The following is a 69589-nucleotide window of genomic DNA, read 5'->3' as shown; positions in this document are numbered from 1 at the left end:
CTAATGCAGCCTATTATTAACAGCAACTGCTTGCAATATTGCAGGTTCAAGTCCCACCAGGCCCAAGTTTGACTCAGCCTTCCATCCTTTATAAGGTAGGTAAAATGAGGACCCAGATTGTTGGGGGGCAATAAGTTGACATTGTATATAGTATACAAATGGATGAAGACTATTGCTTGACATAGTGTAAGTCACCCTGAGTCTTCGGAGAAGGGCGGGTAGCCAAGGGAAATTCCAGGGTTGATGGCTGGGAACTAATGTGGACATTTCAACCTAATTTCAACCCTGAGCTACAAATATTCTCCTTTATAGGAACTAATGTCCAACAGTGGAACAGAGTTGAAAGAGACCTTGGAGGTCTTCTAGTCCAGGGGTCTCCAACCTTGGCAACTTTAAGACTTGTGGACTTCAACTCCCAGAATTCCTCAGCCAGCGCATGCTGGCTGAGGAACTCTGGGAGTTGAAGTCCACAAGTCTTAAAGTTGCCAAGGTTGGAGACCCCTGTTCTAGTCCAAACCCCTGCTCCAGTAGGAGACTCTATACCATTTCAGACGGGGGCTATCCATCTTTTCTTAAAAACTCCCAATGATGGAGTGCCCACGACTTCTGGAGGGAAGCCGTTCCACTCCAAAACTGCCCCACAGTTCCGACAACAGTGAGAAGCCAATCAAGCCCCACGTACAGGTGAACATTTCTTTTTAAAAAAACCATAGCGTTTACGTGCCGCCCAAAAAAATCAGTTGTATATACGAGCCGCTTTACAAAAGGCAGAACGTTGAGACTCAGCAATAATCACAGCCCAATTAAAATTAGTCTGAAGAGTTCCAGCAGCACAATAGAGAGAAAACGCTTTTCTGTTCACAGCTTTGTGAGTTTTCACTCAGGAAGACCGGAGGTTGTACCAGGCCAGGGCCGGTTTCATAACTGGGGGAACTGGGAGGCATTAAGTTAGTGCCACTTTATAATGCCTTGGTAAGGCCACACTTGGAATATTGCATCCAGTTTTGGTCTCCACGATGTAAAAAAGATGTTGAGACTCTAGAAAGAGTGCAGAGAAGAGCAACAAAGATGATTAGAGGACTGGAGGCTAAAACATATGAAGAACGGTTGCAGGAACTGGGTATGTCTAGTTTAATAAAAAGAAGGACTAGGGGAGACATGATAGCAGTGTTCCAATATCTCAGGGGTTGCCACAAAGAAGAGGGAGTCGAACTATTCTCCGAAGCACCTGAGGGTAGAACAAGAAGCAATGGGTGGAAACTGATCAAAGAAAGAAGCAACTTAGAACTAAGGAGAAATTTCCTGACAGTTAGAACAATTAATAAGTGGAACAACTTGCCTGCAGAAGTTGTGAATGCTCCAACACTGGAAATTTTTAAGAAAATGTTGGATAACCATCTGACTGAGATGGTGTAGGGTTTCCTGCCTGGGCAGGGGGTTGGACTAGAAGGCCTCCAAGGTCCCTTCCAACTCTGTTGTTATGTTATGTTATGTTAAGTAAAGCCACCACCAAGAGCTTATTCTGCAGGGAACGGTTGTGAACCGGTTGTGCCACAGCTCGGTGCTGCACATCATTCTGTTGGGATTGAGATTGCTTTCCCCTCCCTTCTCTTGGGGAGGAGGTTGTCAAAGAAGCCAAGATGGCAGTTGCAACCTTGGGGTTCTGTTGTTGTTGATGTGCTCCAGGGGAAAGTTTGCCGTCCTACTCAAGGAAAGACAGGGAATGGCGCTGCCACCCTGGGCATCACTGGCCCACAGCCCCTGATGGGCTCTGCTCTTCCTGAGATCTTTCCACCTAGGTTCTATGTTCTACTGCATGGTCCACCCCCTTGATTCAGATCTGGCCGGTCCAAAGCCTGCAGCTGGGTCCTAGAACATTTTAGGGAATCGGCTGCAGTGGGCAAACCTTTCAGATGCCTCCCCGGGTGTAAAAATCTCTCTCAAAATGAAAGCAACACAACTGCCCTCAAGTTCCTGTCAGAAAAGCTCCGTGCCAGCCGTCTCCTGGCAGATGTTTGTGTCTCTAGTGACCCCACATCTGCAAGACAGCCCACCACCTGTAATCCTGGGTAGCAGCAGCAACAGACCCCGGGAGTCTTCGGGGGGGGGGAGGGGGTGTCGCCTGCTTCTCACGCCCTCTGCTCCTGCCCCACCAGGCTTCCAGCGAGATCCAGGCCCTCCCAAAAGATGGAAAGGGGCCCGGTGGAGGGAGGACAAGCCCTATCTGTGCTCCCCCCCATCCCTCCCCCAAGCACCGGATGGCAGGGCCTGGGAGCAGCCCGGATCAGCAGAGCTATTCAAGCCGCCACGCAGCCTGGCAACCGGGTGGCAACAATGGCTGTCCCGGAGGGGGAATGTTTCTGCATGACTGCTCAATGGGAGGGGGAGACAGCCGAGCAAACAGGGGCCGGGAAGGGCCGGCTGCCTCCCTTTCATTGATCACCCGCTTTGTGGGGCTGGTGACAACTCTGGCCCTGGGGAGGCTGTTCGCAGGGCGGTGGGGAGGGGGGCAGAGTGAGAGGCCCCCTCCCCAATGAAACGAAAGTCTTTTGTCATCCTCAGAAAGGGGGGCAACCCCTAAGGCCATCTGTGCTCATCCAGGCCTCCCGGCTTGTGCCCAAAGAATGGCACATCCTCCCCCCACCCGCCCGCTCAGAAAGGAGCAGCAACTTGGACCCTTCATTGCTGACCTGGTAGAGAGAGAGGGGGGGGAGTAATGGCAGGAGGAGGGGGGAGGGAGGGAGGGTGGAAGGAAGGAGGGAGGGAAGGAAGGAAGGAAAGAGGGAGGGAGGGTGGAAGAAAGGAGGGAGGGAAGGAAGGAAGGAAAGAGGGAGGGAGGGAGGGAGGGAGGGTGGAAGGAAGGAGGAGGGAGGAAGGAAGGAAGGAAAGAGGGAGGAGGGTGGAAGGAAGGAGGAGGAAGGAAGGAAGGAAAGAGGGAGGAGGGAGGAGGGAGGGAGGGAGGGGGGAAGGAAGGAGGGAGGGAAGGAAGGAAGGAAAGAGGGGAGGAGGGTGGAAGAAAGGAGGGAGGGAAGGAAGGAAGGAAAGAGGGAGGGAGGAGGGTGGAAGGAAGGAGGAGGAAGGAAGGAAGGAAGGAGGAGGAGGTGGAAGAAAGGAGGAGGAAGGAAGGAAGGAAAGAGGGAGGGAGGAAGGAAGGAGGAGGAAGGAAGGAAGGAAGGAGGAGGAGGGAGGAGGTGGAAGGAAGGAGGGAGGAGGGAGGAAGGAAGGAAGGAGGAGGAGGGTGGAAGGAAGGAGGAGGAAGGAAGGAAGGAAAGAGGGAGGAGGAGGGTGGAAGGAAGGAGGAGGAAGGAAGGAAGGAAAGAGGGAGGAGGGAGGAGGGAGGGAGGAGGGAGGGTGGAAGAAGGGAGGGAGGGAGGGAAGGAAGGAAAGAGGGGGGGAGGGAGGGAGGGAGGGTGGAAGGAAGGAGGGAAGGAAGGAAGGAAGGAAGGAAGGAAAGAGGGAGGGAGGGAGGGAGGGAAGGGAAGGGAAGGGAAGGGAAGGGAAGGGAAGGGAGGAACTGTTTCACTTCAAATGACAATTATGCAGTTGCTGGCAAAGGAGCTGGGCTTGGCTCTTGTGGGGAGGGTGGTAAAGCAGAGTGGGGTACCTGGGAGGGGCTGTGATTGCAGAGGGGAGGGGGATAGCCCAGTTCCTGCAACAGGCAGACCACGCTGAGGTTTCTGATGCCCATTTTTATCTTAGGGGGCTTGGAAAGGCTTTATAAAATAGGTGCCTTCAACCTCTCAAAGGATGAGTGCAGCTCTTTACACACCAAAAACAGGATTTCCCCCCAGCCATGCTCTGTGTTTGGCTGCAAAATGTGGGCAGGCCACGGAAATGAATCCCACCCCACCTTCTGCCTGAGGCCTCCCCTGTGTGGAGCTAAGGCAGGACTTCCCTGAGACTCTCCCTCACTCTCATTATAACCTTCCTTCCTTCCTTTCTTTCTTCCTTCCTTCCTTCCTTCCTTCCTTCCCTCTTCCTTCTCCTTTCTTCTTCCTTCCCCTCTTTCCTTCTTTTTCTTTGTCTTTCCTCTTCCCCTTTCTCCTTTCCTGCCCCTTCTTGCATGCTCAAATGCAAAAGGGGAAACATTTCTCACGCAGGGCCCCTGAGCTCCCTTTTCCCTGACGGAGGCACTGAGGGCCGGTTCTTTGCTGTGTCCAGGCCGGCCCCATGGGCCAGATCTAAGCACCCCACAGGCTGGATCCAGCCCAAGGGCCTTGAGTTTGACACCCCTGCCCTAAACCATTCCAGACAAACTGCTGTCTAATCTCTTCTTGAAAACCTCCAGTGATGGAGCACCTGTGATATCTGGCCGAGGAGACAACCAGGCTCAAGCATTTCCATTTGAACAATGAACCATGATGCTATTCGGCCTCTTCTCTGCTTCTGTTCTGTCTACCATCCATCTCTCTCTCTCTCTCTCTCACACACACACACACACACACACACACATCCATCTATCATCTATCTCTTTGTATATAAATTATGTCTATGATGCCTTTCTTGCTGAGGTGGCTCTTCCCAAAACCTTTCCACACCTGATGCTTCTCACAGTTTTTCCAGACATGTGGCACTATAACTCCCATTATTTCCCAGTCAGCCTGCTGTGGGGAAGGGCTCAAGAGGGGTCTGGGGGTGGGGCCGATGGTCTTCAGATGCAGCTCAACATGTCTGTGATTCTAAATTTATTCCTCCCCTTACAGCCTGCCACAAGATGTAGCATTAACAAACTGAAGTGGAGTCAGAGTTTGCCAAATATGCAAAAAAGCCATCTCGTAAACCGGCCTGGAATAAAAGCCTTCCAAAGTAATAATTTCATCCTTTTATCTGGAGGAGCCTTAAATACAGATTGCAAACAATACTAGCTCTGTACACCGTGTCAAGGGCCCTGAAAAGTTCTAATTGATAATAAATAATTCAGTTTTCTTGCCTAGTCCCAAATTTGCTGAAATCTTGGGCGGTGATCCAAGCAAATGATTTAAAGAACCTTTTGGAATTGGTCCAATAAAAATTACTGAACCTTCCTCCTTCTCTTCCTCCTCCTCTCCCCTATCTTACACCTGTTTGATCAATCGGAGTCGGGTTCAAAAAAGTGATGGCAAATAGTTAATTCTTGGGGACCTACTCCCTCTACTCCATCGTGAATCTTCCCTGCTAAGATTTACTTTCTAAAAGTATATAGCTTCTATTTAAGCTGTATACAAAAATGGGATGGCTTAGCACTCATCAGACTTGCAAAAGTTTGGACATCTAGAATGGAAAATGTATCTTTCACAAATAAGCAGAGGGCATTTTTTCTGGACAGAGTTCTATCTGGCCCAGCCTCCTTCTCTGCCAGCTGGCTGTGTTGGGTCACAGAGCCAAACTTTTACCTGCCACCAGGTGAGAGGGGTTGATCTGCTGCCCCCTGAATCCCTCAACAGGTGAGACTGGGGTTTTCTCTCCCCCAAAACTGTCTCTTCGTTATTCTAATCTTGAGTGGGAGGGTTACAATTAAGCTCCGACTTCAGTTAGGGCTGGAATTTTTCAACATTCTGAATTGATTTTAATGACATTTTCTTATCAATCTATTAATATACTTTTAAAAGGTTAATTGTTTTTGGTTAGGGAAAATTGCAGGACCAAAAACCCTTTTCAAAGAAACTTAAACGCAAATAGGGAAAAAAAATCCTTTCTAAGTCACTATCTGACCCATCTGAAAACCAAACAGGATTGCTTTTTCCCTATTTCAGAACTATTTTCTTAAATGACCTGATTAAGAGAGAGTGAGAAAGAGGGGGTTAAAGTGTGGCCAAGGGGAAGCAGGTTCACCCCACCCACCTCCCAGCAGCAATCTGATGCTCCCTGGGACTTTCACCCCAGCCCTGGGTGTCAACCTAAAGAGGGGTCCGCTTATTTTCCAAAGCACCGGATAGCAAGACAAGAATCAATGGATGAAAACTAATCAAGGAGAGAAGCAATCTAGAATGCAGGAGAAATTTCCTGACAGAACAATAAAGTCAGTGGAACAGCTTGCCTGCAGAGGTTGTGGGTGCACTTAAGAAGAGATTGGACAACTATTTGTCTGAAATGATAATAGAGAAGAGGGTTGGGCTAGAAGACCTTCAAGGTCCCTTCCAATCTTCAGATTGCTGGGTGATATCGGGTGAGAAAGTCAGAACAGAGTCCTTGAAATCTGGAGGAAAAAGAGAAAGAAGAGAAGCTCTTTAAGACAATTGATGTCAGTGATTAGGATTGCTTCAGCAAAACAATTCTTTCCATGAATTGTATGTGCATGTGTGTGCTTTCCAAAAGTGTGGGTGTGTGCACAGTGCAACCAGTGCCCCCTGCCTCCCCCCTTTTGCATCCCAAGAGTTCCACCACAATCATCAATTCTTTGGGGAACATTTCAAGTAGTCAAATGAAGAGCCCAAAAAACTAGCAGAGGCTGAATAGAATCAGCAATGAAGCAAGCTGGTCCTTTTGGGGCTTCCCCCGTCTGGAGAGGGGCCAAGCGTTCTCCCTCCCCCTTCTCTTGCCTACCTGGCTCGGACTGGGGCTGTGTGGGGGCCTTACCCACGGCTGGAACAGGGAGACAGCAAATTCAGCCATGTCCCCATTTCAGGGGCACCTCCCTCCCATCTCTGCAGTTCGGACTAGCGCAGTTTAGCATCTGATGTGCTGTAAAGACTGAATAACTCTGACCCAGCGCAGGTCCCAACCAGCTCCTTGGTTCTCCGAGGAGCTGAGGGGGATGAAGCGCCGGAGAAGACGCCTAGAGAGTTCCTGGAGGTCTAGCCGTTCAGAAGCTGATCGGACACTAGTGAAGTCCTATACTAGGGCTTACCTAGTGGCAATGAGGGAAGCGAGGCGTACCTACGCCTCCTCCCTCATTGCATCGGCAGATAACCGCCCAGCCGCCCTGTTTCGGGTGACCCGCTCCCTCCTACACCAGGGGGAGCGGGATGACCCGTTGCAGGGACGTGCTGAGGAGTTTAACGGTTATCTATACGATAAAATCGTTCAGCTTCGGGATGGTTTGGACCAAGATTGCGGTGATACGGGTGAGACGTCTGAGGGTGGTCTTGGTGACATTGTATGGGATGAGTTTGACCCTGTCGCTCCCGAGGACATGGACAGGTTGTTGGGGAGGCTGAATGCCACCACATGTTTACTGGACCCGTGCCCTCCTGGTTGGTGCTGGCCACGCAGGAGGTGACACGAGGCTGGCTCAGGCGATTCTGGCGCTTCTTTGGTGGAGGGTGTCTTTCCGGCCGCCTTGAAAGAGGCGGTGGTGAGGCCCCTCCTCAAGAAGCCTTCCCTGGACCCGGCTGTTTTAGGTAATTATCGTCCGGTCTCCAACCTTCGCTTCGCGGCGAAGGTTGTAGAGAGTATGGTGGCATATCAGTTTCCCTTGCACCTGGATGAAACTGTCTATCTAGACCCGTTCCAGTCCGGTTTCCGACCCGGTTACAGCACGGAGCGGCTTTGGTCGCGTTGGTGGATGATCTCTGGAGGGCCAGGGATGAGGGTTGTTCCTCTGCCCTGGTCCTATTAGACCTCTCAGCGGCTTTCGATACCATCGACCATGGTATCCTGCTGCGCGGTTGGGGGTTTGGGAGTGGGAGGCACCGTTTATCGGTGGTTCTCCTCTATCTCTCCGACCGGTCGCAGTCGGTGTTGACAGGGGGCAGAGGTCGGCCCGGGCGCCTCACTTGTGGGGTGCCGCGGGGGTCGATCTCTCGCCTTCTGTTTAACATCTACATGAAGCCGCTGGGTGAGATCATCAGTGGTTTCGTGTGAAGTACCAGCTGTATCGGATGACACCCAGCTGTACTTTTCTACACGGACCACCCCAACGAAGCTATCAAGTGCTGTCCCGGTGTCTGGAGGCCGTCTGGTCTGGATGGGGAGAAACAGGCTCAAGCTCAATCCCTCCAAGACAGAGTGGCTGTGGATGCGGCATCCCGGTACAGTCAGCTAAATCCGCGGCTGACCATCGGTGGCGAGTCACTGGCCCCGATGGAGAGTGCGCAACAAGCGTCCTCCTGGATGAGCGGCTGTCTCTAGAAGATCATTTGTGGCCGTCTCCAGGAGAGCGTTCTACCAGGTTCGCCTGGTGCGCCAGTTGCGCCTTTCTGGACCGGGAGGCCCTATGCACGGTCACTCACGCCTCGTGACGTCTCGCCTGGATTACTGCAACGCTCTCTACATGGGGCTCCCTTGAAGGGCATCCGGAGGCTACAGTTAGTCCAGAATGCGGCTGCGGGTGATAGATGGAGCCCCTCGTGGCCCCGGCATAACACCCTTCCTCCGCAGGCTGCACTGGCTACCTGTGGCCTTCCGGGTGCGCTTCAAGGTTTTGGTGACTACCTTTAAAGCGCCCCATGGCATAGGGCGGGTTATCTGGGACCGCCTACTGCGACCAGATACCTCTCACCGACCCGTGCGCTCTCACAGGGAGGGACTCCTCAGGGTGCCGTCAGCTAGGCAGTGTCGTCTGGCGACGCCCAGGGGAAGGGCCTTCTCTGTGGGGGCTCCCGCCCTCTGGAACGAGCTCCCCCCAGGACTCCGTCAACTTCCGGACCTTCGAACCTTCCGTCGCGAGCTCAAGACACATTTATTCATCTGTGCAGGACTGGCTTAGATTTTAAATTTTATAGGGGTTTTAAATTGATTTTAATATTTATATTTCTATTTTTAATGATAGGGCACTGGAATAAGTTTTTTAAAGATTATTTTAATTTTGTACACTGATGTTTTATATGCCTGTGAACCGCCCTGAGTCCTTTGGGAGATAGGGCGGTATATAAATTTAAATAATAAATAAATAAATAAATAAATAAATAAATAAATAACTGAGTCCAGGCCCCGGGCAAGACAGTCCGGGGGACCCCAAATTCATACCTTCTGGAAAAATAGTAGAGGGGCACCTGCCTGGGAAGGGGAGGCTGGGACTGGCCTGGGGATACCCGGTCATTGGGGGAATCCCATCACCAGGTCTCCTGCCCAGGCCCTTCAAATGGTCTCCCAATGAGCAGATGTGAAGATTTCTGCAGGTCAGGCTAGGAGCCCCTCCAAGCTTGTACCTGGCCCCTCCAGGGATCCCAAGCAGAGCCCGGATCCTCAGCAGCCTTGCACGAGCTTCTCCAACAACAAGGTGTCATGTGGTCACCATTTATGAACTTCCCAGCCAGCTTCTGACAAGCAAAGTCAGTGGGGAGGAAACCAGATCCACTTAACAACATGGGATTCACTTAACAGCTGCAGTGGAGATTCTCAGTCATCCAGGTCATGGTTGTCTCAAAGGGGCTTTTTTCAAGAGGCAACTGGACTTTTTAGTTTTCCTTGAAGAAGCTGCTTGGATGAGAAGCGAAATGTCTTCAAAGAAAAACCAGAAAGTCCAGTTGCCCCTTGAAAAAAGCCCCTTTGGGACAGCTACAGTGATTCTCAGGCAAGAATAAAAAAAAGATCCTGAAATCCGCCATGGCTCACTTAACAACCAACTTGCTTAACAAGGGAAATTCCGGTTCCAGTTGCGGGGGTTGAGGACTCCGTGTGTGTGTGTGAGAAAGACCTTGGGAGTCAGAAAGAAAAGCTGCAGTCCAGGAAAGGGTCAAACAAGAGACCTTGCAGCCCCCAGAAGGAGCAGGGTGGAGAAAGGAGCCCCCCTAATTTCCAGGAGAGCAAAAGGGGGGGCGGGCAGGAGAAGAACTTCCAGACTTGCAGGGTCCCATTACTGTAACTTTACACGCTTGATCTTGGCTAAAAGGCTGAGACGCAATTAACACACATATTTTTTTTGTTAAACCGTTTTAGCGAGCGCCAGGTTGGAATATTTTCCTAACTCCTTTCGGCCATAAATGCAACTGATGGTGACCGCAATTTTTACAATATAGAATTAGTGCTTCTTGTCTGGGATACCCAGCGGGGCTAAAGCAACCCAAGAAGGAGCGAGGGCTGCCCCATGATTGCTTGGTGGAGGGGGTGGGGTGGCTGTTTGGACTGCTACCTGGGGCTGGTTCCTGGAGGCCAGAAAGAGCCGACTGCCCCTTGCTTCTCCCCCAATGCTCATTTGGAGACTGCCCCTTGCTTCTCCCCCAATGCTCATTTGGAGCCTGGACGCCACTCTCCACTGTTTCTGCTGCCCTGGGCAAAGTGGCTCCATCATAAATAGAAGAGGAAGGGGAAACTAGAACAGGGGTCTCCAACCTTGGCAACTTTAAGCCTGGGGGACTTCAACTCCCAGAATTCCCCAGCCAGCAAAGACCCCTGAAGTAGAAGCCAGTGGCCCTGGCTGGGATGCACATAGTACACCATACTTCTTGGAGAAGTGTGCGTGTGTTTGTGTGTGTTGAAAGAAGCACTAAAGTGATGAACAAGCCAAATCAACCTGCTCACAGTTCAGCTCTGCTTATTCTGATTTTCAGCCGAGTAGCCTCACACAACAACCTTGCAAGGGAGACCCAGTCAAGTGACTTCCCTAGTTCTCAAGGCCGCATCACGGGGAGGGTGAGGGGCCAAAATACACACACAAATAAACACAGTCTCCTTGAGCGCCCCTTCCTCCCTCCCTCCCCTCCTCTTCGTTCCCTTGGGCTCTTCCTCTCGCGCTTGGGTCGCTTCGGTTCGAGAGTGCCAGGCCCGCAGCCAAGGGCAGCCGCGGATGAGTTTCCCTTAGAAAAGCGGGGAAACCAAATCCCCCCGCCCTCTCCCCAATTCTCTTCAGCTGAAAGGCTGCACCTTTCCATTCAGGTGAGTATAAATAGCCCCCTTTCTCGGCCTCCCGCGGCCCGGGCGGCTTCGGGGCCAGCTGCGCGGTGATAGAGCCGCCCGGGCTGTAATTAAAAACTTTCCCCTTGAAAGGCTGTCGGGCGAAGAAAGGCGCAGGGAGGGGCGCGCTCGGACCCCACAATTACCGCTCTTGGCGGAGTTTGCAAGGCTGCGATGCGCGCGGGCGGAGTGGGGAGAGAATCTGGAATTCCCACTCCCGAAACTGCGCCCCCCGAAGGGACCGGATGCCCCGGACTTCGCGGGGCCGGTCGGCATCGCTGGAGAGAGCCCCGCAGGCAGCAGCGGACGGGAGCCCCCAAGCTGCCCCTTCCCCCCCGGTTGCCCGGTAGAAATACAGGCAGGAGAGGAACGCGCCCCCCACTCCCGGGGGGCTAGTCTACTTCTCACGCGCCTTCGGCCCCGCTTTGCAAACGGAGCGCGCAGCTGGAATGCCCCCCCCCACGTCCCCCCCCCACAACACGAGGGTCGGTCCGTGTCTGCGTTGCTTCTGGTGGCCGGAGCAACGCTTGGGTCCCAGTGACCATGGGAAGGGATGGGGACCATGCCGCTTTCTCTTTCTCCCTTCTCCCACCCACCCCCCACCTTTCCCCCCCCCACCTTTTGGGAAGAGAATTTTCCAGTTCACATTTTTATTGAGTGATATAAAGTATTATAAAATACAAAGTAAATAGAAAGGCAGTGGGGGGAGGGGAAAGAGAAGTGAGGAAAGATAAGGAAAAAGAAAAGGAAGCACTGACTTCCGACTCTGTCACAGTAAAATAAGGCATTAACATCGAATCACAACTTTTTGCTTTTTTACAGTAATATGAACAAGCCGTTTCTATAAAGATCAGTCTGATCCGTAAAAACCCAAAGTCAAGAGTTTCATTCTTTTCCACATTAAGCATGAAGTTCAGAAGTGGTTTCCATGTGGAAACAAACATATTTATGGGGCCACACCACTTTCCCTCTCTCCCTTCCCCCCCCTTTCCCCCTTTTCTTTTGGAAAGAGAGTTTTCATCACTTGGCATTTAAGAAACAAACCTATTTTTGGCTGACCCAACAGTTTCCAGGAGTTTTGTGCCTGAAAATGTCAGGCAATGTCACTATTGGTTTTTCCGTAAGTCTGTCTAGGGAAATTGGTTCTGGAGGGGGCTTTGATCTCACTTTGATCTAACTTTCACAGATTAACAGAGTTGGAAGGGACCTAATAGGTCATCTAGTCCAATCACCTGCTCAACCAGGAGACCCTACACCATTTCTGACAGAGGGCAGTCCAGTCTCTTCTTGAAAGCCTCCAGTGATGAAGCTCCCACAACCTCCGAAGGCAACTTCTGTTCCATTGGTTGATTATTCTCTGTTGATTGTCAGAAAATGTCTCCTTATTTTCCAGGTTGAATCTCTCCTTGGTCAGTTTCCATCCATTCTTCCTTGATCATTTCTTTCCTGCAGATGCCTTTGTGCATGACTTTCTGCCCTACTCATTTTTCTGCTTGGTGCCCATTGTGGTCCCTGACTTGGTCTATTTTCAGAGGGGCCAAGGCTACCCAACCCCCCCTCCCCGTTCAACTGGGGGTTAATGTTTTGTTACCTTCTCAAGCCCTACAACATCCCTTCGGAGAGGAGTAGTAACTGCCAGAGGGATCTTGGAACTGCAGACATGGGTATGGCCGCCATCTTGTCTTTTGGGGATCCTAAGCCCTAAAACTCAGCAAAGAAACACAGTTGCTGTTTCACCCAAATCTGTCATGCCTAGAGAGACCGGCCCCTGAGATGGTTTAGCATGTTGGATTCAAAGGACTCCAGAAATTTAACTACTATCCAACCCATGTGGCTGTGCATTGTGCAAGCCTGGCTAAAATATCAACAGAGTTTAGTTGAAATGGGGCAGAAACAGAAACGGTCATGTGAACCGCTGAACCCCAAACAGCCAACCCCAGTTTATCCTGAGTGCTGTATGAACCACAGGCTAAGTTTCTAGTTCAGCATGTTGTGTAACTCGAAAATTGGATTAATTCGGCAAACCACGACTGACTTAACCAGCGGCAAACCTAACAGGTGCAGCATGCAACTCCTGAGTGATAAGAATTTATCTTCCATTCCGGTGTCAATGTTGTGGCAGTGAATTTCCTCATTAGGTTACTTCATCGGAATTAATTGTCAGAATATTGTCAGAAGATATTTACTGCAAGCTTCATGCCGTCAGAGTGTTCTTCTCCATTAATCAATTTTAAAACATACCTCCTGAGTAAATCAGGACCTAAATTAATAGAAAATATCCAACAGTAGAAAAATGTGCAAAGGAGGAAGAGTGAAGTTGCTAGATAGGAGGCTGAGGGAGTGACGCAGGCAGGGCCCTTTGGGGAGGTGAATGGACTGGGAGCAAACACACACAAACACGCATGACATACACACACACACACACATTCTGCTGGACCCCAACTGTGAAAGTGATCTTGGAGTCCTAGCAGAGTAGACAATCACTTAAAGATGAGCCAGCAATGTGCTGCAACCATCAAAAAATCCAGTGCAGTCCTAGGCTGCATTAATAGAGGGATAGAATCAAGATGAATTTCTAGCACCGTGTCGTGTCCCACTCCTCCGCTGACGGCCGGGTCAGGGAAATCCGAATCAGGCTTGCCTCTGCAGCTCTGCCCAAAGTCCTAGCAAAGTCCTCAGAGCAGGCAGGAGACCAGTAAGTGACTTCAGCAAGATAAGTTCGACTTTGCCTGACTCAGAGACTGCCAGAAAGCAGATCCTTTATATAGGCCATGGGGTATGGCTCCATGACTCAGCACTCATTAAGGCCTGCCCCTCCCTTCCTTCTGTTGCCTCCGCCTATCCAGTCTTCTGATGCGAGGGTCACTCCAATCAGCTGTTGTTGGAAGTAAACTTTCCTCAGGCTCACATGCTGTGGAGGAGGGGGAGGGGTCTAGCTGCTCCATTTGCCTGGGCATGGAGCCAGGGCTGGGGCCGGGGGGTGCTCCCTCCTCTGCAGCCTGCTTGGGCATGGAGCCAGGGCTGGGACCGGGAGGTGCCCCCTCCTCTGCAGCTTGTCTGGGCATGGAGCCAGGACTGGGGCCGGGAGGCATACATTCCTCCGTGTTCGGGAGCAGATAAGCAGACCCCGGCTGCGGTGAGAGCGGACAAGACACAACACACCGCTTTATAAGGCCTTGGTAAGACCACACTTGGAATATTGCATCCCGTTTTGGTCACCACGCTATTAAAAAGGATATTTAGAATGAACACAGAGAAGAGCAACAGAGGTGATTAGCAGACTGGGCGCTAAAACGTATGAAGAATGGTTGCAGGAATTGCAACCTAGTCTAGTAAAAAGAAGGACTAGGGGTGAAAGGATAGCAGTATTCTAATAATTGAGGGGCTGCCACAAAGAAGAGAGGGTCAACTTACTCTCCAAAGCTCCTGAACGCAGGACAAGAAGCACAATGGATGGAAAGCGATCAAGGAGAGAAGCAACCTGGAACTAAGGAGCACCCACAACTTCTAAATATTGCCTAATAGTGAGAACAATCAATCAATGATATAAGTTGCCTTTAGAAGTTGTGGGTGCTCCATCACTGGAGGCTGGACAATCATTTGCCTGGTTGGGTCTCCTGCTCGAGTAGGGGGTTGGACTAGAAGACCTCCAAGGTCCCTTCCAGCTCTGTTATTCGCCTCAAATGCAGGGAAGCTCTTCTGTAATGGTGCTTGAAGTCTTTGCTGTGAGCCACTGAGTGTGGGTGTCCTCCTATAAAATACCTCCAGCATATCCATTCCCTCCACCAAAGGCTCGTTGCCTTTCAGGTAAGCTCCGTCATAAACTGTCCCAGCTCCTCACACAAAGCTCTCCTTGCAGGTTGCAGATTTTTAAGGTACCAATTTCAACCATTAAACCTCCAGAATCTCCCTCTTAAAAACCACACATAGAGAGACCATTTTGGAAGTGGCCCTTGGCGAGCCCCCCCAAAAGCTCACTGTGGCCCTTGGGCTCCTGGGAATGGTCTACTAATTTAAAGAAGTAATGGGCACCGGGAGGGAGGGAGAGAGAGGGGTGGGGACCAAACAAGAAAGAAAGAAAGAAAAGAAAGAAAGAGAAAGAAAAAAGAAAGAGAAGAAGGAAGGAAGGAATAATCTGGAGTTCTCCACCTGAACATTGAACTGCAGCCCCACAGACTCTTCCCCTATCTGGGTGGTGGGGGGAGAGTATCAGGATGCACTGTGGGGGGGCGGAAGAGCGGGACTTGTTCAAGACTATCCAGGTAACTTTGGAGCTTAATGGGGTCCCTCCAAGGATAGCCTAACTTCCCTCTCCCTCTTGCCAAAACAGCGGCGCCCTCCTTTACTGGACTTGCTTTCTGTATTCTGAAGAGGTGTAGCCATCTTTTCTCCAGTGGTTGCAGCCAATGAGGCTTTGCTTCCCCTTTTCCCCAGGGGCCCACCTGAGAGGGAGGGAGGCTGGGCCAGGTGGGAGCTTCCTTGCCCAGCCCTTTCTCCACCTGCAGCCATCCGAGCTCTTCATTCCTAACCCTGAGAGCTCTTTGCTGGCAGGGCTGCCGTAGCCTCTCTTCCAGCTTGGGCTAATATTATAGTTCCAAGCGTTGTGCTGGCCATAATTTAATTTTTTATATCCCATTTTATTCCTTTCAACTAGAAAAGAGTTCTTGTATGGCAGTTAATGCAGCAAGACAGGGTCTGGCCAGTGAAGTCTGCTTCGAAGCCCATAGGAATGTATTATTTTTATAATAAAGTGCTTCCACTTTAACAGCTGAAGTCATTTCTTGCTGCTGAGAAAGCTGCTTGAAGCTGTTCATAATCCCTTCAATGGACAAATAATGAGTTTTAGCACCTTGCACAATTTATTTTAGACTAGAAATTCCCAACTGTAAAGACAAGGAGGCTGGTAGAGGGCTAAGCTAAATAACTAGACTAAAAAGCTAAATTAAAGCAATCAAATCCTAAGCTGAATGAGTCCCTGCTGTCCTCTGCTGCTTACTAGCCCACCAGTCTCCTCCAATCTGTATTTCTGGTTTGCCATCCTGGTCTGTTTGCTTTAATTCTTCTTGCTTTGGGGTGATTTCCTCCAGTTCAGCCGAACGGCCAGTCTTTCCGCAGCCTCTCTGCTAAGAAATCGGAAGGCTTGCCTGGAGCTCTGGTTCTTCACCTGGAAGTGCCCCCTCCTCTTCTAGAAATAGACCATCTCAGAAGCAACTTAGAGGGAGGGGAGACAGTTCGGAGCTGCTCTCCAGCTTCTCCAGCTGTGTCTGCTGTGATTTTATTGGGAGACGCTTTCAAAAAGGCCCTGTTGCGGTCTGGACACAAGGTCCAAGGAGGCAGCTGCAGACTTGAACCCTGGACCTTGTCTAACAAAATGAAATTCAATGTAGAGAAAAGTAAAGTCTTACACTTAGGCAAGAAAACCCCCCAAAAGTACACATATAGACTGGGTGAAACCAGGCTTAATAGCAGTCACTGTGAGAGGGGTCTTGGAATCTTAGCAGACAACCAGTTAAATATGAGCCAGCAGTGTGCAGCAGCAACCAAAAAAGCCAATGCAACCCTAAACTGCATTAACAGAGGGATCCAATCAAGATCAAGGGAGGTATTAATACCATTCTGTAAAGTCTTAGTAAGGCCACACCTAGAATCCTGCATTCAGTTTTGTGTCACCACACTATAAAAAAGATGTTGAGACTCACCACACTATAAAAAAGATGTTGAGTGCAGAGAAGAGCAACCAAGATGATGAGGTGACTGGAGGCTAAAACATACGATGAACAGTTGCAGGAACTGGGCATGGCTAGTCTAGTGAAGAGACCAGGGGAGACAGGATAGCAGTCTTCCAATATTTGAAGGGCTGCCCCAGAGAGGAGGAAGCGGGTCAAGCTATTTTCCAAAGCACCTGAAGGCTGGACAAGGAACAATGGATGGAAACTGAACAAGGAGAGATTCAACCTAGAAATAAGGAGGAATTTTCTGATAAAGAGAATCATCAACCGATGAAACAGAAGCTGCCTTTGAAAGTTGTGGGAGCTTCATCACTGGAGGCTTTCAAGCAGAATAGATTAGATTCAGAGAATTGGAAGGGACCTTTCGGTCATCTAGTCCAACCTTCTGCCCAAGCAGGAGATCCTACACCATCTCCGACAAAAGGCAGTCCAATCTCTTCTTGAAAGCCTCCAGTGATGAAGCTCCCACAACTTCTGAAGGGAAGAGACTGGACTGCCATTTGTCCGAAATGGTGTAGGCTCTCCTGCTAGGGTGGGAGGTTGGACTAGAAGACCTACAAGGTCCCTTCCAACTCTGTTAATCTGTTAAATCAGTTAGATATTCCTCAACCTGCAGCTCCAATTTCTATTTGAAAGGAATCCTCTCAAAAGCAACCCAAGAAATCCAAAACCAAAACCTTGTGTGGGATTATGTGCATGAAAGGGGCCCGTGACATGGACAGGTTGTTGGGCAGGTTGATCTCCACCACATGTTTATTGGACCCGTGTCCCTCCTGGATGGTGCTGGCCACTCGGGAGGTTACACGAGGCTGGCTCCAGGAAGTTACCAACGCTTCTTTGTTGGAGGGTGTCTTCCCCGCCGCTTTGAAAGAGGCGGTGGTGAGGCCCCTCCTCAAGAAGCCCTCCCTGGACCCGGCTGTTTTAGCGAACTATCGTCCAGTCTCCAACCTTCGCTTCTTAGCGAAGGTTGTTGAGAGTGTGGTGGCAAATCAGCTTCCTCAACACCTGGAGGAAACTGTCTATCTGGACCCGTTCCAGTCCGGCTTCAGACCCGGTTACAGCACCGAGACGGCTTTGGTCGCGTTGGTGGATGACCTCTGGAGAGCCCGGGACAGGGGTTGTTCCTCTGTCCTGGTTCTATTAGATCTCTCGGCGGCTTTTGATACCATCGACCATGGTATCCTGCTGCGACGGTTGGGGGGATTGGGAGTGGGAGGCACTGTGTATCGGTGGTTCTCCTCCTATCTCTCTGACCGTTCGCAGACGGTGTTGGCAGGGGGGCAGAGGTCGACCCCAAGGCGCCTCACTTGTGGGGTGCCTCAGGGGTCTGTTCTCTCGCCTCTCCTGTTCAACATCTATATGAAGCCGCTGGGTGAGGTTATCCGTGGTTTCGGGGTGGATTATCATCTGTACGCTGATGACACTCAGCTGTACATTTCCACCCCGAACCACCCCAATGAAGCCGTTGAGGTGATGGGCCGGTGTCTTGAGGCCGTACGGGTCTGGATGGGGAGGAACAGGCTTCGACTCAACCCTTCCAAGACAGAGTGGCTGTGGGTGCCGGCGTCCCGGTACAGTCAGCTTACACCATCGCTAACTGTGGGGGAGGAAGTACTGACCCCCAGGGAGGGAGTGCGCAACTTAGGCATTCTCCTGGACGACTGGCTGTCCTTAGAGGATCATTTGACAGCCGTCGCCAGGGGAGCTTTTTATCAGGTCCACCTGATCCGCCAGTTGTGCCCCTTCCTTGACCGGGACGCCTTACGCACGGTCACTCACACCCTCATCACTTCCCGCCTGGACTATTGCAATGCTCTCTACATGGGGCTCCCCTTGAAGAGCACCCGGAGGCTCAGTTAGTCAGAATGCGGCCGCTGGTGATAGAGGAGCACCGCGTTGCTCCCATATAACACCTATCCTGCGCGGCCTACACTGGCTACCGTAGTCTTCCGGTGCAATTCAAGGTTTTGGTTACCATCTTTAAAGCGCCCATGGCTTAGGACCGATACCTTCGAGACCGCCTTCTGCCGCCGATTGCCTCCCAACGACCTGTGCGCTCCCACAGAGTGGCCCTCCTCAGGGTGCCGTCGACCAAACAATGTAGGTTGGCGACCCCCAGGGGGAGGGCCTTCTCTGTGGCGGCACCAGCCCTGTGGAATGAGCTTCCTCCAGGGTTACGGCAACTCCCTGACCTCCGGACCTTCAGACATGAACGGAAGACTCTATTATTTCAGCGTGCGGGACTAGCCTAAGAACAAAATGTTTTAGCTAAATTTTAATGGGGGGTTTAATGGTTTTTACTGTTTTAGTGATCAGGCTATGATAATATTTAGTTTTAACTGGGTTTTAATGTTTATTTATTATATTGTTTTTATATTGTTTTAATATGCCTGTGAACCGCCCTGAGTCCTATGGGAGATGGTGCGGTATATAAGTTTGATAAATAAATGATAAATAAATAAAAGTGTGTGTTGTGTTATTTGTGTGTGTGTTGCAAGTATGCTGTGGACATGAGGAATGCGATTTGTCTTTAAATACATATTATGGCTACAGTTATAAATCTATAAATATCATTTCAGAGATACATTTAGGTGCCTTTATCTCTTTCTGTTAACAGAGTTTGTCAAGGCATGTAGATGGGGAGGCCAGAGGGGGGCAGCAATCAGGCAGAGGTAAGCAGGTCAGCTCTCTGCTGCCATCTATTGGTTAGATGGTGCTCTTGCCAACTGTAACAGAAGGAGGGAATGACCTTGGGGAAAGGGGGAAGAGATGTTGCCTAGGAAGGACACAATCAGAGGAGAGAGGAGCAATCAATAGAAAGCGGGGACGGATGAGTTTGTACCTTCAGAGTTGCAAGATTTTGTTAATCTAGCCGAACAATAAACTGGAATTAGCGCTTCTGGTTGTGCCCCTGGTTTACTCAGGGCCATCTTAACAGCATTATGGCCCCCCTGGACAAAGCAGGGTACTGGGGCCCCTACGACAACTACTCACAGGAGTAAAAATGCATGTTAGTCTTAATTTAAAAATGCAGTAAAATGTAATAAATATGTTGCTGTATTTATATGATACCAGGTGCACTGAAGGGTTAACACACAAATATTAGTATGGGGCCCCTATGCTCGTGGGGCCCACAGGCGAGTCCAGCCCTGGGTTTACTTGGGTGAACATCAATCTTGCTAGTCTAATAGTACCAACTTCCTGCTGCCACTTTTAATTGACCAAGTTTCTTCCGCTGACCATTAAGCGACCGGGGGGGGGGGGCTCTGCCTTTCTTCTCTGATTGTTTCTTAGGTAGCATCTTTCCCCCTCCTCACCCAAAATCATCCACAGAGTCCATGACACCAATACAACTCCTGCATTGGCGCTGCTGCTATCAAGTATACTAGCACCAAGGGAGGCAGGGGGCAGAGATACATTCAAAATTCCCACAGTCCAAAACCTCTGACAGGCTGGGATTGTGCCAAGTGTTTACCTAGGGTAAATTAAACAATGGATCAATTAATGGAGCCAACATACTGAACCATAGACCAACCCAACGGGGCTGAGACAGTGGCACCAGTTTGCTGCCCATGCATGTGTGGTATGCGCCAAGCGTGCACTGCCCACATGCATGCACAGTGCATGACAAATCATTGCCATTTAATCTTTCAGGTGTACATTGCAACATGCAGGCATTTCCTTGCCCCAGGAGTGAGTGAGGAGGAGGAGGAGGAGAAAAGGAGAGAGGGGAAGGAGGAGAGGAGGAAAAGGAAGAGAAGGAGAGGAGAAAAGGAGAGGAAAAGGAGGGGAAGGAAGAGAAAAGGAGGAGGAGGAGGAGAAAAAGAGGAAGGAGGAGAGGAGGAGGAGGAAGAGACAATCCTGCAAATGGATGGATGTTCCTGGGAGCTCCTGCAACACAACCAGCGGATGCTTCTGGGATAGGAGAAATGGTAGCATGGAGAATTCTTGCTCACCTCACTCTCCCAGAGCAACTTACAAATGGATAAGAACTAAGTGATCTTGATACTCGGATCATGTACAGTTTTAGAAGACACCACAGGAAAGGAGCAGGAGAGGGGTGGGGAAAGGGAAACTATGGACACCCGTTTTTTGGTCCTCCTAAGAGCAAGAGATGGCAGAAGGGGCCAGCTGTTTCCTCTCACCAGGCTGCTGATTCAGAGGGCATGGAGAAGAGTGGCAGCCGGAGCAAGCAAGATGGCAAACCTTTAGCAAAGCGGTGCCAAGTAATTCAAGACCTCATGAATAATCTCATCAATGAAAGGTACCATTCAGGTGCGCAAAGTTAAACCACCTCTTTGGCTGCCCGGAACAATTTCTTCCTTGTTGCTTGCTGTCAGTGGTGGCACTTTTCAGAGACAGATGAGGAGGACGAGATATAAAAGACCCTCCACCTGTTTCCTCCGTCTGGGGTTGCATCTCTTCATTGTTTCCAGGGAGGTCTGTGGGATTTGGTAAAAAAAAAAAAAAATCAACCTGGCAGTGCAATTCTCCCTCGTTAGCTTTGAATTACCATAAAAGCTGATAGATCAGTTTATCTGGAGTTCCTATTCAGGTAGTCCTCAACTTACAACCTTTCATTGTAAGGTTGACCGTTTCGAATGAAAACAGAGCTGAAAAAAGTGATTTATGACCATTTGGTTTGGTTCTGCAACCCAACAAGACAGACACAGACTTCAGAGGATAATGAGAACTGCAGAAAAAACAATTGCTACCAACCTGCCTTCCATTGAGGACCTGTATACTGCACGAATCAAGAAGAGGGCCGTGAAAATATTTACAGATCCCTCACATCCAGGATATAAACTGTTTCTACTCCTACCCTCAAAACGACACTATAGAGCACTGCACAACTAGACACAAGAATCATATATCTGGATACATGCATAATTTTGTATTTATTTATTTTGTCATGTTTATGTAGTGTATATTACAGGTGGAGACCCTCTGAGAGATGTATGCAATGAAATTTCATTTTAATGTATGCCAGTTAGTGCAGCGGTCACCAACTGGTGGTCCGTGGACCACTGGTGGTCTGTGAGAAAATTTTGGTGGTCCGCTGAAAAATTATTTGCATTTTTAATATTGCACTAAATCAGGGATCCTCAGACAAAAGGCCTGGGATGGATACATTCAGTGAACGTTTGTGTTGCTGCAGAGAGTCTCCCCCTTTGGGGTCTTTTTGTGTGGGTTGGAGGGGGGCAGAAATACCGACTTGGGGGTCTGCTTCAGCCTCCTAGTGCTGGGGATTTAGGTGAAGGCTGGAGGGAAGCGCCGCTGGTGGCAAAGAGCCATAGGGCCTTGTTTCAGAGGGACTGCATCATGGCCTGGAACTGGCTGACCATCTCAGCCCGCTGAGCCTCCAGGTGCCAGTACCTGGTCTTGCACTCCCACAGGCCTTCCCTCTGCTTGGAAAGCCTATGTTCCTAATCCTCAGTGAGGTGCTTCTGCTGAGCCTCCTTCTCAGCCAGATGCAATTTGAACTGAGCTGTTTTGCCAACTTTTTCTCGTAATGGCTGCTTAGCTGCTATTTACGGGACCGCCTGCTGCTACCGAATACCTCTCACCGACCCATGCGCTCTCACAGAGAGGGACTCCTCAGGGTGCCGTCTGCTAGACAGTGTCGTTTGGCGACACCCAGGGGAAGGGCCTTCTCTGTGGGGGCTCCCACCCTCTGGAACGAACTCCCCCCCAGGACTTCGCCAACTTCCGGATCTCCGAACCTTCCGCCGCGAGCTTAAAAAATATTTATTCATCTGCGCAGGACTGGACTAGATTTTAAATTTATATTGGTTTTAATGGGTTTTATTATTTATATTGCTCTTTTTTAATTATTCGGCTGTGTAGAATAAGTTTTTTAATTGTTATTTTATTCTGTATTTATTTGTACTTTTTTATCTGCCTGTGAACCGCCCTGAGTCCCTAGGGAGAGAGGGCGGTATATAAATACGATAAATAAATAAATAAATAAAAATAGCTCCAACCACTGCTTCCTGTTGGGCCCTAAGGAGCCCAGGCGGGCAGGCAAGGAGTTACCATGCCCACCGAGTCACATGACCACCTAGCCACGCCCACCCAGCCGGTCATTAGACAGATCATATGAGTGGTCCGTGGGATTTAAAATTATGAATTTAGTGGTCCCTGAGGTCCGAAAGGTTGGTGACCCCTGAATTAGTGTACATTCACAGTGACAATAAAGTTAGTCTAAGTCTAATCACTGCAGTTTTTACTAACTTGCAGTGATTCACTTAACACCTGTGGTAAGAAAGGTTGTAAAATGGGCCAAAACTCACTCAACAACCGTCTTACTTATCGATGGAAATTTTACACTCAATTGTGCTTGTAAGCCAAGTGAAGCCAGACTGGAGCCACTCCAGATCATAATTTAATTGTTAAAATTTATATTCCCTCAACACCAGAAAAGGTAGAAAGAGGAAGTCAAGAAGAAAAAGAAGTTAAATTTATAAGCTGTTCAACTCCAAGTGACTGTGGCTGGTTTACAAATGGTTAAAAATATTTCCAAGACAAAATTAAAACTAACCCTCCCCCACCCCCAAGACAAAAAGGAACAAAATGGCAGAGATAAGAAACTTCAGATGGGAATTAAGAAGGAAAAATGGGAGCGTCAATCACACTCACCAAAGACCATGGAGAGGAGTTGGACCACTCCAGAGGACTTCAATCTGGCACCTTTAAGCTGGTGGACTTCAACGTCAACTTCAGCAAAGCTGGCTGGGGAATTCTGGGAGTTGAAGTCCACCAGGCTTAAAGTTGCCAAGGTTGAAGACCCCTGGACCCCTCTCTGGTTCCAGAGTAAAGGGCAGCTTCTAAACCAGAGTCTGTCCTTCACCCTTGGCAGGTTTAAGACACGTGCCTGGGGAATTCTGGGAGTTGAAGTCCACGTGTCTTAAAGTTGCCAAAGTTGAGAGACACTTTTCTAAATATTAGCAGTAAAAACCAGTATGAATAAGGGAATCTGAGGGACAAATGCTAAAAAATGAAGAGACAGATTCCTGAATCCTGGCAAGTTCTAAATTCTTCTCACCCTTTGAGAAGACATTTGGACCGGCAAAGTTGACCAACCAACGAATTCATCCTCTTTTCCCTTCCTTCTGGTCCTTCCACCTTCGCCTTTTGAACAGGACACGTTTCTAGGCCGCTGAACCAGTTTCCTAGAAGGAATTTGGCAGGCTGGCAGAGGGAAACCAAGCAGGGCATCATGGCAGGCTTGTAAGGAGAAGTTTCAGAGACACCCCCAACCTTCATTTGGGGGGGGGTGCCGTTTCCTGGAGGCAGCAAGAGATGCCCTGGGCCAAAAGGCAACAGTGCCACAACTGTGATGTTTTCTCACTTTACAGATCTGGGTTGTTGTTGTTTTTTTGTTTTTTTTTTGGGAAAAAGCAAACAAATATGTCCTAGGGGGTTGTTATTGTTACTTCTTCCTGGATTGTTTAGTCTAGAGGGTTTTTCCCCTGCCAAAAATGTTTTTTTTAAAAAAAACATAAGGAGATAGGTAAAAGAAACAATTGGAAAATATAATTGTGCAGAAAAACTGTTTTGTGCAAAAATGAGATGGGCTCTTTCATCTCTGTCTCTCTCGTTCTTATTCTCTGTGAGTGTGTGTGTGTGTGAGAGAGAGAGAGAGAGAGGGAGGGAGGGAGAGCAACCCTCTTCTCTTGAGAGTTAAAGTTACCCTGATGGAGGTATTTCATGGGAAATCCAAACCAGCTTCAGAGGAAGGGGAAAAAGGAAATATAACTTTCTTTCTGCATGACATGGTTCTAGCCTGTGATCTTCATCATCCTCAGCAATCTATGGTCTACTAAATATTGCATTTGGCTACAAATGTGGTCCTTTTGTGCTCCAGCAGGCCTCTTGTTCTCTCCCCTCTTCCCCATAATCCTTCCCTTCCCTTCCCTCAAATTATAGTATTTTGGGAGGAGGTTTCAAACAATCCAACTTTCCCCAGAAAACTAGTCCTGCGATTCCCTTCCTGGGTCTTTTGACAGGAGGGAACTGGGACTGTCCCATCACAGCCCCATCGATGATGTCAGTTTTCTTTTACCCTGGACAAGAAAAAAGGGGGATTTCAAAGTAACCAGGATAGAATTAACATCAACATTTTCTACTGTTATCCTTCTTTGCTTAGAGGTCAGTGTGAAAGGTAAGTTTCCACAATGGCTGCAACAATGGTCAATGCAGGACTGTTATTTATCATAGAACTGGAAAGAAGGCCGTTCCCTTTTTTCAGATCTCTGTTCCTACAAGAGAACCTCTTCTGAAGAGGCAGGTCTCTATTCCTGGAAGATGGTTCCAACATTTTCTATAATTTTTGGATAGTTGAGTCCATCCATGATGGCGGCAGCTTTGTTGCACCAGCATTTGTGGACCACTGGTAAGCCCAAAGGCTAAAGATCTTGTGTTCTTCAAAGCATCGGCCAAAGATCTTCAGACCAGATCTGCCAAAGGACAGCCTGGCACAAGAGTGCCCTCCTGTATGTTTGTCTCATGTGTCGCAGGCTGCCTTCTCAACTCACAGCATGATAAAGGGGTTGGGCCACATCTTGAAAAACTTTTCCATGAGCTTTGAAGCTGGTGGTGGGAAGTGTCTCCAGTCCTTTCCTTTCCTTTCATTTTCTCCTCCAGCAAATCCTCCTGACGTCCAAGGTGCCTCCTTCATTGCCCTACAATGTCCTTCCCCCATATACCCCCCCACCTTTTATCCTAATGTTCTTATGCCAGCTTTGTTCTCAACACCTCAGCCAACCATTGGCAAGGGACTTCTCTGACATTAGAGCATCTCAGCCCACGGCCCCGAGGGCTTTCATGGCTATCAAATCATTGCAATGCAGTTAGAGCCAAACCATGAAGCCATCCTCCAAGCCCAGCCCATCCAAACACCATCTCCAGCTGTCCTTAGCCTCAAGGGCATCGCTCTTCTCCGTCTGCCTGCTTTAAGCCAAGGACACCAATCCATAAGAAATAGCAAGAGATGAGAAGGACTTGCTTTCATTCAGCTCGCAAGGCTGCCTGGCATGATTTTCTCACAAGAATTTTTTCAGGAAAATTACAGCGTGTGCTCCTTATTTTTGTGGCTGGTTGTCAGCGAAGGAAAAGAGAGGCAGGTGAAAGAAATGGAGAAGGTGGGTGGCACATTGGCCTGCCCGGAAAGTTATGTGTGGCCTGTGGCTAAATGACCATTGCAGATGCCATGAGCTTCCTTTACATCAGTGTTTCTCTACCTTAGTGACTTTAAAAAGGATGGACTTCAACTCCCAGCAGTCCCCAGCCAGCCATACTGTTTTGGACACCAGTTTTGGTCACCACGCTATAAAAAAGAGATTGAGACTCTAGAAAGAGTGCAGAGAAGAGCAACCAGGATGATGAGGGGACTGGAGGCTAAAACATATGATGAACGGTTGCAAGAACTGGGCCTGGCTAGCCTGGTGAAGAGAAGGACCAGGAGAGACAGGATAGTAATGTTCCAATACTTGAGGGGCTGTCACAGAGAGGAGGGGGTGAAGCTATTCTCCAAAGCACCTGAAGGCCAAACAAGGAATAATGGATGGAAACTGACCAAGGAGAGATTCAACCTGGAAATAAGGAGAAATTTTCTGACAGGGAGAGCAATCAACGCATGGAACAGAAGTTGCCTTTGGAAGTTGTGGGAGCTTCATCACTGGAGGCTTTCAAGAAGAGACTGGACTGCCACCTGTCAGAAATGGTGTAGGGTCTCCTGCTTGGATGGGGGGGTCGGACTAGATGACCTTCCAACTCTGTTAATCTATTATGCTGGCTGGGGAATGCTGAAAGTTGAAGTCCATACATCTTGCCAAGGTTGAGAAATAGAGCTTATCAGTCCTTCCTCAAGAAGAAAACCAGCAAAGTCATATCAGAGTAAGTGCTTCCAAACAGCCGCTTTGCTTCCTTATTCTCATCCAGGTCTCCATCCTCTGCTTCTCTGGGACTTAAGCTTGACACCATCTCCGATTCGGGCTTCTTGAGGTGGCTCTGTTGTGTTTCAAGGCAGACGGGCAAACATGTCTACTAAAGTGCAACAGCAACATTAATTTCTCCAGCTAAATGAGACCACTAAAGGGAAGGAAGCAACTGAGATGCTGGAGGACAGTTACCCTTCAATTGTTTGGTCAAGGTTTGGTGTCAACTCTTCTTCTGAGAACAAACTCCAGGGCTTAACTAAGCATTCTAAACTTTAAGGCAAATATCCAAGCAGGTGGGGATGTAAGAATGTCCTAAACAGAACGAATGATAAAGAAGAATAAGAATAGAATAGAATAGAATAGAATAGAATAGAATAGAATAGAATAGAATAGAATAGAATTTTTTTTTATTGGCCAAGTGTGATTGGACACACAAGGAATTTGTCTTGGTGCATAGGCTCTCAGTGTACGTAAAAGAAAAGAGACCTTCATCAAGGTACAACATTTACAACACAAATGATGGTCAATATATCAATATAAATCATAAGGATTGTCAGCAACAAAGTTACAATCATACAGTCATAAGTGGAAGGAGATGGGTGATGGGAACTATGAGAAGATTAATAGTAGTGCAGATTCAGTAAATAGTCTGACAGTGTTGAGGGAATTATTTGTTTAGCAGAGTGATGGCCTTTGGGAAAAAACTGTTCTTGTGTCTAGTTGTTCTGGTGTGCAGTGCTCTATAGCGTCGTTTTGAGGGTAGGAGTTGAAACAGTTTATGTCCTGGATGTGAGGGATCTGTAAATATTTTCACAGCCCTCTTCTTGATTCGTGCAGTATACAGGTCCTCAATGGAAGGCAGGTTGGTAAAGGTGTAAAGGTAAAGGTGTATTATCTACAGAGGGAGCTGTGGTAAGAATCTGAAATTCAAATCTAACACTGTCCAATAACAGAGTTGGAAGGGACCTAGGTCCTCTAGTCCAGGGGTCTCCAACCTTGGTCCCTTTAAGACTTGTGAACTTCAACTCCCAGAGTCCACAAGTCTTAAAGGGACCAAGGTTGGAGACCCCTGGACTAATCCAACTCCCTGCTCCAAGTTGTCCAGTCTCTTCTCGAAAGACTCCAGTGATGGAGCTCCCACAACTTCTGAAGGCAACTTCTGTTCTACTGGTTAATTGTTCTCACTGCCAGGAAGTTCCAACATGATCTAACTACTACACCATCCAGCCTCTGCCTCCTGCACCCATTCTGGGTAGCTGATTTTGATGTTCTAGTAAAAAGAAAAGCAGCAAACAGAATAGGTTAGAGAATCTCTCGATTATTCTAGAAATACCAGGAAGACTGGAGCTCAGATAGTGTTGGGTCAATTCTAGGCTTTGTAAGGTCAGGCCAGCCGGTGGGCTTCCCAAGAGTAAAGGGGGCTTTGGAATGTCACTTTGATCTTCTTTTGTTTCACTCCCTGCTGAAAAGACCCCGTAACCAGAAGGAGCGCACACACCCACACCCAAACCCACCATGGGTGGTGTGTTCTCTTTGAAAAAGGAGCAGCGCAAAGCAAAGAGCTCAGCCTGAATTACTCCTGAAGTGGCCTGCCAAAGATCTCCCCTCCAGCTCCCCCCCCTCCCCGCCAGGCCTCTCCCCCTCCTCTCGGGAGACCCAGTTCCCAGGATCTTCCAATAAAGATTTGCATAAGACGCCTGTTCTTTAGAGAGGGACAATGGCATTCCAGCCTCCCTCCCCCTCCCTGGCAAAGGCACGGAGTGGCTTGTCAAAAGAAGGGGACGGGCAGGCGGGGCGGGGAGAGGACACAATGAGATGGGAGACATGCAAGAGTTTCCAAGAGGGGAGAAGAGGGGAGGGAGACGCGGCCCATCGACCATGGCTGGTGCTCTCCTTTGCTTGCCTGGTTCGGCAGCAATGCAGATTGATGGCTGCGAAGGGACCGTTGAGTTTCTTCTTCTTCGGTCAGCGTTGAAAGCAGCTGTGTGGAAGGTAGGCCTCCCCCACCCCACGGGGGGGCTTCTCACACCACCCTCACCTCTAGTCAAAAAGACTTTGCCCGATTTGGTCCTGGCTTTGTAAATCTGCCCAAGCAGAGACAAAAGCAAAGGCAAAGACGCAGGGCAATTTCATCGCAAATTAGAACGGCCCCTTATGTGAGTTGCAAAGCAGGGATGGGTGCCCATTCCAGATCTATTTCAGCACCAGATACATCCAAAGCAGAGGGAAATAATAAAGCATAGAATTATAGGGTTGGAAAGGACTTCGGAGGTCTTCTAGTTCAACTCACTACTCAAAGTAAACATCTTATACCAGGGGTCTCCAACCTTGGCAACTTTAAGCCTGGAGGACTTCAACTCCCAGAATCCCCCAGCCAGCAAAGCTGGCTGGGGCATTCTGGGAGTTGGAGTCCTCCAGGCTTAAAGTTGCCAAGGTTGGAGACCCCTGCCTTATACCATCCTGGGCAAATAGTTGCCCAGTATATTCTTGAAAATCTCCGGTGATGGAGCACCCACAGGTCAGAGAAACACATAGTTCTATTGATTGTTCTCTCTCTCTATAAAGAACCCTATATCTCTTTCCAGGTATCTCTTCCAAGTTCCATAGAATAGAATAGAATAGAATAGAATTTTATTGGCCAAGTGTGATTGGACACACAAGGAATTTGTCTTGGTGCATATGCTCTCAGTGTACATAAAAGAAAGATACGTTCATCAAGGTACAACATTTACAACACAATTGATGATCAATATATCAATATAAATCATAAGGATTGCCAGCAACAAGTTATAGTCATACAGTCATAAGTGGAAAGAGATTGGTGATGGGAACTATGAAACGATTAATAGTAGTGCAGATTCAGTAAATAGTCTGACAGTGTTGAGGGAATTATTTGTTTAGCAGAGTGATGGCCTTCGGGAAAAAACTGTTCTTGTGTCTAGTTGTTCTGGTGTGCAGTGCTCTATAGCGTCGTTTTGAGGGTAGGAGTTGAAACAGTTTATGTCCAGGATGCGAGGGATCTGCAAATATTTTCACGGCCCTCTTCTTGATTCGTGCAGTATACAGGTCCTCAATGGAAGGCAAGTTGGTAGCAATTATTTTTTCTGCAGTTCTAATTATCCTCTGAAGTCTGTGTTTTTCTTGTTGGGTTGCAGAACCGAACCAGACAGTTATAGAGGTGCAAATGACAGACTCAATAATTCCTCTGTAGAATTGGATCAGCAGCTCCTTGGGCAGTTTGAGCTTACTGAGTTGGCGCAGAAAGAACATTCTTTGTTGTCCTTTTTTAATGATGTTTTTGATGTTAGCTGTCCATTTGAGATCTTGCGATATTCTAGAAATACCAGGAAGACTGGAGCTCAGATAGTGTTGGGTCAATTCTAGGCTTTGTAAGGTCAGGCCAGCCGGTGGGCTTCCCAAGAGTAAAGGGGCTTTGGAATGTCACTTTGATCTTCTTTGTTTCACTCCTGCTGAAAAGACCCCGTAACCAGAAGGAGCGCACACACACCCAAACCCACCATGGGTGGTGTGTTCTCTTTGAAAAAGGAGCAGCGCAAAGCAAAGAGCTCAGCCTGAATTGCTCCTGAAGTGGCCTGCCAAAGATCTCCTCCAGCTCCCCCCTCCCGCCAGGCCTCTCCCCTCCTCTCAGGAGACCCAGTTCCCAGGATCTTCCAATAAAGATTTGCATAAGACGCCTGTTCTTTAGAGAGGGACAATGGCATTCCAGCCTCCCTCCCCCTCCCTGGCAAAGGCACGGAGTGGCTTGTCAAAAGAAGGGGACGGGCAGGCGGGGCGGGGAGAGGACACAATGAGATGGGAGACATGCAAGAGTTTCCAAGAGGGGAGAAGAGGGGAGGGAGACGCGGCCCATCGACCACGGCTGGTGCTCTCCTTTGCTTGCCTGGTTCGGCAGCAATGCAGATTGATGGCTGCGAAGGGACCGTTGAGTTTCTTCTTCTTCGGTCAGCGTTGAAAGCAGCTGTGTGGAAGGTAGGCCTCCCCCACGGGGGGGGGCTTCTCACACCACCCTCACCTCTAGTCAAAAAGACTTTGCCCGATTTGGTCCTGGCTTTGTAAATCTGCCCAAGTAGAGACAAAAGCAAATGCAGGGCGATTTCATCGCAAATTAGAGCGGCCCCTTATGTGAGTTGCAAAGCAGGGATGGGTGCCCATTCCAGATCTATTTCAGCACCAGATACATCCAAAGCAGAGGGAAATAATAAAGCATAGAATTATAGGGTTGGAAAGGACTTCGGAGGTCTTCTAGTTCAACTCACTACTCAAAGTAAACATCTTATACCAGGGGTCTCCAACCTTGGCAACTTTAAGCCTGGAGGACTTCAACTCCCAGAATCCCCCAGCCAGCAAAGCTGGCTGGGGCATTCTGGGAGTTGGAGTCCTCCAGGCTTAAAGTTGCCAAGGGGAATAGTTGCCCAGTATATTCTTGAAAATCTCCGGTGATGGAGCACCCACAGGTCAGAGAAACACATAGTTCTATTGATTGTTCTCTCTCTCTATAAAGAACCCTATATCTCTTTCCAGGTATCTCTTCCAAGTTCCATAGAATAGAATAGAATAGAATTTTATTGGCCAAGTGTGATTGGACACACAAGGAATTTGTCTTGGTGCATATGCTCTCAGTGTACATAAAAGAAAAGATACGTTCATCAAGGTACAACATTTACAACACAATTGATGATCAATATATCAATATAAATCATAAGGATTGCCAGCAACAAGTTATAGTCATACAGTCATAAGTGGAAAGAGATTGGTGATGGGAACTATGAAACGATTAATAGTAGTGCAGATTCAGTAAATAGTCTGACAGTGTTGAGGGAATTATTTGTTTAGCAGAGTGATGGCCTTCGGGAAAAACTGTTCTTGTGTCTAGTTGTTCTGGTGTGCAGTGCTCTATAGCGTCGTTTTGAGGTAGGAGTTGAAACAGTTTATGTCCAGGATGCGAGGGATCTGCAAATATTTTCACGGCTCTCTTCTTGATTCGTGCAGTATACAGGTCCTCAATGGAAGGCAAGTTGGTAGCAATTATTTTTTCTGCAGTTCTAATTATCCTCTGAAGTCTGTGTTTTTCTTGTTGGGTTGCAGAACCGAACCAGACAGTTATAGAGGTGCAAATGACAGACTCAATAATTCCTCTGTAGAACTGGATCAGCAGCTCCTTGGGCAGTTTGAGCTTACTGAGTTGGCGCAGAAAGAACATTCTTTGTTGTCCTTTTTTAATGATGTTTTTGATGTTAGCTGTCCATTTGAGATCTTGCGATATGATAGAACCCAGAAATTTGAAGGTTTCTACTGTTGATACTGTGTTGTCAAGTATTGTGAGAGGTGGAAGTATGGAAGGGTTTTTCCTAATAAAGATTCAATCAATCAGAATCAATGAGAATAGAGCTGGAAGGGACTTTGAAGGTCTTCTAGTCCAACCCCTTGCTCAAGCAAAAAACCCTATACATAGGGTTGCTACAGATAGGTGGCTGTGCAGTCTCTTCTTAAAAATGTGCGGTGATGGAAGCATCCACAACTTCTGGAGGCGAGATGTCCCACTGGTTAATTGTTCTCACTATTAGGAGCTTTCTCCTTAATTCCAGGTGGCTTCTCTCTCTGATTAGTTTCCACCTATTGTTTCTTGTCCTGCCTTCTGGTGCTTTGGAGAATACTTTGATCTCCTCTTCTTTGGGGCAGCCCCTCAAATACTGGAATACTGCTATCCTGTCTCCCCATAGTCCTTCTTTTCTCTAGACTGACCATAGCCAATTCCTGCCACTGTTCTTCATGTGTTTTAGTCTCCGGGCCTTTAATCATCTTAGCTGCTCTTCTCTACCCTGTTTCCAAAGTCTCAAATGGAGTAATTCCTGGAATGCTTAAAGCTAATGTACATATTCGTGCTTATCTGATATTTACCCCATTAGTCTTTAACAGGGGTGCTCAAGATGTGCAATGAAAAAGATGCCAGCTACAATGGTGCAATCAAAGATCTGTTTTGCTCTTTTTTATGTGCAACTACTGTCTGGAGCTGCTCTTGGGTGGCTTTGTTCTTCCTTCAAAAACTCCTGCCTTTTTCTCACATTTTGGGCCAATTCTTGCCTCCAGAAGGGGTTGGAGGAATGGCCGCTGCGGCTGCTATCATATCAGGGCTGACCAGGGGATCTGAGTTGACACTCTAAGGCAGCGTTTCTCAATCCTGCCCGCTCGAAGCTGTGTGGACTTCAATTCCCAGAATCCCCCAGTCAGCAAAGCTGGGAGTTGAAGTCCACACAGCTTTGAGTTGGCAAGATTGATAAACCTGACAGCTCTAGGATTTTGGGCCAACGTCTGCAGAGAGGAACATCAAAAGCAGGAAGATCTTGGAACTGGCTGGGCCTTGCAGGGTTTCACCAAGTCCACATGGTGCAGTTTTGTTTATCCAAAAGGCAGCTGCACAGTCCCTGGCCATGGGATGGGAGGGCAGAGAGGAATGTCAACTTCTTAGCTCTTTGCCTTGATAAGTAACTGGGCTGAAGTTCAAGAGAAAGTCCTATCTGCACTACAGGAAACTTTTCTCTAAGAGCAGCATGAAGGAAAGAGGTTTTGTCCAGAAAGAGAAAGAGGAACGAAGCCCAGCAATAAATGTGATGGCAAGTAAAGGAGGTTCGGAAAAGAGGGCGAGAGGTGAACCACTGATGACCGATCATTTGTCTTTGATGTAACCTACAATGCATAAGAAAAAAAAAATGCATGTAAAGCAAATTAAGACAGTGACCTTCAATAAGTCAAAATAAACCCAAATATCAGTTCTTCATTCTTCCATCTGTTATCCTCACCTTACTGCAGTTGTAGACTACTAGCTCAAAGGTCTGGTGAAGGGAAGCAAAAGACGGACTTCGCTGGAGGTTTTTCGGCAGAACTGGATGTATACTGAATTCTGCAAAGTGTGGAGAGTTAGGCTTGATGATCTCTAAGGTCCCTTCCAACTCTACAGTTCCGTGACTCAAACTTCTCCTCTCCTCCCCACCACCGTTGCTTCACTGACCTCCAGAATGGAGGAGCAGGATCATTGCTCCCTTTAAGTGCAGGATCTTCTGCTGAATGTATCCCTCCGTCATGTAGAAGCTGGCGAGTTACTGGCCCCAAAGGATAGGGTGCGCAACTTAGGTGTCCTCCTGGATGATCGGCTGTCGTTTGAAGATCATTTGACGGCCGTCTCCAGGAGGGCCTTCCACCAGGTTCACCTGGTTCGGCAGTTGCGCCCCTTCCTTGATCGGGATGCCTTATGCACAGTCACTCATGCGCTCGTTACCTCTCGCTTGGATTACTGTAATGCTCTCTACATGGGGCTCCCCTTGAAGTGCACTCGGAGGCTTCAGTTAGTCCAGAATGCAGCTGCGCGGGTGATAGAGGGAGCTACGCGTAGCTCCCACGTAACACCGCTCCTGCGCAGACTGCACTGGCTGCCTGTGGCCTTCCGGGTGCACTTTAAGGTGTTGGTTACGACCTTTAAAGCGCTCCATGGCTTAGGACCTGGGTACTTACGGGACCGCCTGCTGTTACCACATGCCTCCCACCGACCCATACGCTCCCATAGAGAGGGACTTCTCAGGGTGCCGTCCGCCAAACAATGTCGGCTGGCGGCCCCCAGGGGAAGGGCCTTCTCTGTGGGGGCTCCCACACTCTGGAACGAACTTCCCCCGGGTTTACGCCAAATACCTGACCTTCGGACATTCCGTCGCGAACTGAAGACACATCTATTTATCCGTGCGGGGCTGGCTTAAATTGGAATTTTTAATGTTAAATTTTATTAATTTTTAAACGGGGTTTTTTAGTTTATGGCAAATTTTAATTTTCAGGCTAATTTAAATAAGTTTTTTAAACTGCATTTTAACCTGTATATTGTATTGTTGGTTTTATCTTGCCTGTACACCGCCCTGAGTCCTTCGGGAGAAGGGCGGTATAAAAATCAAATAAATAATAATAATAATAAATAATAGTAAAAAGCTGGTTCTGCTCTGTTCTTGGGTCCAGCTCCCTTCCTAGTTCCAGGAATCAACCCAGTTCTGGAAAACAGTCAGCCCAGAACTGGGTGTTTGTGTCAGAAGGCCTTGCATGATGCTTCTCCCATTGAGACTTCTGTGGTTGGTCTTCTAGCCCAGCCTCTTGACCCAAGTATGCACCACCATTATGAGTCTGTCTGCCTTTCTATAGTTCCCCAATGCTCAGACAGATTTTTCTGAAGATGCTGATAAATTCTTGCTGCGCTTGCAAACATGAAGAAAGACTGGGAACTTGGGGTTCAGTAGGTTATGGGAAAGCAGCCTGAGCAGTTTGTGGCTCCTGGACTACTGTTTTGAACTGAAATACTATGGATTTTTAAAAACAGATTAACAGAGTTGGAAGGGCACTTGTAGGTCATCTTCTACAAGGACCTTCAGACGTGAACTGAAGACTCTATTATTTCAGCGTGCGGGACTAGCCTAAGATAAAATGTTTTAGCATATTTTAATGGGGTTTTTATTGGTTTCTATTGTTTTAGTGATCAGGCCATGATAATATTTAGTTTTAACTGGGTCTTAATGTTTATTTATTATATTGTTTTAATATGCCTGTGAACCGCCCTGAGTCCTACGGGAGATGGTGCGGTATATAAGTTTGATTAATAAAATAAAATAAATAAAATAAATAAATCTAGTCCAACCCCCCGCTCAAGGAGGAGACCATTTCTGACAGATGGCAGTCCAGTCTTAGTTCCTGCATCGTATGTTTTAGCCTCCAGTCCCTATCATCCTGGTTGCTCTTCTCTGCACTCTTTCTAGACTCTCGACGTGATTTTTATAGTGTGGTGACCAAAACTGGATGCAGTACTCTAGGTATGGTCTTACTAAGGCTTTATAGAGTGGCATTAGTACCTCCCTTGATCTTGGTTGTATCCCTCTGTTAATGCAGTTTAGGATTGCGTTGGCTTTTTTGGTTGCCACTGCATACTGCTAGCTCATATTTAACTGGTTGTCCACTAAGACTCCAAGATCCCTCTCACAGTGACTGCTATTAAGCCTGGTTTCACCCAGTTTATATGTGTACTTTTGGTTTTTCTTGCCTAAGTGTAGAACTTTATTTTTCTCTACATTGAATTTTGTTTTGTTAATGTCTTTGGCTGTTGCAGATTACGTGGAGACGGGTGTGATGTTTTCTTCACCCAGCTTCAATAGCCCTTTTCTCGGCTCAGTAGCAAGAAATTAAAGGTCAATGCCTTATTCCACCTCTTAGATAATGAAATCTAATCCAGACGCTTCCTTCAATGGCAACATCCTACTGTAAACATTATGTAGATAACAAAATTTTATAAAATGCAACCAGTTCAGCTGTTCGCTCATCAGCTTCTTCCTTTTTAACCCTCACCCCTTAATCTTACAGAGAGGGAGAATCTGTTTCCAAGCAATTTGCCATTCAAATCAAGAGTGCAGTTTGCTGAAAGCCACCCCACCAAATTCCAGCTGCAAACGGGAAAGGGGCTCAGGAAGCCATGGCAACTCTCAAGGAAGCCAGCCAGCTGCCTGCCCCATCTTGAAGGGCGAGTTTGGGAAACATTTATTTAAATTCTTGAAAACAAACAAACAAACAGAATTAAGCAGTCTTTGGTGCCAAGATTAGGAAGAAGTTGACAACAGCTGGAATATCAACTTCAGCAATCCGGGGCTTTGGATTTCAAAGGAAAAAGGGCCTCTTCAGCCTGAGGCCCCCATCTCAAGTAAGTTCTTTACTTGGATCATAGTCTAGTTGTGGACGGAAATTGCAGGACACCAAGGATTACAGATTAACAGAGTTGGAAGGGACCTTGTAGGTCATCTAGTCCAACCCCCCATCCAAGCAGGAGACCCCTACACCATTTCTGACAGATGGCTGTCCAGTCTCTTCTTGAAAGATTCCAGGGATGAAGCTCCCACAACTTACAAAGGCAACTTCTGTTCCATGGGTTGATTGTTCTCACTGTCAGAAAATTCCTCCTTATTTTCAGGTTGAATCTCTCGACTTGTTCATTCCATCCATTATTCCTTGTCTGGTCTTCGGGTGCTTTGGAGAATAGCTTTACCCCCTCCTCTCTGGGATAGCTCCTCAAATATTGGAAGACAGCTATCATGTCTCCTTTTCTTCACTAGACCAGCCGTGCCCAGTTCCTGTTTTTGCCTCCAGTCCTCTCATCATCCTGGTTACTCTTTCCTCCACTCTTTCTAGAGTCTCAATATCTTTTTTTTATAGTGTGGTGACCAAAATTGGATGCAGTACCCTAGGTGTAGTCTTACTAAGGCTTTATAGAGTGGTACAATGAGATCCTTTTGATATTTGCAGATGGACAGACCATCCGATCCCCACACTTCTTTAGCTCCTTTTCTGCCTCATTCTGAAGCATTGCAGAGCCCAAATGTTTATTTTATTCATGGCACTTTTAAGACATCCCAAGACCAACATCCTCCGGGTAGAATCCAAATAAGGAAAAGCACATTTTGACTGAGCACAGGTGAAGTGAGACATCAGCAAAAAGAACAAATTGTAATGAAGCAGAAACTGATCTTTGGACACAAATTAAATGCTCTTTCTTTGGATGTTCCAACCTGGAACTAAGGAGGGATTTCCTGACAGTGAGAACAATTCATCAGCGGAACAGAAGTTGTGGTTGCTCCATCGCTGGAGGTTCTCAAGAAAAGATTGGACAACTATTTGTCTGGGATGATATAAAGTCTCCTGCCATGGGCAGAGGGTGGACTAGAAGGCCTCTGAGGTCCCTTCCAGGCCTATGATTCTACTGTTCCGTTCTGTTCTGATGTACTCTTTGGTTCTAGCCTATCCTTGGCCATCAGAGAGAGTAAATTTACTCTCTCTTCCTACGACAATCCTTCAAATATTCTAAGACTGCTCTCATGTCTCTCCCTAGCCTTTTCTTTCTTAAGCTAAATATGCCTTTAGTCGTTTTTCACAGGATTTAGCCCCCCACACCACCCCTTGTTGTCTTTGTTGCTCTTCTCCGCCCTCTCTCTGGGCATTTAGCTCCTGCCTGAATTGGGGCAACTAGAACTGGACCCAGATATTCCAGGTGGGTCTGACCATCACACTATAGATTGGAACTGCCACTTGCAGAGATCTCAACTTTCATACAGACCAAGATCACGGTAGCTCCTCTGGCAGGCTCAGGACCCTGCTGGCTCATGCAAAATCTGTCTTCTACCAAGATATCCAGAGCTCTCCTGTAGTACAAGCGGTCCTCATTTCATGACCGCCTCATTTAGCAACCATTTGCAGTTCTGACAGTCATGAAAATGCAACTTTACTACCAATTCTTTCACGTATGACCTTTGCGGGTCTGTAAAAACCAAAGGAAATTTGAAGTAAGATCATAAGCCTGTCACAGTTTCATTAAACAGTGGCTTCACTTAATGAACATGTTGCCAGTCCCTGTTGTGGTTGTTGAGCGAGAACTACCTGTATGGCTGATGAGACGAGCACTCTCTGTCTCGGACCTGTGGCCTGGTTTTTGTTGCCCAAGTACAGAATCTTATGTTTCTCAATACTAAACTGCATATTGTTGGATAGAGCCCAATATTCAAGGACCTTCTGAGCCTGTTTTCTGACTAATTAGCCATCCCCGTCCTACTTTGTCTGCAAATTTGATGAGCATTACTTCTATCCCTTGTGCAATTCAAGGTGTTGGTTACCACCTTTAAAGCGCTCCATGGCATAGGACCGGGTTATTTACGGGACCGCCTACTGCCACCGATAGCCTCCCATCGACCAGTGCGCTTCCATAGGGAGGGTCTCCTCAGGGTGCCGTTGGCCAGGCAATGTTGGCTGGCGACCCCCAGGGGGAGGGCCTTCTCTGTGGGGGCTCCAACCCTCTGGAACAAGCTACCACCAGGGATCCGCCAACTCCCTGATCACCGGACCTTTCGACGCGAGCGGAAAACGTTTTTATTCCATTGTGCAAGACTGGCCTAATGGTTTTTTAAATGGGGTTTTTTATTGGATTTTAGAAGTTTTTAGCCAATTCGAATATTTGTTTTTAAATCTGTTCTTAATTTTTGTATTTTGTTGTTTTTATCCTGGCTGTAAACCGCCCTGAGTCCTTTGGGAGAAGGGCGGTATAAAAATCAAATAAACCTAAACCTAAACCTATCTCAGTGTTGTGATCCGCCGGCAGCCGGCGGAGCTGGCAGCAGAATCGGACAGTGAGGAGGTTGGGGAGGAACATGGGCCAGTCCTGGAGTCTGGGAAAAGCTCAGACAAGGGCTCTGTGTCAGAGGCAGAGAGGGGGCCAGGGCCATCTGGGAGTTATGTGCTGCCTCCAGAGTCAGACATCAGCGAGGCAAAGGAACAGGGGGCGCCTGTTCTCAGTGAGCGCATGCGCAGAGCTGCTAGAAGACAAGAACAGAACAGTTAAAGGGATGACTCAGGAGTAGGGCTTGGAAATGATTGGCCCCTCCCATAAGACTTAAAAGAGGAGCAAAGGCACATGAGTCTTTGCAACGTTGTTCGTGCTGGTCGGTTTAAATTCTGAAACTCCGTTTTGACTCTGTGCTCCGTGTGGCCTTGCAAAGCTAATTGTCAATTTAGGTCTTTGGCAGCGTGTCAAGGGAAAGAAAGGTGGGTGCTTATCAGCCTTATCCCGAAGGACTGTGGCAGATTTCTGTTGGACTCTTTACAAACTATTTGTGACTCATCATGAGCTGTGAATGAACAATAATTCACAACCGTTCAAATAAAAAGAGGGGTTTTGGGACTAATTGTGTGCTTTTTACTGTTGCAGGAAGCCTAGGTCAGAACACCCATTAAGTCATCTATGAAAATGCTGAAGAGAAGATGGCATAGAAAAGACGTTTTCCTCAACATAGACCAAGATCTATTAAGGTTGATTGAGCAACCACGAATCCATCTGGTTGTGGGATCATCCATTCCACATGGTTCCATTCTATCCATGGTCAATTTTATCAAATGCCTTCCTGAAGTCTAAGTACACCACATTCACAGCATTCCCCTGGTCTATGAATTTACTTACTTTGGGGGGGGGGAGGGGAAATACTGGCCTGGCATGACCTATTTTTAATAAGACCACACTGTCTTTTAACAATCACTTTGTTCCTTTGCAAGGGACTTTCTTGCAAATCTACTGTTACATATTCTGTTCTAGAACCTTCCCAGGTATTGTTAAGCTCCACTTTTTTTCTCTTTTTAAAAGATTGGAACAATATTGGTTCTTCTCTGTTTTTCTGCCTCTCCCCCTGAATTCCAGGAGTTTTCACAGGTCAACATCCCCTGACATCCAGGGGTTCTTTTAGTGGCACGCTGGGATCAGCGGTGGAATGCACTTACCTTCGCTACCGGTTTGGGAGTATGAGCCTGTGTGCCTCTTCTGCGCATGTGCAGAGGGGTCAAAAATGGGAGGTAATTACATCCCAGCGGGTGGGCAGAGCGTCCTGCCGCTGGTGATACCGGTTCGCGCGAGCCGGACAGATCCGGCTGGATTTCACCACTGCCTGGGATGCAATCCAGTGACTTGAATTCATTCCAAGCTTCTGGGTGTTTTCTCACCACTTCCTTGACTATTCTGACTTGGCTTTTTCTTCTGTCCCCCATAGTCCAACTTCTGATAGGTTCAAATACATTTGTAAAAAGACAGGTGCAAAGTTGGCATTAAACAGCTTGGCCTTCTCCCAATTCTCTCTTTTACCATCTCACCATCTTGTCCTACTAGAGACATACTTCTTGCTTAGCACATCCTTAGAGAACCCTCTCAACATGTTTTGGCATTCGTTGTGAGCCTCAGCTCATTCTAGGCCTTGATCTTTATCCTTGATTTTGTAGAGAAAAGTAAAGTCTTACACTTAGGCAAGAAAAACCATAAAGTACACATATAGACTGGATGAAACCCAGCTTAATAGCAGTCACTGTGAGAGGGAGTCTCAGTGGACAACCAGTTAAATATGAGCTAACAGTGTGCAGTGGCAGCCAACAAAGCCAATGCAATCCTAAATTGCATTAACAGAGGGATACAATCAAGATCAAATGAGATACTTATACCACTCTATAAAGCTTTAGTAAGACTAAACCTAGAGTACTGCATCCAGTTTTGGTCACCACACTATAAAATAGATGTTGAGACTCTAGAAAGAATGCAGAGAAGAGTAACCAGGATGATTAGGCAATTGGAGGATAAAACGTACGATGAATGGTTGAAGGAACTGGGCCTGGCTAGTCTAGTGAAGAGAAAGACCAAGGGAGACATGATAGCAGTCTTCCAATATTTGAGGAGCTGCCACGGAAAGGCGAAGCTATTTTCCAAGGCACTTGAAGTCCAGACAAGGAATAATGGATGGCAACTGATCAAGGAGAGATTCAACCTGAAAATAAGGAGGAATTTTCTGACAGTGAGAACAATCAACCTGTGGAACAGAAGTTGCCTTCAGAAGTTGTGGGAGCTTCATCACTGAAAGCTTTCAAAAAGAAACTGGGCTGCCATCTGTCAGAAATGGTGTAGGGTCTCCTGCTTGGGTGGGGAGGGTTGGACTAGATGACCTGCAAGGTCCCTTCCTCCAACTCTGTTAATCTGTATATGTACTTTCCTGGCACCATGACTCACCCAAACATCTGACCATTATCTGACATCCTGCTTTTATTATATGCCGATTTGCATTTTCTAAATTTGTTCTTTGGGTTTCTCAGTTTATCAGAGGGATCAAGCAGACTTGACATGTCAACTCTAAGCCAGTCACATTCAGCCTAACTTAATCTCACAAGATGCTTATGGAGAGGATAAACTGAAGGCATCACCTGCTTGAGTTCCCAGAGAAAAAGCAGTTTAAAAACAATAAAGTCTCCCTCGAGTCAACTTTGGCTCTTACTTAGCAACCTCTGTGTCTCCTGCCTGGATTTACTTCCCACTTCCAGCCCTCCAACCTTTCCTGGATGTCGCCCATCAAAAAAGCTTCTAGATTGGCAGAGATGGCAAATTTAACTGCTCTAGTTAAAGAACTTACTCAGTTTTGTTTCTGCTTGGAAACCACTTCTGAACTTTATGCTTGAAACAGAAGAGATTGAAATTTTGATCTTAGGTTTGGATGATTAATTTGTTATAGAATTATCTACTACTTACTAAATACACAAAGCAAAAAGCTGAGGTTGTAACTGAATTATATATTATAAATTGGAAATCGCTTTTTTCCCTTTCGTTTTTTCCTTACATTCCTTCCCTTTTTTTTCCTTCCAGGTCCTTAACATTTTGTTTCCATGTTATATTATATTATAATAAGGTTTAATAAAAAGGACCCAACCTACTTAGGATCCAAACCAAAAGAAGGTTGACCGGTTTTTAATAAATAAAAGAACAGTAGAAAGAACATGGATATCTGAAGAAAGGGAGGGCAGAAAAAACCAAGATGATTGCCATAACTGTGTGATGAAAACTTTTTACTTGTCACAAATAACGATGTATAAAACAGAAAAAAATGTCTCTTCTATATGCAGTTTCAGCCAACATCTTGCATTTCCCTACCCACCTTGGAAATAAAACAGACAAAACCAGAGGTGTTTTTTTTTTCTTCAATCCAGAATTGCATAAAAAATAGGATATTAAGAACAGGGAGCCATAAAAGGTCCAGGTGAATCTATCCAGCCCCAGAAGTGGAAAAATCACAAAGAAGATTGAAGTGCAGACTCAAAGATCTCCTCAACTTCAGCCTGAATGTTGGTGCGACTAAAAGTCAAAACTTCTTTTTTGACATTATGAAGTTCCTTGGATTTATTTCCTCTAGTAAAGTGAAGTTTCTCAACTTTGTCAGCTTGAAGGTATTTATTTATTTATTTTGTCATAACAATATATGTAGGTATCATACAAAAAGATTATATAATATATAAACACATATATGAGTAAATATAAGGAGGTATAAGCAAATATAGGAAGAAGAAAAGAAAAACAATAGGACAGGAACGGTAGGCACGTTTGTGCTCTTATGCACGCCCCTTATGGTCCTCTTAGGAATGGGGTGAGGTCAATAGTAGAAAGTTTTTGGTTGAAGCTTTTGGGATTATGGGAAGAGACCACAGAGTCAGGTAAAGTCTGCCCCAGCCAGCACGTGGGGACTTCAACTCCCAGAAATCTTTGCTAGCTGGGGGATTTCTGGGAGTTGAAGTCCACATATCACCAAGTTGAAAAAGTTGAGACTCTGCCCTCTAAACTTGGGAAGTTGCCGGCGTGCTTCGCGTGCCGCCCCCCAGCAAGAGGCTATTATGGCCTCTGTCCCGCGTGGGCAAAAGAACCCAACCCGAGCCAGCCATTTATGAATCTGCTGTCCCGAGGCTGCCCGGTGCCCGAGCCTTCCAGCTGCCTGCAGCGCTGCGCGTCCGAGGGTCGGAGAAGGGCTGGTCGAGCGGGCCATCGCGCGGAGCCCGCAGGGACTGCAGCTGGCCCGCCCGCCCGGGGCTCCGTGCTCAGCCAGAGGAAGGGAGCGGGGCTCATGCCCGGGACCTGCTGCTCCTGGCCTGAACGGAGCCGCGACCCCCAACCCGGAGCAGAGGCAGCGATCGGGGCCAGCTCCCTGCGGGGATGCTCGAAGCTCCGCGCGCCCTCCAGGCGCGGGAAGGCTCTTCCAAGCAGAAGAACGGAAAGATTGGAAGGCACCCGGAGGTCCTCTAGTCCAACCCCCTGCTCAAGCAGGAGAGCTTTCCTCCGGCTCCTCTGTCCCCCCGGCAGCCCCGGTGGTTGCACCAAGAGCCCTGATGCCCCAGCGCCGTGCAGGGGCTCCCTTGCCCCCAATTCTTCTTCCGAAAGTAACCTCTCCACCTGGAAAACGGCTGGGGTGGGACTCCTGCGCTCGGCTACTCGAGCAGGGAAGCGCGTCGCCCGAGGAGCCTCCCGGCTGTTGCCTTGCAGACGTCTCGTGACCCAGCCAGGGAACATCATCAGCGCCATCGCCTGCCTGGGTCGCTCAAGAGACGCCCGCCAGGCAACTGTCGCCCTGCAGTTGGATAAAGGAGACGGACCGACAGATAGACACGGAAGGGAGGAAGGAAGGAAGGAAGGAAGGATGGATGGATGGATGGATGGATGGGTGGGTGGGTGAATGGATGAATTAAATGGGTGGATGGATGGATGGATGAATGAATGAATGGAGGGGCGGCTCAGGGAGCTCCAGCGGCTGCCCAGAGTAGACTTGGCTCCCTTCTGCAGCCCTCTTTCCCTTGCAAAGCGGCCTCCCTCCCTCCCCTGAAACGAGTCCCGCGAGTGAGATGGGCGGCTGTATAACTTGAATAAAATGCAATAAATCCGCGCTCAGCCCAACGCCAAACGGCCGGATTCGCCCAGCGGAGAAGGAACCGGAGACGTCGCCGGAAGGCGCTCCGTGCGATTTGCAGGCACTCGCCCGCTGGCCTTCGTGCGCATGCGTGGCTTTTTTCTTCAGCCAGGCTCGCCTTTGAGCCTGAATTCAGCGGTTCTTCCGAAAAGCCCCGCCCAGCCGGCCTCAAAGGGAACCCGGAAGCAGGCCGCTTGCGCGCGACTCTGCTGCCAAAGTTTACGCAGCCGCGGGAGCGCGTGCCTTTCGGCGCTGCCGTGACGTCACCGCCCGCGCGCCATTCTATTTCCGGTTCCGAGCGACCCTCCTGAGGACGGAGGAAGAAGGTGGCGATGGCGGCGCTCGGCAGGGTCTCGCGGCGGCTGGGGCCCGGGGCGGGCTGGAAGCGGGCTCTGTCGACGGCAGCGGCGCCGGAGAAGCACCACGGGAGCGGTGCGTGGAGACGGCCTAGTTGACCGGGTGACCTTGTGTTTGTTGTTCCTCCTCCTCGTATCGGGGCCGCCGCGGCCTCTGCAGGCGGGAGGCGGTGGGCCTGGCGCCCCCCCCAGAGAAGCTTAGAGGCCCGAATGTCCCCCGCGAGGTGAATCGCGGCCTTGAGCGACGCCCTGCGGGGCTGGAGGAACCGCCAAGGGTTGGGAGCTTCCTTCCCGCACTGGGGAGGCTGGTCTCGGATGCGGCCCCCGGGCAGCCAAAGGACAATGTGTGGAATTTGGCTTTCACGACTTGGCCTGTTCTGCGAACTGAGCCCATCGAGTTAAGCCTGTGGTTGAGTGGATTGAATGTGGGAGATGGGTAACCGTTAGTGCAGCCAACCAGCCCAGCGGGGCGGATGAACGTAGCCCCTGCGCCAAAACGAGCCTCCTTAGTACCGCTCATTGTATTTACATTTACACAGCAATTTAGGGGCTCTCAAAAAAAACTTCATTAAAACGGAAAGCATTTCCCAGAAGGCGCTGCAGACTATTTGGGAGCGGGCTCTTTAGTAATATAAACATCTAAATAATGTAAAACGGGATGCTAAATGTAAGATGCTTCTCTTGTTGGGGGGGCAATAAGTTGACTTTGTAAATATACAAATAGAATGAGACTATTGCCTTACACACTGTAAGCCGCCCTGAGTCTTCGGAGAAGGGCGGGATATAAATGTAAAAAAAAAAAAAAAAAGATGCTTCTCAAAGATCCATCTCATCCTGGGCACCCTTTTTTTGAATTTTTACCATCTGGAGATGGTACAGGATAATAAAAACAAGGACAAATAGGCTGAAAAACAGCTTCTATCCCAGGGTAGTAACTATATTGAATCCTACCGTATAGTGCAATACTAATACAATGTCGGGTTTTCAATTCAATTGTATTGAATGCGAAGGATGTGTGTTTGTTTTATTTTTATAATTATAATGTACACTGAAGATGGCGTTTAATTTCATTGTACAAGGTGCAATGATAATAAACTGAACTAAATTATGTAAAATGCTAAATTACACAGATAAAAAGGTGCAGTGATTCCAGTTACAGAAGTATCTTTGATTCCACAAATTACTATTTAGAGCAGTGGTTCTCAACCTCTGGGTCGGGACCCCTTTGGGGGTCGAATGACGATTTGCCAGGGGTCGCCTAAGACCATCGGAAATATGGGAAGTATACTTGCGAGTCGAAGAATTGCGCTCCAATGCTTGACTCCACAAGCCAGCTGCAGGCTCTACAAATCGCTAGCCGAATTCGGCTTCAGGCACGATGAATTAAAAAAGAGAGAAATCTTTGCTCTGATGTCTCCCTCTCAAGCCAGCTGCAATCACTCCCAATCACTAGCCTAATCTGGCTTCAGGCGCCATAAACTTAATAGGGCAGGAGTCTCCACTTTAATGCCTCCGTCCTCAAGGCAATCGCAAGCAATTCAGATTGCTAGCCAATACGGCATCAGGCACAATAAATTCAAAACGAAAATAATTTTACGGTTGGGGGTCGCCACATCATGGGGAATTGTATTAAAGGGGTCGCCACATCGTGGGGAATTGTATTAAAGGGGTCGCCACATCGTGGGGAATTGTATTAAAGGGGACGCCACATCGTGGGGAATTGTATTAAAGGGGACGCCACATCGTGGGGAATTGTATTAAAGGGGACGCCACATCGTGGGGAATTGTATTAAAGGGGACGCCACATCGTGGGGAATTGTATTAAAGGGATCGCAGCACAATAAGGGTTGAGAACCACTGATTTAGAGACTGATATGTAGTACACCTATTTTATAAAACACTGACACTAACCCTAGCTCTTTATCTGGATATCTTCTTGTGCTGTTAGCCTTGCTCTTTTTCTTTTGCTGATAATATTCTGGAACTGGTAATGGAAAGGAGGGGCTGGAGTTGAGAAAAAAATATCATGACATTAAGCAGGAAATTATCGCAGCAGAGAGGCTTCATCTTAGGAAAGGAATGTCAAACGTATTGGGACATTCCCCCCCCCTTCGCTAAACCAGGCACTGGCATGGCCAGCGCATGATGCATCTGGCACATGGGCCTGGAGTTTGACAGTCCTAGTTTAGGACATCCTGGGCCAAATATGTTTTTGTTGAATTGCCGTGTAGGAACTAAAAATAGGTCCTGTCCAAGTCACAAAAAATGCTGAAGCACAAAGCAGCCCAATTTTAGCTTAGCATCTTTTGTGAATTGAGCCGCTGTATAATCAAAAAGTAATTTCCAAGCTAATTAGCATCTTCCACTTTTTCCTCCTACTGGTCCATTTTCAGTTCTAAGCCGTCCTGCAACCATTTTTCATTGCACCATCTGCAAATTGAATTAGAAGGCTTGGATAGTAATTCTATTGGTCCTATATTTTAATTTATTGCAAAGAAATAATAGTCCTTGACTCTCTGCTTGTGTTTGAATTCAATCAATTAGAGCGTTTATGGAAAATCTTGTCTCTCGTGGTTGCTCTTCCTTCCGTTGCTATCTGCCAGCTAAATTGCTACCTGAAGAAAGAGAAGCATGAAAGGCCAGAATTCATTCCTTACAAGCATCTTTACATCCGGACCAAGGTACTGAATTTGCATTGTTTTTAGACCTCTTGTATACAGACTGTTGGGAGACATTTGTAGAAATTGAGGTTTCGACTGGTTGGGTCAGATCCCAAAAGCCTGACCACCCATTGTTTTTCATCTAATACAGGTAGTTCTCAACTTACGACCACAATTGAGGCCAAAACTACTGTTACTAAGTGAGATGTTTATTAAATGGGTTTTGCTCCATTTTATTTATTGATTGATTGATTGATTGATTGATTGATTGATTGATTGCATTTGTATACCGCCCTTCTCCCGAAAGACTCAGGGCGGTTAACAGTCAATTTAAAAGATACAATAAATATACAATAAAAACAAAACTAAAATTTATACAAATAGTGGCCAAAATTAAAAACTAAGTAATATAAAAACTAAAACCCCATTTAAAATTACTTAATCAGGCTAGCCCAGCTCGACCGAATAAAAGAGTCTTCAATTCACGGCAGAAAGTCCGAAGGTCGGGGAGTTGGTGAAGCCCCGGAGGCAGCTCGTTCCAGAGGGCAGGAGCCCCCACAGAGAAGGCCCTACCCCTGGGGGTCGCCAGACGACATTGTTTCGTCGACGGTACTCCAAGGAGGCCCTCCCTGTGGGAGCGCACAGATCGGTGGGAGGCTGTTTGTGGCAGTAGGCGGTCCCGTAAATAGCCTGGTCATTTTAAGACCTTGCCACAGTTGTAAGTGAACCACTACAGTTATTAAATTAGTAATACGTTTGTCAAGTGAATCTAACTTTGCTTGTCAGAAAGTTACAAAAGACGATTGCATGACCCTGAGACACTGCAACCATCATAAATATGAGTCAGTTGTCAAGATTCCAAATTTTGATCACATGTCTATGGGGATCCTGAAAGTAAGTATGAAAAACGGTCATGTCACTTTTTTTTATGCCATTGTAACTTCAAATGGTTGCTAAATGAACTGCTGTAAGTTGAGAACTACTTGTATTTCCCTTAAGTCTCTTCTATACTTGGGTTTGAAGTAGGGTGAGAATTACATTGTCTACCTATTGGAAAACTGATTATAGTTATTTAGTATCCTGAACTCTTACTAGTTCACACCAAATTTTAAGGACGATGCAATTACATAAAATTCACAACTAAATTTTGATGAGAAAAGAGCTTTATTTCTAATACAGAAAAATCAGTTTCTCACCCAATGGTCCCTGTGCATGATCTTCATTGGGCCAATTGCTGCCTCTGAGCCACATCGACAAAAATATAAGAAGTTCCACTAATTTCTGATGTACCCCAGGGGATGCCAACTTTTAAAAAAACCATTGCATTATTGCCAAACAAAGTCTCTGTTCTGCACATTCAGCTGCACAACATTTTCAAGGATTGATTTTTGAAAATTATTTTTCAAAATTGCCTACTATACTTAAGGCTCCTTTGAATCAAGTTTGACCCATGGTAACCTCTTGAAAATACCCATGCAGTTTTCTTGGTTACATCGTGGAAGTAGTTTCCCTTTCCTTCTGAGATTTTCCCCCTCCCCTCCCCTCCCCTTCCCTCCCCCTTTTGACTTCACAATTTAGTCTACAACCTGGGAATTGTGTGGTGGTCCCCCACCTCACTAATTACATCTGATCAGGTTTAGCTTTTTGAGATAACATTGGCTGGCTGCTGCCACCTTGCTGGTCAAAAAGCCATTTAGGAAACTAAAACTACCATCTCTCTTCTCTTTGCAGCCCTTCCCTTGGGGTGATGGGAACCATACTCTTTTCCATAATCCACATGTCAATGCACTTCCAACTGGCTATGAAGAGTGACCATTAAGCAAGTGGACCATTGCTACAGCGTGGACCATTAATGGTAGCTGGACCAGAATCGAGGCTGGGACCATAATCTGCATTTCCTGTATTGTTTATTCTGACTTCTTACAGTTGATGTTCTTCCTGTAGAAGTCTCCTGAAATAAAAAGTATTCTAGCCGAATCTTTCAATGATTTTTTAAAAATTTTTGTGTCAATACCTTTTATCCTGCTATCTTGATGTGGGGGGGGGGCATCGTTGAGCTTTGTAGATGAAAAATTAAGCAGCAGGTTTGCAGGAAAGCAGCGGTGCTCAAAGTGTTAAAATACGTGATACAAACTGATCCCGGTTAAAATTGCTTGCAATTAGAACAAATTATTTTCTGAAGTTTCCAGCATGGAAACTGACAAGAAAATGAGTAATCATTTTAGTGAACGCAGAATTATTCATCTTGTGATGGTTATTTAATTTTTCAGCACTATTTAGACCTGACTTGCACAGTGCAGCTACTAAGCGACAAGTGCTGTTTTGAGATGCATTAACAGGAACATAGAATCCACATCGCAGAAGTTAAACTCCCTGCTCTTCTTTGCCTTGTGAGGCCCACTTAGAATATTCTTCCCAGTTTAGACACTGCGATCTAAAACAGGCATTGAAAACTGGAGTAAGTTCAGAGGGGAGCTGCCGAGCCTTTGGAACAGTTGAAAGATCTAGGTATGTTTATCCTAAAAAAAAAAGAGGATACCGAGGAAAAATACAATAGGAGCTTTCAGATTTTTAAACCATTGTCATTTAAAGGAGGGAGCAGGCATGAAGCTTGATGTCCCTGAGGTCAGAACCAGAATCAGTAGGTTGAAACTAGATTCTAAGGAAGCACATTTGGTTAGATACCAGGAGAAATTTCTCGATGTTCACAGCTATCAGCCACTTAATAGGTTGCTTTTTAAAGTATCCCTTTTTTTTATTTGAATTTATATCCCGCCCTTCTCCGAAGACTCAGGGCGGCTTACAATGTGTTAAGCAATAGTCTTCATCCATTTGTATATTATATACAAAGTCAACTTTTATTGCCCCCAAAAATCTGGGTCCTCATTTTACCTACCTTATAAAGGATGGAAGGCTGAGTCAACCTTGGGCCTGGTGGGACTTGAACTTGCAGTAATTGCAAGCAGCTGTGTTAATAACAGACAGACTTAGTCTGCTGAGCCACCAGAGGCCCAGAAGTCTTCAAACAGAACCCTCTGTCCAAAATTGTTTTAAAATCCTACACCAAACAGGAGATGACACCTGAACAAGACACCTGAAGTCCCTTTCAAATCTGTGATCCAATACTGCTTTAAAAAATTCACAATGTGATAAATAGCAGTGGCATGTGATTGCATCCTACTGTTGGCCTCTGCGAGGGTTTATTCAGTAGAGCAGCATCCAGTTTAAATCTAAGTTACAAGTCATTTCTCATTTTGTATTTTAGCTTCCCAATTTAATTTCCATTATTGCATATACCAGAACTGCTGAATCACGTTGTAAGGCACTTTCTACTGCAAGAGTGTTTCCATACTTTACTTCGATAGTGTCCAAAGTGTTTTCTACTACACACAGGAAAGTGGGTTTCAGATTGCCTTGGCACATTTGAAGAGATGCTGCTGTTGCGAATAAATCTGGGAGACAGAGTGTAAAGGATTGCAAAAGGGAATTTTGTCAAGAGTGGAGTGGGTGCTGGGGGAGGAATAGTCCAGTAGTCTCCTCCTAAGAGTTTCTCTCTCAAAATCTGCTGTGGTGAGCCAGAATTTGCTCCATTGTGCCGATGCTAGACATGCTCTACTTATATCAGGTTTTTCTTTAAAATGCTCTTTTCCTGGCAGTGATGCTTGCTGAAAGGAGTTTGCACAAGTGATACAGGGAGGACTTCCTGCTTTATTGCAAAGTCTGAGATTTTTGATGTTTCACTGTCTCAGTGATGGCATGAACTGGAAAAGAAGAGGCAGCATTCCTAAAAACAGGATTATTTTTTCTGCTGCAAGAAGGATTTAACAAGCTCATCCTGTATCCAGCTTAGGAATGTTTAGGAAAGTGGAGGCACCTTAAACTAGTTGCTTCAATTTGGCTACAATGATGCCTTCAGTATTGGTAAGTGTTTTTTTTTTTTAATTCTAATGTCACATATCTAATTATTTCATTTCTGGATTTGAAGAAAACCCTGCATGGCGACCAGGTCAGGATTTTCCCTTTTCCCACATGGGCCAATCTAGGAAGGAGGAAGAAAGAGGCCGCCAGGGGCCTTTGCTTTCTGGCCTCCGATTTTGAACGTGGCCCAGGGTACAAGAGCAGTGGCCTGAGGGTGGCCTTGGCTGGGAACAGCAGTCACCTTAGATCAAAGGGCAACATTCTGGGGTTGCAGAGGTGCCATTTTGTCTTTGTGGCACCTTCAGAGGGCCAGTAGGCACTCAGGCAGCCTTAGCCAGACAGAGGGGAATGCTCCTTTCCCCATTCAGACAGGCAGAATCCTTCAGCTGATCCAGGACTTCACAGCATTTCCACCTGCCCCCCTGCCTGTTAATTTCCAGGCTTCAGGAAAACATGTTGTAATTGCAAGCTACAAATTGTCCACAAGCACAGCATACACACACACACACACACACATCCAAATGTTGCTTAGCCTTGATCTACCTGCCTTGGCCAATACAGGGAAGTTCACAGCCCTAATGAGCTACAGTCATGTGAAAAAGTAAACATACCCTATGTAGTTTAAATTATGTAGACCAGGCGTGTCAAACACGGGGCGTCACATGACATCTCGACTTTTCCCCTTCACTAAACCAGGCGTGGGTGTGTCCAGCGCATGACACAGGCTGCACGTTCGACAGACCTGATGTAGACATACCAATATTGTATCATCAAACAGTATATGGGTGATGTGATTGTACAAAATAGCCTATAAAAATGGACTTTGCAATCATTTATTCAACAACACAGATATGCTGTTTCCTTGTGGGAAAAAGGAAGTCCCCCGTTTCCCCCCCCCCTCCAAGGCCTATCACTGATCCTTTTGGCAGGAACTCCCTCCAGCAGGCATTTCTCATGACTGTCTATCCGTCTTCTGAATGAAGGGATTTCTTTCCACTCTTCCACACAGAATTTTTTCAGCTGGTGGTTTTGGAGGGTTTCCTGCACGCAGAGCCAAGCTCAAAATCCCCCTCAGCATCTCTCTGGGATTCAGATCCAGGCCTTGACTTGGCCACTTCTCTCTTTTTCCAGTTGTTCTGTGGGGTTTAGGATCACGCTCACGTTGCACAGTCCACTTTCAGTTGCGCTTCAATCTTCTGAGTGATGCTCTCGCCTGACCCTCAAGTACCCAGAGTTCATGGCGGGGAGCTGCTCGGGCCCTGATGCAGCCCCAAACCAGATCATTTCCCACCCCCCATGCTTTACAGACGGTATCAGGTTCTTGTGAAATTTTAACTTTGTGAATTACTCAGAGCCACAAGAGACAGGCAGCTATAAAAATGAGTAAGTAGATGCTGTCCTTTATTATTATTTTCATCCAGTTTTATTATTTTCATAAACAACTCAGGGTGGTGAACATGCCTTCTGCCTATTTTCCTTAAACAACCCTGAGCTGGGTGGGACTGAGAGCGTGCAACAGGATTTTGTCCCTCGGGGGGACTAGAATTCGTCTGCTGCTTTCTAGGTCAGCACTTTCCCCGTGACATCAAACTGTTTTTGTTTTGTCTTCTGCTACTAAAGCCAGATAACACTGTCTTTGCCTTGTCTGTACAGAGCACATTGTTCCAGAAATTCTGTTCTTTGCCTAGTGTCCTGTTTCAGGTTCCAAACAAACACACACACAGGGTGAGTTGCTTGGTGATAAGCAATGTACCTAAGACTCAGCAAAATAACATAAGTCAGGGTCTTTAAAGATAAAACTTCAAAGCTTCTTTAGACTCAATAGTCTAAAGAATAAATAGTCATCCGAGTCATGGGCCACAGCATCTAGGTGTTTATGAGGTGTTTATCTAGGTGTTTAGTCTTGCCCTGATGGTCCTTCTGAGGGACAAAGGTTTTCTGGCACATGTCCTATGTAGATTTAATTTATGCAGCTTCATTCTAGTGGTAGAGTCATAGTGAAACAATACCTGTTGATCATATGACATAACTCTGAGGTTCTTGGGGATTTCTTTTGGGGTCTTGCATTTGCCCTTGAGGTGAACCTAATGGGACACCTTAGGCTGGACAATGAGTCATTTTATTTTGGCCACTGATCACCAAATACCTGGTCAAATTGGCTGCTGTTTGAAATCTTCTCCACTTGTAATCATTGGAATGATTGCTGCCCAATTATCTGGTGAGCTTTTAAAAGCCTTCCATGGTTCACTGGTTTCTATAACCTTTTGGAAGGCCCCAGAGCATTCTTTCAAGCTAAGCAGAGGGATACCACACATTTCAGCAACAGAGTATAAACCAAACTAAAAGCCTGAGGTTTTAAAACAGGGCTATCAAACTCCTGGCCCTGCACAGTTTAGCGAAGGGGGAAAAAATCCTGATACATCATATGACCCTGCCATGATAGTTTGACACCCCTGCTTTAAAGATAGGTTCCTCCAAGATTCTAACAATGTTCTACTCATCTAAAACCCCATTTTAGGCATTTGAGGTAGTGATAAACAGAGGTATACTTACATGCAAAATTTCAATTATTTTTATTTAAATTTACAATGGTCCACAAAATTTAAATAGCGCATGATATATGTTATATTGTGTCCTCTTTATCAATATTGTGGAAGTTCAAGTATCTGTAGGTTGAACAAGTCAAAAATTTCAATAGGGGCGTTTACTTTTTCACATGACTGTACATAGGCAATCATGATAAAGCCTTCCCCAGCAACAATGGAAACGAAGCAGCAGTCCCTAGATTGATGTGAGAAACGTTGCAAGGAAGCAGCACTCTGTATCTCCCCATCCGCATTAGCGGTATTAGGGCGAGTTCCTTGTTTGGCATCCAGTTCATTTTAGTTTGCCTGTTTCATAGTCTTAACGGGGGTGGGGTGCAGGTGTCATCAGATTTATGAAGAGTTCTCAGACTTTTCTTTGCTGGAGCCCATGAATTCCAAGCCTTCGATGGGTATGTCCTTCTCCTTAATAGCTTTCTGAAAGGGAAATAAATGGAGGATATTTTAAGATGCGGAGGAGGCTCAAAAAAACCAAAACATTGAAAGCACTAAAAGTCCGAGACAGCCACAAGATAAATATCCAAACTGTAGAAATGGAGCATCATTCGTTTTCAGATTTGCAAGCAGAACCCCCTAGTTCCCCGTTTTTCACGAGGCATTTGGCAACCCTTCAGCAATCAGTCTGAGGACCCAGATTGTTGGGGGGGCAATAAGTTGAGTTTGTAAATATACAAATAGAATGAGACTATTGCCTTATACACTGTAAGCCGCCCTGAGTCTTCGGAGAAGGGCGGGATATAAATGTTAAAAAAAAAAAAAAAAGTCCCCCAAGACTGGATTTGCAGGACAGGATGAGCCACCAACCACATTTCAAGCCAGCCTTGCGGGACTCAGAAACCTCCAGCTGAGAAAATCCAGAGTCTCCGCTGTGAGTTAGAGCAGGGGTCTCCAACCTTGGTCCCTTTAAGACTTGTGGACTTCAACTCCCAGAGTCCCTCAGCCAGCAAAGCTGGCTGAGGAACTCTGGGAGTTGAAGTCCACAAGTCTTAAAGGGACCAAGGTTGGAGACCCCTGAGGTAGAGGAAGGCCGTCATGCAGCATATGCTTAAGCCAGGCAGCATCTGGTTCTCGGGTTGCCCCCTACCCGCCCTGGGATGCAGACTCGGGGGCCCAAATTCGCTGCCAGGACGCAGCAGCTCCCAAGGGAGGCGCCGCTCCCGCCCAGCTGAAAGAGGCCTTTCTCAACCTTGGTCGCTCGCTCGCTGGGGAATTCTGGGAGTTGAAGTCACCTTCAGGTGACCAAGGCTGAGAAGCGCCGGGCTCAGCCTTAACACGGCGCTCTCCCTTCTCCTTCGCGGGGGGGGGGGGGGGGCGGGGCTGGGAGAGGAAGCAGCCAAATACAAAGACACACCCACAGAGAGAGCCTCCCCCCGCCCCGCCCCGCCCCTCACCTGGACGCAGAGCTGGTAGCGCTTGAAGAGCTGCACGCAGGGGTCTCCCCCGGCGCCGGCCTCCCCCTTCAGGAACTTCTCGGCGAACCAGCGGTTGAAGCACTGGTCGTAGTCGCGCTTCAGCTCCGTGCAGGCCTCGCCGACGCTGTTCATGGCGGACTGACGCAACGCCCAGGAGGCAGGCGCGGCGTCACTTCCGCGTCGACGCCGGAAGCGGAAGAGGCGCGTTGACATGCTCGGCTGCAGGTGGGCCCCGCGGGGCTGGAGCCCTTTCCGCCTTGCGCTCCGCTGCAGGGGCGCCTCTTCGGCGGAAGACGCCGGATCCGGCCGGGTGAGTGGAGAGACCGGGCGCCCCCCCCCCCGCCTAGATGACCGGGGAGGGGGGGGCACAGTTAGGCCGGGGCCTGAGCGTCCCCCGGGCTCTGCTGCTTTGGGGACCTGCAGGGACTTTCTCCGGCTCGGCTTTCCGCTGCGTGATTGAGCCTGGCAGGAGCGGGGGCTTTCCCGGCGTCCCATTGTCCTTCGTCCAGCTGAATTCCTCTATCCCATTTCTAAGCGTATATTCCCAGTTGCCACACAATATGGTTTGCCGGTTTTTGGGGGGGAGGGGGCGGCGGCGGCGAGGTTTAAATGCGCTATTTGAAGAAAAAAACAAAATTGTTTCAGCAGACAAAAATTACTTCGGAGTTGTTGGATCATCTTGAGCGACTGGCGCTCGTTGACTTCCGCAACTGGGAGGGCGTCCGCCGTTTGGAGAGCGCAGTTGAATTCGCTGAACAACTTCAAGCGGTGAACACTGATGGAATTGAGCCCATGGAATCGGTGCTAGAAGACAGGTAGCTACCGGGAGGACAGCCATGCGGATTTGATATTCTCAGGAAGCTGAGGAAGGGTATTCATCACCCCTTCAGAAGCAGCTGACAGTCCTTGCAGGCAGAAGGTGGCAACGTTCCTATGAAAAGTGGGACCACTTGCACCCACTGCTCTTTCTAGCCTTGGCAAGCTGTGTAGTATCACCTGGCTTTTAGGGAAAGAACATTGTAGAAAGCTGCCATATTTCTAAGCTTCCTAGCAGGCTGATGATGATTTGTGTTCCTCAGGCGTCTCTACCTCAGGGAGGATAATATCTCGGAAGGGAATTGTGCAGAGGAACTACTGAAGAAGGCTTCAAAGACAGTTGAAGGATATTTCGTAGCTCCACCAGGTAACATTTTGCATGCAGGGAAATCCATGTTTTTCACAATGTGAATGCAAGAAAAGTTTCAGTGTATAGGATGCAGTAATGGTGGGTCTATTGTATCTCTGCTAAGAAATGCCATTCTGGATTTTGGAACCTGTCTAAATTATTACATGTGCTTAATTTCAGTTATTCTACAGAGTATATTATTTGGTCGATTGTATTGGAAGCAATACAGAAAACTGCCATGAGCATCCTTGACAGCTGACATTTTCCATTTAAATTTTGTAAGGTGTTGCCTTGACGTTCATTTTTACAACTAGGAGCACAATTGAAGCTTGTTTCTTTGGAAACGTCCTCTTTTCTTTATTTGTCAATAATATACATGATTAGCTTTATAGCACTGGTAGTTGAATTATATATTGGATAATATAACAGTCAAACTGTATTTCTAATAGAAATTGCCAAAACGATCGAAATATTTTATTCCTGCCAATTTCTGTTTGCACTAGGTAACATTCCTCTGCCAAAGGTAGAAGAGAGAAATACTTTTCTGTACAAGGAAGATTCTTAGTAGAAGATCCGACTTGAAATGCCATCACCGATTGCTTTTAGACACGTTGAATTGTCATCTAAAATTTTTATATCAAGTATCTCATATAATTGGGGGGGGGGGAACAGGAACTGAAATGACTGGTGTTGCTTAGCCAAGAAAAAAGACATAGAGCTGTATGGATTAGGAAAGAGTAACAGTGACACTAAATTTAACACAAACATGGTGTGTGAACATGTCTAGAACTTCTTTTAAACCCCATACAAGAATTCTGGTCATGTTAAAATTTTGTACTAGTTTACTGGTACATTTTATAGGGTTAAATATTTTAATCACCAAACCTCAGTCACCAAATCCCCCAAAAGAAAAACATAATTGTGAAGAGACTATGATCAAAAGTCATGAAATGAGGAAGTTCATAGACCCAACCCTCTAAAAGTTTGGGAAACTGAGTATAGAGGCAACACTGACCATAACTTCAATTCCTCCATAAATTGAATCGCTGTGAGCAAATAACATATAACCATGGTTAGCACTGCTCAGTCAGTCCATGAGGATCATGAAAAGTATCCAGAACTGTTGTGGTTTAAAGCTTAAATATAAAACTATTGAAATACAGTCCTAAATTAGCTACTGACTACCAATCCATAAACTGGCAGGCACATGCCAAGATTTACTGATTAAATCTTATTCACAGATCCTTAAAATGGAGTGTTCAGGACTAGAAATATCAGGAAAAGTGACAATAAATGACACACATCCTTCTGTCTTTGGAAAAAAAATCCCAGCACAAAAGAGGGACCATGTATTATTGCTGAGGGCAGAAAAGTCTGCAAAACTGAATTCAAACATTCACTTTATGAATTCAGATTACTGTTACCTTGTTATTCCGTCATGAAACGGAAAATATTTTCCAGGAAAACTGAATAAAATGTAGTACAATTGCTTTTATACTTTGAAATTTCTTTTAATTATTGCAAAAGATGTGTGGTATTGTGTATTAAGATATGCTGTGGCATTTAGATTTAATTAAACGAGGAACAATGTTCATGGTCTTTGGAGACAGTCTTCCAGATGGGAATGAGTTGCTTCAGGAATGTAGCCCTTTTTTGGATGAACGATAATATTTAACCTAACCTCTCTATGTATGCCTAAGGAATACGATTTGTTTTTGTGCCCAGCGACAGCATTTTATGGATAGTATGGCATTGAAAAGTCCAATAGTGGCCAGCTAATTTTTTGTGCTTTATGGGGAGCAGGTATTTAAGCCTTGCAGAGAAAACAGTCCAATTCAGGAGAGTGTTTTATTTTAAAAGAAGGAAATTGGCGTCTTAAACCACTTTTAAGTCTTAAAGCCCCCTCAATAAAATGCATCTAATGCTATTCTGCAGGATACAAAATAAGTGCAGACGAACCACATTCAGAATATCTAATCACTAAGCCACAAACAAGCCATATTTTTTGTACTCAGCGCATTTTGAACTCCAGCCACTATTTAGTAAGCAAAGCAGAGACTTTCTGACAAATGTGCCACATTGGATTTTGCAATGGACATACACCGCTTCGTGTTTTTCTAGCCAAATGTTGCTACATAATTATTTTATCATTATACATAAATGGTATTTCATATACAACACAAGCAGCTTAATCTGTTTTATAATCTGTATTCTCCCACTAACTCTTCATATGACTGTTATTAATTATGATGCAGTAAGGTATTAATTCAATAGAAGACCTGGGACTAGATCTTTGCAGCAACTCACTTCAGCCAAGTCTCAAAATATGATTCTCAAAGCCTAGATTGGCAGCACTTTCTCTAAACTTGCAAGCTGGCTAAAATGAATCTTTCCTTATTAAGCTCTTAATATGTGGACAGTTAGCAGACGCGGAATTCAAATAAAACACCTCACTTTACAAGTTAACTAAGCACAAAACCACTGAAATCCATTTTATTTTATGGATCAAATTAATGATGGAACTTCCATAAAACTTGCAAGAAATGCTTAAATTGGACACATTTTGCAGTTAGTGAGAAGCACAGAAAACTCCCAAATTTTCAGCCCCTCCCGTTAAAGTAATGAAATTGTATTAAATCTGCTCTCTCAACCCTTCCAGGCGTGATAAAATCTGTCCTGGATACTATTTTGTGAAATTACATATCAAACCAGCCAGTAAAAGTAATTGCACTGGTGTTATGGTAGAACATTTTAAACATCCCTTCGATGTTTCTAGTATGAAAACTGCAGAGAGCAAAATCTTTTTAAATGCTTCTTTAACCCAATAAGGAAAAGTAACTTAAAATCCAGGCTCATCTGTTTTATCTCCATTTTCTACCCTGACTGCACAAAAAGACAGCCACTCATTTATGAGTTACAGAAACATTGGAATATATTTTGAAACACCACCAACAATTGCTGCTTTAAAGCCCATCCAGCAAACTATTAACATGTATGAGTTTCAAGCTCATTTTCCCTCACTGAGAAGGAAAGCAAACACAACTTTACATTTTCCAAATAAAATGCATTTTAAGTGGCAATGATTCATAATACTTCATTACCAATACTTCCCTAGTAAAAACAGTTGTCATAAAAAAAAGGTTTTCTTGAATAGAAAGGAAAAAAACCAAAAAGGTTCCTACGAAAAACTATATCCATCCATTTTGGAATGTAAACTCTGAGCACAAATGACAAGCTCAGTTCACATCGTTACAAGTCCCTATTGGGTGCAATCAGAATGGCCTAAAGGGTGAAGAGTAGCGCGGTGATCCCCTGCTTTGGTAGGGAGAATCGCGACTCCTTGAACCAGAACGGGAGCGTGAGTAGCTGTAGCTGAGGCTTCTTTCAGGACAAACTCTGATATAGGCTGTTTCACCCTGGAATTCAGAACAGAGAAAACCCAAACATTGGCATAACATCCTGTGGTCAGTGTTATGAATAAATGAATGCCAAAAATGAAGGCGAGAAACCAAGGCACAGAGTGGCTCAGGACCGAAGAGTTTTCATATACAGGCAGGTCAAATCCTATTGCTGCCGTAGGCCAATTCAGATGTGGCCCATCAGGTCTGCAGAAAAAGGGCTTGTTACGGAACAGCTTAGGCTGTGTAGGCCAACACAAGACACGTTTTGTCCCCCTGTAACTAAGAAGGGTGATGATGTCGGATTCCAAAGTTAAGCTATCAGAGGGAGAGATGCAGGCTAGTGAAGTCCTTCAGCACAGTTAGGAAAGGTCTTGGTGAATTCTCACCCAGTCCATCTTAACTTAATTCTGTTTCTGCCATTCAGATTCTTGAAGAAAATTCCATAACAAGCAGCCTCCAACTGTGATTGACTGGGTGGTTGAAGATCAAGCCAGTCACTAGAAGAAGGTGGTTGCAAGTGAAGTAGCAATGCCCCAAGAATAATAACCTGGTTTATAGTAGAGGTATCAAACCACCTTAAGTAGGAAGATCCAAGCACAGGTGGGGAAAATTACTATTAAGTAACCCATAAAAATACACAGCTGCTCCTCTGAGAAATCTCATTTCAGCTTGCCAGTTGAAGGCAAGCTAAACTTATTGAAACAATCAGCTGGTTGCCATCTTTGTTCACCTACTGGCTGTCAATGGGAGAATGACAAATGAAATCAACTTGACTTGCTCAGATGTTAAAAGCAAGTAATCCAAATGCTCATTTTCCAGGAATAAAGCACAAAACCTAGTTTCTGCTTCAGTGTTTTTAACCACACTATCATGGGGTAGGTTTCACATAGCCTTGCCAACCCTTAATCTTACAAAGTTTAAGCCACTGTTTCCAAGATTACTGCTAGATTGTGCCCAGAAGCCTCTTGAGAGAGCATCACAAAAGGACAGGTTAATGTATTTCCTCCATGATTGGCACACACACATGCTCTTCACCCACAGGCAGGAACCCACCTCATGAGATCGGAATTTGGTGTCATCCAGTTTACGGAGTGCATATTCCATATCTTCTTTGCGAAGAAACTCAACCACCCCCATTCCATCTTTCTGAACATCTGCATAACATACATCACCAGCTTCACGCATATGATCCTTCAGGTCCTGCCAGCTGCCTGATGGAGGAAGCCCTGAGCAGTGAACACAAAACACAAGAGATTGTGTAAAGAGATGTCACTAGTCGCTGAGGCTATGCCAGGCATGGCTGCGATCCATCATTTCCATAGAGTTCCTGTTCATTCCAGAGAGTCAGTGCTACAATTAGGGTCCACAGAACAGCAATGTTCCATTCCAAAGGGTGAGCCCTCCGTGTCAGCCACGCAGTCCCCTAGGTAGGTCTAGCATTCAAAGTACTGGGTGGTCAGAGGAATCCTCCTATTTGTCCAATATAAATTTAATATCACCCCTAACTCTGACTGGACAGATTGTAACTCCATGAACTCAAGATTAGATTCCCATCCAAGAATGAGGGTCCCATTCTAAGAGTGTTTGGGTCCTTAGATTCCAACAGCTTATCCTTGGGCAGCGAAGCAAGGATACCTGTGTTAGCTATCCACAAGTATGTTATAAAGGAAGATAAAGGGAAGTGAGTTCCCTGTTCCACAGCATATTCTGAAGAAACTAGTATGGCAGTTTTCAAGAATGCTTCACAACACTCTTTAGTAAGGCAGGTTCTCCCTTCAAGCCAATCCCAGGCTACTGTGGGAGACGTACACCTGGGGTTGAGCCTTTTCGTCTGCAGGTCCTCCTGCAAAATTGAAGTGATTGCCATTCAGCGATTTCCTCACCGAGAATTCTCCTATTTCTAGCCACGATGCCACAGTAACATGCAGACTTCTTGGCATTTTATTTTAGTTTTTAGGAATATTTTTATGGGTAAAGTGGGCCATTCCATATGTTTGGCCACAGCGTGCTGAATTTTCTTCAGAGACTTGATCACCATGGCAAAACCTCCAAAATATTTCCATTGCTTTCCAGTGAGATTAGGACTTTTTCATTTGTCTCCCAACTCACTAGACAGATACCTATTCCAGGTATATCAATGTTGTTTTGAGGACTCCACAAAGCTCTGATCAGAGGGGATCTAATTTCGGGTTAATTTTCTTTCATACACAAATATTGTGCAGCTGTTCCTCAGGTTTTAATAAGAGATATTTTGGTTGCACAGCACCATCTAAAGCCTGTTCCTTCTGCCATAAACACTATAAAACGGATCCCTAGATTTTCTTCCTTCCCTTTGCCCGCCCATATAGTGACCCCTTTTTGCATCGAAGAGTTCACTCTTGCCTCCAGCTGGAGACGTTTTTGCTCACCATTCATTCACTGTGATGAATCCATAAGCAAGACTTCCTCCATGGACTGAATCAAAAAAGTATAGTGTCCTTTTGCAGTTCTAAAAAGCTCCTCCACAGGGACAGGTTCCGTATTACGAAAGAAACCATATAATATGGTAATAAGATAATCTTCTCTCCATTACAACTGGAGATTGCATCGGAGGGATTCCAGCCAATATGAAGTTTAGAAGGGAACATACCTGAAACAAGGACTCGAAATTCAGATCGTCGTGAAGGAGGGCCATTCCTCCCACGAGGCCCCCCACCAAAGCCTCCACCCCGACCTCTGGAAGGTTTAGGAAACTCAACACGGAGACGACACTGGCCATAATCATAACCATTCCTTCTGTAAACAGCATCTTCTGCATCTCTGTGAACAAACAATATATAGTCAGATTTACCACTATCCAAACAATCTGAGAAGAACATGAAAGGTTTTGAAAATGTTGCAGCTTAAGTGCAAAACACTGAAATACAAGCCTAAAAGAACTAGAAGCTGCTGGTTTCTACCATAAACTGGCAGACATTAGCACATGCCCAAATTCATCTGATTGAATCTAAAATAGGTCTTAAGATCAAAGTTCAGAGTTTTAGTATAAGGATTGTTCTTTATATTATTCATGTTGTCTTGTATTCTTGTATGGACTGCACCAGTAGAGGCTAAACAAATTTAGTTGTATACATGATGTACAATGACAATAAAGGCTTTGAAACTTTTAAAATATCACAAAAATATGAAGTTCCTGAGTTATCAGGATTTTAGAAATAATCCAAACATGTGAAGTTGATAAATGACAGAACTGCTTCTATTTTGCAAAAATAAATAAATAAATAATAGCGTAAAAGAGGGATTGCAAATATTATTCATCCTCAATGCAGATTATTTTTCAAAAAAGAATTGAGAAATTTGGGACTTTAGAAGAAGTACCACTACATAATCACGGAAGCTGCTATACGTTTTATGAATATCAGCAGAATAGCGTTGTCACGCTATTGTCTCGTGTATTCAAGAAGATAGTTCTTCAGCAAAATGTAATATTTAAGGTATAACTGTTTCAGGAATTATAATAGCTTCTCTATAAATCTACTTCAATATGCTTTGTATGAATGGGTAGCTATATAAATTTGTTTAATAAATAAATAAAATGACATTTTCAAAAGAAGTGCAGGGAAACAATCATCATCAAATTTATGACAACGCCAGTCAGTTCAATAAATAGTGCCTTCACAGAGAAACACATTCAAATTTACCCCTGGATGGGGTAGAAAAGAAAGTAACTTTCACAAGAGATAACCACAGAAGTCGTCATTTAAGTTAAAAAATGGGAGACAGTGATTATATATTCCATAAATTGGAGTGAATACAGTTATAAATTTTAAAAAAAAATCAAATACTTGTAATTAATTGTAAGCTATACGAAGATCAAAATTACAACAGAAGTGGAAAAAAGAGCCAGTGTAAGTTTCAATTTGCTTTAATAGATCACAATACTCAAGGCCCCAAATTTAACAATTCTGCTTTGTTCTATGAGATCTATCTGGAATAGTAGTCTCTCCTTTTTATAGGATTAGGTTGGTCAGTGGCGCAATTAACAGTTTCATATCCCTAAATCCTAAACTTCACTGAAGACTTCTTGATGCTAAGAACAGAGGCTTCTGAGCCCAAGATGGGTGGTGATCCACTTAGATTGTTCTGGATGTCCACAATCAAGCAACTCTTGTTCTATAAATCATTTTAATTTTTTTTTTTTTTACTGAGAGGCTGATTAAACAATTTTTTCTTTGGAAGGGTTCCAAGTAACGCCCCAATGAAAGAAGACCCCGAGGCTAGGCATTCTTCAAAGTTCCATTTTATTAGAGATATCATATCGGCACATTTGGGAAAACCTGAATATTAAAGCTTCCAGGTTTTCTCCACCCAAAATAAAGTCCAAGTCCCTTCCCCTGCACTCACAGGTCCACCACATGGTCCAATCAATGCACCGCCCCAACTGGAGATGCCTCCCAGTCATGCCCCTCCAGGTGCAGGTAGTGACCTTGACTTTGGAGGAAGGAATGTTGTTATGACTATGTATCTCTGCAGCTCCCTACAATCCCCCCTCCCAGTTTCCCACAGCACTAAACGTGGCAGGCCTGAAGATCCAATGACCAAAACAGCTTCCAGGCCTGACACTTTAGTCCAACTTCAGGGTTACAGTGGAGTTTGGTCATTCTTTGTTCTTAGCTTTGCCATGTTATAGGTAAGAGTGGCTTTTTATCTGGCTCAGTCCATTCCTTCTATTTCTTCACTCAGAATCCAAGATCTTCGTCAGCAGAGAATCTGTTTTTTGCTGTTTTGAACTTCCCATCTCCCTCTGGAAGGTCAGGATTTTGGGTAGTGCACAATAAAATGTTAAAAAATAAAAACAGTATATAAAAATTTAGAAAGTTTAGAATTTAAAAAGTGGCAAGGATGATTAAAATTTGTTAGAAATTAAAAAGGCAACGTGAGAGGATGCTAACCAGCCCCTTGGTTGTATGCTACTTTGCACTCCCCATCTGAGGCTGTAGAGTCCCATTTTAATGCCTTTTCAGAAGCCCAGAAGAATAGGGGCTTCTCTCCCCAGGTGTGTATGTGTGTAGTTGCTGTGGTGTTGAGTAACAAATGGTATTTAAACTCACCATAGTTTGATTCAAATGTGGAATTAAATAAACTTCTACATTTGAAGTTTTAATAGTTTTTAGTATATTCAACCTATTTAAATTAATCTTTTAATTTGTTTTTAATTTTTGTATTTGTTGTTCTTAGTTGGCTGTAAACCGCCCTGAGTCCTTTGGGAGAAGGGCGGTATAGAAATTGAAATAATAAAATAAATAAAATAAATAAAGTCTAATGACATTAGCTACTCAAAAATATTCACATAATTTGCTTGAGTCAGAAAGGTACATTTTTCAAAGAAAATTTAATATGTACTGGTGAATCCATGCCCAATTTTCTGCTATATCTACATAGCAAAAACTACCAATATAGGTAGTCCTCACCTTACAGCCATTCATTTAGTGACCATTCTAAGTTACAACGGCTGTGAAAAAAGTGATTTATGAATGGTTCTCACACAACCGTTGCAGCATCCCTTCAGTCACATGATCAAAATTTGGATGCTTGGCAACTGGCATGTATTTATGACAGTTGCTGTGTTCTGGGTCACGGGTTCACTTTTTGCAATCTTCTGACAAATGAAGTCAACAGGGAAGCCAGATTCACTTAACAATGGTGTCACTAATTTAACAACTGTGGGGATTCACTTAACAAGTATGGCAAGAAACATCGTAAAATGGGGCAAAATTCACTTAACTGTCTCATTTAGCAACATACATTTTGGGCTCAATTGTGGTGGTAAGTTGAAGACTACCTGTAAATCAGTTAAACTGAATCTCTATCCACCCTAGCCACTGTATCAGATTTAAAAGAAAAAAATTAATTAAAATTTGGCCACAGTACATATTTCAGTTAATTTTCATTGGGTGGAATCCAAATCAAATCATATTCTCTTATTTTGCTATCAAGCACTCTGTAAGTGATTACAATATTCCAGATCTACAAACAAACAATAATCAATACTATATTGGAATACTGCATTCAATTTTGGTCGCCATGATGTAAAAAAAATGTTGAGACTCTAGAAAGAGTGCAGAAAAGAGCAACAAAGATGATTAGAGGACTGGAGGCTAAAACATATAAAGAACGGTTGCAGGAACTCGGTATGTCTAGTTTAATGAAAAGAAGGACTAGGGGAGACATGATAGCAGTCTTCCAATATCTCAGGGGTTGCCACAAAGAAGAGGGAGTCAAACTATTCTCCAAAACACCTGAGGGTAGAACAAGAAGCAATGGGTGGAAACTAATCAAGGAGAGAAGCAACTTAGAACTAAGGATAAATTTCCTGACAGTTAGAACAATCAATAAGTGGAACAACTTGCCTGCAGAAGTTGTGAATGCACCAACACTAGAAATTTTTAAGAAAATGTTGGATAGCCATTTGTCTGAAATGGTGTAGGGTTTCCTGCCTCGGCAGGGGGTTGGACTAGAAGACCTCCAAGGTCCCTTCCAACTCTGTTTATTTATTTTATTTATTTATTTATTTATTATTTAAACTTATATACCGCCCTATCTCCCAAAGGACTCAGGGCGGTTTACAGGCATTATTACTGTTATTATGTTGTGTTATATCCAGACCTCTATCTGTAGAGCATTACCCATAAATGGGCCATAATAGATTTATTTTTCTCTGATTGACCATGACCAAGGTAGGAAATGACATATTATTACTATTTCTTTTAACTCATAGCCTAAAAAGGAAACATCATTTTAACATTCCTATCATTGCAAGTTAAAGCTATGGAATATATTTCAAAAAATGAGGGAATAGAAAGTGACTTTCATAAAATAATTGTTTTGTTATATATAAACAGATGGGATAAAAGTCTTATAAGTGAAGGTAACAAATTTATCTAGTACTCACACCTCCTATTTCTATATTTTTTGAGAGGAAAATTGTAGTGGTGAAAGAATAGCAGCTCTTTCATTTCAAAGTTACAGGATGCCAAGAGTTAAGCTCTTTTTTGCACTTACACAGCACCAACAAATTATACCGGTAAGTACTATTTTTTGTACAGCTAGTTTGTACAGCAAGTAGAATATAGCTATTAACAAGAATGAGTGAGATGTGCTGCATAAAGAAAAGTATCCTTTTCAGAGAAGACCAGAAGACAGGCACACAGGAAATGCAACATACTTTTCCCATTTTGAGTGTGTTGGAAGGAGTCAATAGTGCTCCCATTAGTCTACTCAAACTTAATTGTTTGAGCAAATCTCGCAAAAAAGAGAGGGGGCATTTAGGGTTTGAGGAAAGCAAACATAATGGAGGTTTAAGTCATTCAATAATGGAAACTTCAGCCTCTCTGAGGAGGGCATGTCGAGACAAAGTGGATGTAGGGAAAAACATCTGCTCTTATAATGAACAGACTGTAGGGACTCAATGCTTTCCTTGCCTGGGTCAAAATGTGAAGATAGATGGAAAAAGAACAGCACAGCTTAATAGCCTTACTGTTCTTTTTCCATCTATCTTCACATTTTCACGTGCACAAGACTTCACATAAACATACACAAGACTGTGTTAAGAATTCCAAGATTACATTTCATATGAACAGTATATTCCAACAGAATTCAACAGATTTTTTTTTAAAAATTGCTATTCTTTTATTATAAACATGGGCCAACATTAACTCTTTGTTAAGGGGCACAAAATACTTCATGCTTCTGCCACAAAACTTACTAGACTGAACCCATAAGCTGCTTGCTAATGTCAAGATGCTCCTGTAAAACAAAGAAGTACCACTACATCCCGGTTGCCTTATTGTTATTACTGTAGAAGAGTCCCAGTGTCCAGCTGATCCAGAGAAAGGTAAACAATCAGTGGAGGCAAATCTGTTCAGAATGTGAAAGAGAGACCATCACAAAACTCCCCCCCCACTCCCCCCCCCCCGAAGATTATCTACCACCACTACTTTTCAAGGTTGTTCCCAAAATGCTTTGAATATTCTGGCTGCATTGTACTCTGCAAATGCCCATTCGCATCTCCTACAGTTTTTATTTTTCATAACCACCCTGCCAAACTGATATTGAATGAAAGGTAAGGTATAGGACCGGGATATCTTCGGGACCGCCTTCTGTTACCACATGCCTCCCACCGACCGGTACGCTCTCATAGAGAGGGCCTCCTCAGGGTGCCATCAGCCAGACACTGCAGGCTGGTGACCCCCAGGGGGAGAGCCTTCTCTGTGGGGGCACCTACCCTCTGGAATGAGCTTCCCCCAGGACTTCGACAACTTCCAGACCTCCGGACCTTTCGCCGCGAGCTTAAAACATATCTATTCTTTCGAGCAGGACTGGCTTAATAGGGTTTTTAAATATGGATTTTATTGGGGTTTATTTTATATTTCGTATTGTATTTTAAATTTAGGCTATTAGAATAAGTTTTTTAAATATTGTTTTTATTGAAATGTACTGTTTTTATTTTATCTGCCTGTTCACCGCCCTGAGTCCTTCGGGAGAAGGGCGGTATACAAATTAAATTATTATTATTATTATTATTATTATTATTATTATTATTATTATTATTATTATTATTATAAAAGTACTGTATACATAAACCACCCGGCCCAATTAAAATCGTGTAGATGTTGGGAAAACATCCAGAAGCGAACGCCTGCCATAGCCATTTGTACACACACTTGTACACTTGCGGGTCTTTATCTGAAAAGGGATCGGCTGCCTCGTTGCCGTTGGGGACAGAGATTAAATGCCGCCTATTTCCTGAGCTGCTTCCATGGCCGCTGCCTGAGGGAGAGCAGGCGGATTTAAAACGCGCCTCGGTTGGAGAAACCTCTCGGCGCGCGCGATCCTTCCCCGCCAAGTTCTTCGTAAGCGATCCCGGCGAATCCCACCCACCCACCCCCGTTTCAGGGCTGGCAGCCAGCCAGCTATTCTGATGCGAGGCTTCGCCCGGGCGGCCTCCTCGCCGCTGCAGCCCCGGCTTGATTTCCCCCCCCCACCCCCAATTGAGGAGGGCGGGCGGAGCAGCCCAGGCCCAACGGAGACCCCCGCCAGGGCAGGGCGGGTCGGGGCCGCGCACCGGGAGCGCGCGCGCGGGGCAACTGCGACCGGGCCGCGGCGCAGGCGGGAAAGGCAGGCCGCCCCCCCCCTTCCCTTCCCTTCCCTTCCCCTCACGCACCGCGGGTCCTCGAAGCGCACGAAGGCGAAGGGCACCAGGCCGCGCTTGCTCTTCAGCTCGATGTCGCGGATGCGGCCGTACTTGTAGAAGAGCTCCTCCAGGTCCTTCTCGCGCACGTCGGGAGGCAGGTTGCCCACGTAGATGCGGCCGTCGCCCCCGGCGCTGCTTCCCCCGCGCCCGCCGCCGCCGCCGCCGCCGCCGGACATCCCGGGCCCGTCCCCGTAATCCATCATATCCCGGCCCCAGCCTCCGGACATCTCGGCCGCCCGCCTGCCTGCCTTCCTTCCGTCTCCCGCGCTCGGCGACCGCTGCAGCCTCCGCGCACGGCCTTCCCTCAGGAGCCGCCTGACGGAGGGCAGAAAAGAGGAACGCGGCGCCCGCCTTAAAGGGGAGGAGGGAGCGGCCGCGCGCCGGAAGCTGGCCCGGCCTGGCAGACAGGGGTCGCAGGGCGCATGCTCGGAGGAGCTCGCGCCCACCTCGCCCGAAAACGACGGGAGAATCGGCGCGCGGGGGGGCGGGACTTCCGGCCCGCCTAGAATGGGCCCCGGCTGTGGCTGGAAGCGGCGCGAGGCCCCATGTGGGACGCTCTGCCAGCCCCGCCTCTCCCCGGCTCTGCGGGTAGAATAATAGAATAAAATATAGAAAATAGAATAGAATAATAGAGCTGGAAGGGACCTTGAAGGCCTTCCAGTGCCGAAGGGGGTATTTATGTTTTAAATTTTTAAATGGTTTTAAAATTTCGGCCACATTATAATATTTCTTTTTAACTTCTTTTTAATGTTTATATATTGAATTTTTACTTGGCTGTACACCGCCCTGAGTCCTCCGGGAGAAGGGCGGTATAAAAATCGAAATAAATAAATAAATAAATAAATAAATAAATAAAACCTCTCCTATCTATGCCTTGTCTGTTTTCCCCTTTACCTTTGGGGGACACAGCCTGAGATCACTGGGAAGGCAGCTCGGTTTGGGGAGCAACCTTAGAAAGTAGTTTAGATTGACTTATTCCCCTCTGCATTTTATCTATTAACAGAAGGAGTGTTGCAGTCTATAAATTTAATGACAGTAATTGCAGCACAAAGATAACCATTAAGGGGCGTGCATAAGTGCACAAAAGTGCCTACCG

The 69589-nt window shown here is 46.1% G+C and overlaps 4 protein-coding genes across 6 annotated transcripts; 2 read left to right on the top strand and 2 right to left on the bottom strand.

Moving 5' to 3' along the window:
* The first annotated feature begins 44018 nt into the window (after nucleotides 1-44018).
* Nucleotides 44019-48739, top strand: LOC131185567 (cytochrome c oxidase subunit 6A2, mitochondrial). The gene is made up of 3 exons (XM_058158172.1): nucleotides 44019-44178; nucleotides 46647-46783; nucleotides 48494-48739. The coding sequence occupies exons 1-3, from the start codon at nucleotides 44079-44081 to the stop codon at nucleotides 48572-48574; spliced, it is 318 nt and encodes a 105-aa protein (XP_058014155.1). The 5' UTR covers nucleotides 44019-44078; the 3' UTR covers nucleotides 48575-48739.
* Nucleotides 48740-53236: 4497 nt separating this feature from the next.
* On the bottom strand, nucleotides 53237-54908 carry TRIAP1 (TP53 regulated inhibitor of apoptosis 1). Its single transcript, XM_058158173.1, has 2 exons — nucleotides 54675-54908; nucleotides 53237-53700 (listed from the first exon to the last, which is right to left on the bottom strand). The coding sequence occupies exons 1-2, from the start codon at nucleotides 54906-54908 to the stop codon at nucleotides 53617-53619; spliced, it is 318 nt and encodes a 105-aa protein (XP_058014156.1). The 3' UTR covers nucleotides 53237-53616.
* On the top strand, nucleotides 54873-57452 carry GATC (glutamyl-tRNA amidotransferase subunit C). 2 transcript variants are annotated; one of them, XM_058158170.1, is made up of 4 exons: nucleotides 54873-55005; nucleotides 55341-55510; nucleotides 55775-55878; nucleotides 56364-57452. In XM_058158170.1, exons 1-4 carry the CDS (start codon nucleotides 54907-54909, stop codon nucleotides 56423-56425), a joined length of 435 nt encoding a protein of 144 aa, XP_058014153.1. In that variant the 5' UTR covers nucleotides 54873-54906; the 3' UTR covers nucleotides 56426-57452. The 2 variants fall into 2 exon arrangements, with proteins under 2 accessions (XP_058014153.1, XP_058014154.1); XM_058158171.1 differs by having other exon boundaries at nucleotides 54876-55005; nucleotides 55344-55510.
* An 875-nt stretch (nucleotides 57453-58327) lies between these two features.
* On the bottom strand, nucleotides 58328-68876 carry SRSF9 (serine and arginine rich splicing factor 9). 2 transcript variants are annotated; one of them, XM_058158169.1, is made up of 4 exons: nucleotides 68464-68876; nucleotides 61891-62060; nucleotides 60429-60487; nucleotides 58328-59276 (listed from the first exon to the last, which is right to left on the bottom strand). In XM_058158169.1, the coding sequence occupies exons 1-4, from the start codon at nucleotides 68718-68720 to the stop codon at nucleotides 59133-59135; spliced, it is 630 nt and encodes a 209-aa protein (XP_058014152.1). In that variant the 5' UTR covers nucleotides 68721-68876; the 3' UTR covers nucleotides 58328-59132. The 2 variants fall into 2 exon arrangements, with proteins under 2 accessions (XP_058014152.1, XP_058014151.1); XM_058158168.1 differs by having other exon boundaries at nucleotides 60315-60487; nucleotides 68464-68862.
* Nucleotides 68877-69589: the final 713 nt, after the last annotated feature.

Source organism: Ahaetulla prasina, chromosome 15, assembly GCF_028640845.1.
Source record: "Ahaetulla prasina isolate Xishuangbanna chromosome 15, ASM2864084v1, whole genome shotgun sequence".
In the NCBI taxonomy this organism is placed as follows: domain Eukaryota; kingdom Metazoa; phylum Chordata; class Lepidosauria; order Squamata; family Colubridae; genus Ahaetulla; species Ahaetulla prasina.
This window is presented reverse-complemented; position numbering and strand designations above follow the sequence as displayed.

Bases quoted from the DNA above. Each gene is read 5' to 3' on its own strand.
- GATC (XM_058158170.1), top strand. From the start codon at position 54,907: ATGCTCGGCTGCAGGTGGGCCCCGCGGGGCTGGAGCCCTTTCCGCCTT. The intron at 55,511-55,774 runs GTAGCTACCGGG...TGTGTTCCTCAG, and splicing joins GAATCGGTGCTAGAAGACAG to GCGTCTCTACCTCAGGGAGG. The intron at 55,879-56,363 runs GTAACATTTTGC...TGTTTGCACTAG, and splicing joins ATATTTCGTAGCTCCACCAG to GTAACATTCCTCTGCCAAAG.
- SRSF9 (XM_058158168.1), bottom strand. From the start codon at position 68,720: ATGTCCGGAGGCTGGGGCCGGGATATGATGGATTACGGGGACGGGCCC. The intron at 60,488-61,890 runs GTATGTTCCCTT...TTCACTGCTCAG, and splicing joins ATTTCGAGTCCTTGTTTCAG to GGCTTCCTCCATCAGGCAGC. The intron at 59,277-60,314 runs GTGGGTTCCTGC...TCTGAATTCCAG, and splicing joins CCAAATTCCGATCTCATGAG to GGTGAAACAGCCTATATCAG.
- TRIAP1 (XM_058158173.1), bottom strand. From the start codon at position 54,908: ATGTCAACGCGCCTCTTCCGCTTCCGGCGTCGACGCGGAAGTGACGCC. The intron at 53,701-54,674 runs GTGAGGGGCGGG...TTTCCCTTTCAG, and splicing joins GCTACCAGCTCTGCGTCCAG to AAAGCTATTAAGGAGAAGGA.
- LOC131185567 (XM_058158172.1), top strand. From the start codon at position 44,079: ATGGCGGCGCTCGGCAGGGTCTCGCGGCGGCTGGGGCCCGGGGCGGGC. The intron at 44,179-46,646 runs GTGCGTGGAGAC...TCAATCAATTAG, and splicing joins GGAGAAGCACCACGGGAGCG to AGCGTTTATGGAAAATCTTG. The intron at 46,784-48,493 runs GTACTGAATTTG...TTCTCTTTGCAG, and splicing joins ATCTTTACATCCGGACCAAG to CCCTTCCCTTGGGGTGATGG.